This window comes from Cololabis saira, chromosome 9, assembly GCF_033807715.1.
Source record: "Cololabis saira isolate AMF1-May2022 chromosome 9, fColSai1.1, whole genome shotgun sequence".
Classification (NCBI taxonomy): domain Eukaryota; kingdom Metazoa; phylum Chordata; class Actinopteri; order Beloniformes; family Belonidae; genus Cololabis; species Cololabis saira.
The window spans coordinates 26,508,261-26,571,553 of NC_084595.1; the positions used below are offsets into that span (position 1 = coordinate 26,508,261).

The 63,293-nt window shown below is 39.8% G+C and overlaps 1 protein-coding gene across 8 annotated transcripts; it reads left to right on the top strand.

Moving 5' to 3' along the window:
• The first annotated feature begins 4,942 nt into the window (after positions 1-4,942).
• On the top strand, positions 4,943-55,312 carry rhobtb4 (Rho related BTB domain containing 4). Of its 8 annotated transcripts, XM_061728982.1 has the most exons (13): positions 8,617-8,763; positions 9,394-9,506; positions 14,781-14,870; positions 36,340-36,541; positions 36,922-37,025; positions 41,663-41,848; positions 42,200-43,019; positions 43,107-43,326; positions 44,915-45,033; positions 47,820-47,970; positions 48,722-48,810; positions 48,993-49,098; positions 49,364-55,312. In XM_061728982.1, the coding sequence occupies exons 4-13, from the start codon at positions 36,350-36,352 to the stop codon at positions 49,540-49,542; spliced, it is 2,166 nt and encodes a 721-aa protein (XP_061584966.1). In that variant the 5' UTR covers positions 8,617-8,763; positions 9,394-9,506; positions 14,781-14,870; positions 36,340-36,349; the 3' UTR covers positions 49,543-55,312. The 8 variants fall into 8 exon arrangements, with proteins under 8 accessions (XP_061584964.1, XP_061584969.1, XP_061584967.1 ...); XM_061728980.1 differs by lacking the exons at positions 8,617-8,763; positions 14,781-14,870 and adding an exon at positions 4,943-4,998; XM_061728978.1 differs by lacking the exon at positions 14,781-14,870.
• Positions 55,313-63,293: the final 7,981 nt, after the last annotated feature.

The window sequence follows — 63,293 nt, forward strand, 5'->3', positions numbered from 1 at the left end:
TTTAGGCTACATGAGTCAATTTTGCATTTGCAAAAATATCCAGAATGGCAAAGGTTCTGTTTAAGGCAGGGTTGTTGTTGTTTGTTTTTTTTAATGGTAAAATGAGTTTGCTGATTTCTCTTTACTTTTTCTTTTTCTTTACTTTAGTAGTACAACCTTACAAATGGGATTTTTGTAGAATTAATCAAAAGTCAGTTTGTCAGAATAATACCAAACTATTAAAGTATTTCATATGACAATGCAATATTAAATTAATTTATTACAATTTACCATTCTTTGTGTAGCCTGTCTAATTTTAGGGGTGTTTTTAATACGTTTAAATAACGTGTTTACTTAATTCTGGACATGTTCTGTCAAATATTGCATTCTGCCGCATGTCAGCACAATATGATCGCTAAGTTACTATTGTGCACTGAGGAGTATCTGCTTCAGATTTAATTTAATCTGAAGCATTTACATTTAAAATGATAGTAATTGGCTTTGTGTATATAATTAAACAGTTTTTATGTATTTAAATGTGACTAGCATAGCATTTTCCATGACACGATAAAGACACGTTTTTTCCTTCCTTTTTTTTTATCCAAAAAACTGAGCAACTGACTTTCTTAATCTGACAAATACCCCATCTGCTCTGTCATTTAGTCTTCCTTTAACACAAATGCACACAAATTAAATGTGTGTTTGCATACTATATGTGCACCAACTTGCTCAACACCTTTTACTTTGGGGGTTAAATTAAGGTTAAAATGCAGGTGTGGAAACAAAAAAAGAAAGGAGGAATCTATGAAACAAGACACTGGTGTGAAGCAACAAGCTCAAAGTGAAACCTAAGGCTGTGTTTGAAAGTTCCACTTGTTCACTATAAAGCCCAATAGCCTATGTAGTGACTGCGCCATTTGGTAGTGCTGTTTGAAATTTCAGCTGGAACTTATCTTCAGTGGCGCATAGAGGTCGTTTATCACACCAGTTGAAGTAGACCTTCATGGCCTGAAGCCAAGACAGAACCGATGGAGCTCAAAGTTGTTATTTTTTTACCTTTTCAGAATTCCTGAGCACAATAACTACCCAGTTTCTCAGAAGGGACCCCAACTGGTTGAGGCAGCTGGGCACAGAGGTCTAGTCCTGTTCGAGCTGAGTTCTTCCTTTCCACCCTCAGTGCGATTACATGCACATGTAAATCGGTTACTGGCAACAATCTAGCTAAGGATTAAACTGGAGTTTCTGAGAAATCCAAGTATACAAGCACGAGAAAACCATTGATTGAGTGGGGTGCGTTTGACTCCACGATGCTACTGTAGGTAGCGCCACATGCAATTGCGTTGGCGTTTTTCCAGTTCCTTCTTTGTTGTTCATCGTCTTCTTCTCCTACAGTGTTGATATTCTGGCTTTCGCGGTGTCTTCACTTCCGGAAGGGGGAGTCCCCGGGCAGTCATTAGCTCGGTTAAGCGTGGCTTGCGTATTGATGCCAGAACAACTCGAATTAGGACCGCATTATCTGGCACTAATAGATCGATCTCAAGAGCTTCAGTTCCGTTCGACTACAGCCCGGCTAAGGTGTATACATGGCTTTTAAAAATGTGATATTGGTCAGATTAAGGCAACACTTCGACTCTCTGTTAGTGCATGTATAAGTATTGAGTGTTGTGGAGAGATTTAATTTGATTCAACTCAGTTTATTTGTACGGCACCTGTCCACAACAAAGTCATTACAAGGCAGTTTACACTGAAAATATACAAGTTCAGTGCTGCTCATTAAATTCAATCAAATTTAGTCCAATTATAGACTAAACATGTGGAATCAAATCCAAATAAATATTATCAATTTATAGTTAGTTTGTTGCATTCAATCAAATTTAAATGAATATAATACCAAATCATTAAAAAGAAACAGACTAGCAAAGCAGCCCATTAGGGTACAGATTATTCAGTTTGACTTCTTTTATATCAAAAGGAGTTAGGCCCCGAAGGGCTTTATATGTGAGGAGAAGAATTTCAAAATCTATTGTGGATTAACCGAACGCCAGTGAAGAGAATCTAAGATTGTACAAATATCCTGCTAATTATCATCACCATTTTTGCTGCAGCATTTGGGATCAGCTTGAGTCTTTTCCAAGTAATTTTAGTACAACATGGTCAATATAATTGCAATGTTTTTAATAATAGTAGCTGCTGAGATGTCAAGTACACTCACTCTCGACCAAAAACAGCAAACGTGTGCCATCCATCTACTCAGATTTACCATGTAACCATCTTTGCGGGTGTTTTTTTGGTGCAGCAAGTAACTGATATTTGGTGCATAATCATGAAGCACCATTGCATTGAAGAAGTCTCTGAAACTTATCAGAGGCTACTTTGTAGGACTCGGGAATCGTGTAGTAGAGAACATGATGTAGTGACTGATAATCTGAACATGAGCAAACATAGAACTTTTACAGGACACATTTTTTTTCTAAATGAACAGGGAGCAGGCCAACAAAGATATAATATTACAGAGCCTCTCAAAACAAAAATCCAAAAGACAGTGATAACAAAAACAACATTAAAAAGGCCAAATCAATAGACCATGACATTTTTTTTTAAACATAACTCATCAAAGTTATGTTACACTGGTTTAAATCCCAACGGACGGGCGCAGACTGAATTGTTTTCCATTCTTTTGTTCTTGTTTAATTCAGTTCAGTGACTGTGAGATGACCTCCCACATAAGTCTGTGTCACAGTATCATGTGTGAGTAAACACGCACACTTTATATGAGAAAGCAAAGCTGAGGAAAAAGACGATGAAAAAGTCTGTTATTTTTTTAACCGGATGTTTTATGTACTTTTTGGTACACTACACAAGGCCAGGATATGGAGGACTGATTCATTATTGGTTAGATATCAACCAGCTTGGATCTCTGACAGCAGGGACCAGTGTCACACATACTCTCAGGGGGTTAAAACTTAACCCCCCCTCACAATTAGCTTGTGTAAGCAGCTGCTGAGTAACTCTTGTCTTTGGTCTTGTTCATTAACTCTGTACCTCTCCGTACCAGCTGGCCTGTCAACCAGGACATGTTAAATGAGATGTGATTAAACATCAAGTGGTAAATGGAGTGAAAGTCCAAACATTGCAATCTGCCCACTTGTCCTGAGAAAACTGTTAGTGAAAAATACAGGGACTCATACACCTGTCCATTAGAGAGGGACATTTTAACGCTGCATGTCTGTGTGAATGAAGCAAGAGCAGCACGTTAGTCTGGAGGACCTTAAAAAGCTATTGCTCTGGTCACTTAGTCACTGGTGGGAAGAACATTACAAGAATACACAAACACACATTTCCACAAAAATGAGACTTTGGGGCCCAGATGCCCATGAATACATGGATCATTTTTGCACTCCTGTAGTTTTTAATTAAAGCACAAGGAAAAAAGTTACATGAATACAAAACTCGCGGAAATAAAACCCTCTGGATAGAATTTCAAACCTCCAGTTCCCTGTTGAGCGTCATAAGTCACGTAAACAAGAGCCACAGAGAGGGATGAGGCAAGACACACAGGGAAGGGTTGAGAAAGAAATCAGAATTGTCTGGAAAATGCATCCAGTGGATGTCAGGGCCAATGTAGCTGTGCACTTCCCTGTTTCTATAGTGACCTGAAAGTGATGTCGGTGCAGTGACGCTATTCTGGAGCATTGCACTGTAGCCATACTGGCATGAGCTGCACGTGCCAGTACCTAACTGACAGCCCTGAGCATACGCCTGTCTATTCATAGCATCTAACTGACGCCCTGGAGGGACACAGGAGCTCAGACAGTTGTCCAACTGGCCCAGGTCTGTAGCACAACCTTTTGATGGAGGTGAATGGACGCATGGGGAGAGTGAGGGATTAACTCTTGATGGGGGTTACATCATTGTTTCTTTGATCTTTCTGACGAAGTGACACCTGGCCCCTCATTCCTCATAAAAAAAAACTCCCAAATCCCTGCTTCTTTTAGGTTTCTGAACATTTACGCATAGAGTCAGCTTTGGGCAGCTTTTGTCCAAGCTTCTATTTCCTAGATGGTCACACTGAAAACCTGTACTCAAGCAATTTGGGTTTCCACTGACCCATCTCAGACTCTTGTGGGGTAAGATGTTTACATTGTGTCCATTCATATCAATTAGAAAAATCCAGAACTAACTGCACTCAAAGTCTCAATCATGACCCAAATTAAAGTTAGCTTCTCATAAATCCAAAATGTCACTTTACCATCACAACAGAGTCATGTCAGTGCCTCTTTTGAGAGTGCTTGTTCAAGCTCAGTTGGTACATCAGTGATGCTGCTTTGTCTGCCAGAACAGACAGAGAAAAGAAGAGGCTTTGAGGTTAAGAGAAGTCCATTGTTGTCTGTCAGCTCCCAAAGTTAGGTGTTATTGTGGTCATTTGCTGCATTGTGTCAAAGGCCGTTGTGGCACAGCGGAAGCACAGAGTTGCCGAGTGAAACTGATCTTTGTGGGGCTAAAGGGATGTTTTTCTTTGCGCAGGTAGTGAGCTGCACATTGTTTGTTTGTGTACATGTGAAGGTGTTAGAGGTGTGATGCATTGGCTGTCTGCATTTGTTTGTAAAATTGTGCTGTTGCAGGCCTTTCACACCAGTGGGATCAGCAGTTTACCCTCTCAGGAAAGAGACTGACAGAGAGTGAAGGGCAAACCATGTGGATCCTGCATTATACCCCTATTGTGCCCATGTGGCTGCATCAATAGTGCTATTGCATTGGCCACAGGCAATAGAAAAGTGCTTCACAACACAGATAAAGGTTTAGCATACGTACGACATGAAGAACAGTGGAGAAAACAAGCCCAACAAAAGCAGAGAAGTGACTGAACTGAATACATGCAGTCATATGACTTTTGTGTCAGCAAAACTCAGCAAACATTGTATGCAGGATAGAAAGAAGAACATCCTTTTAGGATCCGCGTTCATCCCCAAGGTGTTCATGAAATGACTACAACCTGATATTCCATCCCCATCTGCACTGGTGAGTACACATTTATTTGTATGTGCGATGACTCCCATGCCTGATGGCCACAGTGAGGATGGTTGCCTAGGACTTGCATGCAAACTGAGGTGAAAGCAAGCCTGGGCAGGTTGTTCCATTCCCTTAGCAGGACAGTGACTGCTTATGGCACTTGGCTAAGCAAGAATTTTAGGGATTCTAACAGCAGGCCTCTGAAAGCCGCAACTGCCTGACATCTGTACTTTTTTCAGGTTCAACATGTGAAGACAACTTTTTTTTGTCTAAAATGCTGATGGAGGCTTGTATGGTTGTTTTTGTTCTGTGTTTTAAAAATACTTTATCATTCTTTATAGCTTCAATATCCTCAAAAATGATGACCACAGAGGTGGGGACAAAGGGGATAAACACCTAACTCCCAAGCATGAAACACATTTGAATCCAAATTTAAGTCTGCTCACAGTAAAAGGTGTTCTAGGCTGTCACAAGGCTGCCAATTTGTTGGAATTCCAGACAAATGCGCTGTCAAATTGAGACTGCAAGATTGAATGATCATCACCTTGGAATATGGCAGATATTTTGGTGTCAGTGAATATATTTGGTGGTGTGGTGAGATAACGTCTTACATGAATGAGCATTTTATGAAAAAACAAGTCAGTAATGACAGTTTTAGGGGGATAAAAACTGCTGTTGCTCTACAGCCTCGGATTTTGGTTACAACTAAATTTGAACTTGAGTTTGGAAAAGATTTTGATAGCTATAAATATATCTTTATGATACTAGGTCTTTTGATTTTAGAATTTGGTTTAATTCGTCAGATCACAGATAATGTTTGGGATTCAAAGTAAATTATATTTACCATCATGTTTGAAAGCAAAATTACAATTTAAAAAAATAGAAGTTTGGTTTGATCATTGTTCCGTTGTGTGATATTGTTGTTGTGAATCATCCTTTCAGCTGTCTATTAGTTAAGGCAGCTGCCACAAATCCCCTTCACTCCACAAAGTTTCAACTTTTGTTTACCATCGGAGCACTGGAACAAAGAGCACTCTGAGGACAAGTTAACCAAAAAGTGGAACCATAGTTTTAATGATTGACTAGTGTTTCTCTCTTATTTTTTTAAACTTAGAACTGCTTGTCAATAGTATCTGTATTAACCATGGCCACAACGGACATCCTCACAAAGGGCGGGCGGCTATGCTTCATTAGTGTTTTTACAATACTTCAACATCCACCCAAATGGTTTTGAATGGAATGGGTGGATAGTGGAAAAGATTAAAACAAAATAAAAAGTCTTTCAACTAAAAGCACATTGTGTCATTCATGTAGCTTTGCACAAGCAGCAGGTGGAAATGTTGACGTCAGTGATATGAGCCACTGGACCAGAAGCACCAGTTTCACAGCTCAAAGGTGGTAAGCCTCTTGAGGAAGGCTAAAAGGTATGGCTGTTACTCTTAACATAATGGAACCTTTAACATAAAAAAAACCTTTAATAATTTGATCATCAATGTATAGTTTATTTCAGACCTTTATAAACATGAGTTGCCTTCATTTGAGTCATTAAATTATGAGTTAATAAATATACTGTAATTCAAATGTACTACAGTTATGTCAAAGCATCACCCACAGGGTCAGTTTATGGAATAAAATATTTATTTGTAGGCTACATTTAACAAGCAACCCTGACTAGATTGGAAGAAAGTGATGACGATGATGGACATTTCATTGTGGATACCAAAGGTTTACTGAAATCTTTTTTTTTTTTTTTACTGGCTCAGCTTTGATAGGTTTATGCAGGAAACAATCATAGTTTGACTCAAACCCAAAGATTAATAATCCCTAAAAAAGACGTTAAAAGGCCAGATTTTGTTACTCTGAGACCAAGGGAGGTGAGGTTGGTTCAGTCACATTTAAGTGGATTTCAAATTCCTTTTGGTATTTTGATCGATCTTTCGCGTAGCTATAGTTTTGTGCATACACTGATACAAATATTGTGCTTGATCTACTTAAAAAAAATAACTCAACTTTTTGCATGAGGTTATTATGTAGATCAAGGAAGACTAGTCTTTGTATAAACTACTTAATTTTTTGTATAAATAATACATTTTGCAAGTACCGTCAACTTAATTATGTTAAGTTTATTTATCAAAATTAAGTTGACTTTACTTGCAAAAATTAAGTTGACTTTACTTGCAAGTTGTGTACAGGCCTTTCTGTGTGGAGTTTGCATGTTCTCCCCGTGCTTGCGTGGGTTTCCTCCAGGTACTCCGGCTTCCTCCCACAGTCCAAAAACATGCGTAGTAGGTTAATTGGTGATTCTAAATTGCCCGTAGGTGTGAGTGTGAGTATGTCTGGTTGTTTTGTGGCCCTGCGATGGACTGGTGACCTGTCCAGGGTTTACCCCCTGCCTCTGGCTTGAATACGAGCTGGGATAGGCTCCAGCAGACCCCCGTGACCCTGCAAAAGATAAAAGCAGGTATAGATAATGGATGGATGGATGGATGAATTGTGTACATACTAAAAATTAAGTAGTTTATACAAAAACTAGTCTTTCTTGATTTACATAAAAATCTCATGTGAAAAAGTTGCCTTAATTTTTTTTAAAGTATATCAAGCAAAATATGTTTTAGATGGATAGATAGATAGATAGATAGATAGATAGATAGATAGATAGATAGATAGATAGATAGATAGATAGATAGATAGATAGATAGATAGATAGATAGATAGATAGATAGATAGATAGATAGATAGGTAGGTAGGTAGGTAGATAGATAGATAGATAGATAGATAGATAGATAGATAGATAGATAGATAGATAGATAGATAGATAGATAGATAGATAGATAGATAGATAGATAGATAGATAGATAGATAGGTAGATAGATAGATAGATAGATAGTTATTTATTGTCATTATAACTTATGTACAACGAAATTAAAAGTGCTCTCCAGTCAGCGCATCATATATAAAAAAATAAAATAATTGAAAATAATCCAATAAAATGTTATTTAAAATATAAACAAATAAAATAAATATATATATCTAGACACATTCACCCTTCCACATCAACACACGGACCCCACAAGAACCTTCATCAGCATACATGTTTTACTGTGGTGTTCTACTTACAAATAAAGCATGTTTCATATAAACGTTGGTCAATCTGCCCAATAGATTAAAATTGTTAAAGGAAAGGTAAATACAACAAGATCATTGCTGGTTGTTTGTGTGTAAATGGAAAGATTGCCTGGGATTACATAAATACTGCTTGGAAAAAATGCACAATGTCTTGTTTTTTGAACAAATGCAGATTAAGTTCAAAACTAGATGTATTCATGTAAAGCACCATGATATCACAGATTTAAATATGTTATATTTACATGCGTTTAGATTTATTTTTTCAGTGTAAGCCCTGCCTGGAAAATACATTAAAAGATAAATATATATATATATATATAAAAAAAAAAGATTAGCCAACTGATGTCTTTTCTTCTTCTTAAATATGACAAGTTCATCATCATGCACTGAGCATCCGAGATGATATGAGACATGAACGCCTTGCTGAATATCAGCCATTCATGAAGCTGCCACTTCATGAATGGCTGGGTGTGGCTGCGCGGGCACGCGGGCCCGCGGGCGTGCTCTCTGAAGGATGGTCCTGCTCCAACATAACCGGGCTCACACAGATAACCGAGGGTAAAGAGGGAGAGGACAGAGAAGGACCGAGACAGCGGCGACCACCATCTCCCCATGCAGCGAGGACTAAACTTTTAGGATAAATTCACGGTGAGATGCGGGACTTGCATAGTCTTCAAACAGTTAAGGTTGCGGTAGAACTTGGAGGAAAAGACGCTCTTACGCTTTATCTGTGATATAAGTCTGTACGGAATCTATGTTTATGGGGAAACGTTAAGAGTGTTTTTAGGTGAGCAGTGCAGCTGTGTGAAAGAAGAAGAGAAACAGACAAAAGAACGTCTAGGCATGTTTCCCTCCTCTGTGATTCCACCCTGTAGGAGTGACAAAAACAACAAAGGGACGGAGAAAAACTCGCATCAGGACCACAAGCGGGGAAACTACCCAGACACATCCCGGAGCACAATAGCCGGTGGGGGGTTGGGTTGGCAAACAAGAGCATGTCTGCGGGTTTTGCAATATGCAGCAGTCTTCGTGTAATTACATTCCTCCTGGCGTCTCTCAGCTCCAACAGTCGGGAGCATTTTTTTTTTTTTTTCCTCTTTCTTTTTCCTCGTGTCAGCTTGGGCAGATCTCCGCCAAAACACGAAGCGACTCCGTCCGATGATTTGGGGACTTTAAAGTCCATTCCGAAAGCAAGCGAGAGTTGAAACGTGAGTTTTGGTTAGGTGCTGTCATGACGAGGAATGCCCTGAAGGGATCTCATTTGCTTGTCCCTTGCAGTTTTGATGGGGAGAAGCGAGAGAAGAGTAAACAGAGGAGCAGAGGTGTGAACGGAGAGAGGAGTCCGGGGGGGAAACAGAGCTCGACTGATCACAGAGGCGAATGTTTGAAAGGTAGGAGCCACGAGCCTTGTCGCCTGCTACGTGTGCTGACTTGTGATTTAATCTTTAGGCTATGCTTGCAAAAAAAAAAGAAAAGAAAAAAAAGAGAAGTCTTTAGTGCAGAATACATGTGGACAGACAGCCAGGGGTTGCATAACGGTTCAGCCGGGGTTGTTCACTGCTCTGCACTTATCAAACCTCATACAGAACTTGAATAGACTGCGTTTTAAAACCTTTGCTGCAATAACTCTTAATCTTTATCATCTTCGAGTTATTATATTGTACCGTCTATCCATAGTGGTGGACAGTAACGGAGTAAATTTACTTGAGCACTGTACTTAAGTACATATCCAGATGATTTGTACTTTACTTGAGTATTAGATTTCTTTGGTACTTATTACTCTTGCTTGAATACATTTCCATGACAAATATTTGTACTTTTACTCGAGTAAATTTCTAGGAAGGCTGAAAAGTACTCGTTACTTTCAGTTCTGCTCTTTTTTCTTCTTCCCTAAAATCCTATTGGACACAAGCTGTTTTTGTCAAAGGAGGAGACCTATCACAGTGCACGCTCTCCACTGGGATGTACGTAAAGCGGAAATACGTCAAGCCTCCTCAAAACGATACCGCCAAAGTAGCCTGCGTTTGTCAAGACAGAGCCGCAACAAGTCAAGACATAGCCGCAACAATGGCTACGCCTGCGTCAGGAGAAGAAAGACAATCCGCTGAGTCGTCTGAGTCTGATAATGAGCCGAAATTCACAAAATCCTTGGCCGTATCTTAACTCAATGTTTGAGTTCGACCGAGTAAAAAACGAGGGCACAGACAAACCACAGACAAAATAAAAAAATGTAATTAAAATTAAAATTAAATTAAAATTAAAAAATATAGTAATTTACTGATGTGGAAAATAAGAAATTTACTCTTACTCTTACTTTTACTTAAAGTAAATTTAAAAGCATTTACTTTTGGATACTTAAGTACCTTTAAAAGCAAGTACTTTTCTACTCTTACTCGAGTAATATTTTGACTGAGCTACTTTTACTTGTAACAGAGTAAATTTTGACCAGTAGTATTTGTACTCTTACTCAAGTACTGGGGTTGAGTACTCTGTCCACCTCTGACTATCCATAGCTTAAAACTTATTATAGTTTATTGATCTTCTCATTTGAAATCTTTGAACTACTACACGTTGTAAAAACTGTTTCATTTTAATTTAACCCAATGTAAAACCTGTATGGCGCTGATAGAAGATAAAGGGCGTTATCTTTAAAGAGCAAATGTTTGGAAGGTTTTCAAGTTTGGTTCTCTTTCATTTGAAAAGTATTGACGTGTTGACTGTGTAAAGGATATTCTGCATGTATGCACCTATAGACAATACTATTTTTGAAACTTCCCAAAACAATTAAAACTCTGTGACCTAAAGACAATGTAAAGATGCTTAAACCGATGCTGTATTAATGTCATCTGGATATCTGGCAAAGCTGCAATGGACAGTTTGCTTCTACTATGCCCAGGCATACTTTCTGATCAGTTTCTGTGGTGATACACCATTTGGTCTTGTTTACATGGCTTGCTCAAGTACAGTATTTGCTGTCTTCACTACGTGCACCTGAGACGAGTGAGCCCAGCTAGAAGGCATAGCTGAGGAAAGAAGTCACTCCTGCTGTAAAAACAGTGGTTGCCACAGTTATTAGCCCAAGCGTGGAAAGATATTTGATATCTCTGAAAACAGCTAAAAGTGTCCACTTATATGTATCCAACTCCATATCCCAGTTCTTTTCTTCCTTTCTTTCGTCTCTTTCCTTGTCAATCCTACTCTGTAAATGTGTAAAATGTGGTGGGTGTGGGGATGATCTTACAGCGCTGACATCAGTTCCAAGACTCAAGCCCACTCCTCTGTTTTTCTATCAGCTGTGGAATTTGAACCATTCTTCCTTTGGGGTGAGGCCCATCCCTGTCTGCCCCTGCTCAGAGGAGCACGTTGTCTTGGAGGAGCCTGTGTGTGTGTGTAAGTGCGTGTGTGTGCGTGTGTGTGCGTGTGTGTGTGTGTGTGTGGGTGGGTATAACCAGGGCTTTCCAGTAGAGTTACACACCCAGCATTTCTGGCTGCTGCGCTGTCGAGTAGTGAGCCAAGTCTACACAGCTGGGAGTCATGGAAGAAGCAGCGTCTTTGTGTGAGCTGAGTAATGTCCCGCACACATGCACAATCACATGCACATGCATATGCACAGACACACACGCACACATACACGGTCTTCTTTGGGCCAACAGCTCCTCTCAACTGCATGCAGCATGGCTGGGAGCTTTAAAGTGTGTGTTTGGGCAGGGTAGCTTGTATTATTCGTGTGGGCATGCATTCATATCTGGGTGTGTGTACGCAAGGATGGAGAGTTAACATACTCAAAGCCATCTGAGGAAAGAGACTCACTAAACCCCCATGGACACACACACACACACACACACACACACACACACACACACACACACACACACACACATCCTTCAACAACAACATTCACACGCAGAAGAGTGTAGGAGAGACCAAAAGAGACAGAGAAAGGCGATAAAAGATGAAGGGATTGTGCTTGGGAAGGAAACCGGACAGTCTTTAGCTGTTTTCAAATCGGGGTGTCGGCGACCGAAGAATGTGTATACGAGAGTAGAAATCCGAGCGCCAGGCTGGAGAGAGAACACAGGCTCTGTGTATTAAGGAAAAGAGGAAAGGAGAAGAGAAGCAGATTGTTTGAAAACAAATAAGAGAGAAATTGAGCTGTGCAGAGTAGAAGAAAGGGAAGAGAAAGAAGTCAGAGTTTTGGCTAAGGGGAGTTGTCCTATATGGATATGCCTCTAAACACGAAAGCTTGTTTGAATGCTCCTTTAAACATTTCCACTTCTTCTGGGTATTGGCCAAAAGGATGGCAAAGAAAGCATTTGAAAAGAAAGAAAGTTAAAATAAACAGAGCAATCTGCTCAGTGGTGAAAAAGAGGTCAACTGGTTTCCTTGGTGTTCTTTTAAAATTTAAAACAAATCCTCAGCTCTTTCAAAAGGATTTCAGATTCAAAACTCTTTAAACATCTGTCTTTATTTCCTCTAAGGTGGTTATCTGCTGCCTTGCGTCAGAAGCAGTCTCTGTTTTCATTCTGTGTTTGTCTCTGAAGCTCATCTGAATTACCAAAAGCAAACACATTTCTCTATAACACTATGCTAATAACTCCAAATCAATCAAAGACTGTTTGCTCCCAGGAGATTTCTAAATACAACCTGAATGTACATATTCCATGAGCTTGTGAGTGAAAGAAGTAAATCACACCTCGCACCAGACAGCTCAAGAGTGAGGGAACGAGATGTTTCTGTGGTGAGAGACGTGGATAAGAAGGCGTCGTATTATGGGCAAGGGCAGGGCAGGGCAGGGACACAACAAGTGGGTAAGAGGTGATAAAAAAGCCAGGTTCTGCGGGAGTGGATGTCTTCATCCATTCATGGACTCTCAAACAAGTTGGGGCTGGAGTGAAGCCAGGGTCTGACCGGGGTTTGTGTCATGACATCCAGGATGCCTGTACTGATTAGGAGGCCTATTATCCAACATCACTGTTGACACAATGCAATGAAAGACTTCCGCGGCAAAAGTTACACAAAGTGAGAATTGTTACATTTTTGATGTTTCATGCTTGGAGTGCTTATAGATTACAATTATTAAACTATTTCACTCATTGTTTTCTTTTAAATACAAGTTTCCATACATCTTTCACACATGAATTGCCATTTAAAGTGTACCACAGTCCTGCAGGAGAGTCTGAATGGGCATGTTTTCTTTGTATTGAATGTCTTCTAAATGACAGGTCACTAGAGGTCACTCTGCTAAAATTACACCTGAAGAGGGATTATTTACCGGTGGATTGATATTAAAATAGGCCTTTGACTTCAGTACGTTTGTCTCTAAAAGTTTAGACTTGAAGTCATGTTCAAGGAAAGATACATTCTTAGTCAATAACTTATCAAATACCTGATGCCATGGAGGGGTCTTAAAAGACTAATAACTAATAAAAGGAACACACTCAAGTTTCAGAGGGCTTTTTAAAAATGAAGCCTTAAAAAATGAATGCTTTAAATCATGTAAAGAATGCTACTGTTTTTCTACTTAACCGGCACTTAAAGCCTGTTTGCATTATACATTATCTAATCCAGACGTTCATTACATATGCATACTGAGTGCAAACTATTGGATATTACTCTTAATGCCTTGGCTTCTATGGTAGGAATGGGCGATATTTTACCGTTCACGATAAACCGTCAAAAAAATTCCCCACGATAAGAATTTATCATCTCACGGTAAAAATGATAAATTCCCATTGATGATGTTTTTTTGTAAAACTGATTTATGGTTCTGTGTTAAGTCGACGCAGAACGTATGGGAAGGAAGGAAGGAAGGAAGGAAGGAAGGAAGGAAGGAAGGAAGGAAGGAAGGAAGGAAGGAAGGAAGGAAGGAAGGAAGGAAGGAAGGAAGGAAGGAAGGAAGGAAGGAAGGAAGGAAGGAAGGAAGGAAGGAAGGAAGGAAGGAAGGAAGGAAGGAAGGAAGGGAGAAAAGAGGAAGGGAAGAAGGAAGGAGAGAGCAGGAGGAAAGAAGGAAGGGAAAAAAGAAGGAAGGAAGGAAATAAGAAAGAAAGAAAGAAAGAAAGAAAGAAAGAAAGAAAGAAAGAAAGAAAGAAAGAAAGAAAGAAAGAAAGAAAGAAAGAAAGAAAGAAAGAAAGAAAGAAAGAAAGAAAGAAAGAAAGAAAGAAAGAAAGAAAGAAAGAAAGAAAGAAAGAAAGAGAAAAAAGGATAAATTCCCGTTGATGACGTTTTTGTGTAACAGACATGCCGGATCTGAGAGCGAGATAGATTTAGAGTTGAAAAGATGGAGTTGAATTGGTATTTTTTTTATCGTCATTTTTATCGTTATCGGGATAAATGCCAGAAATTATCGTGATACATTTTTTAGTCCATACCGCCCATCCCTATTCTATGGATATATTTCCCTTTGCAATCTATTATACTCTGTCTATTTTTGTTGTGTAAGTGCTTCAGTTTACATTAGTGGATCCACGTGTGTTCAGAGAAGGCTTCTGCGCGATGCTTCCTGGTATACTGATGCTTCGGTCTATGTGATTGTGCGTGTCATGGCAATGCAGAAATAGTACTGCAATAAACTTATCCTACTGTGTGACTGTGTGATTTGTTCTTGCATATTTTTGTATGTGTGCAACTCTCTCTGAAATTTGATCCCAGGGTGTCTCTCTTTTTAGCATCTGCTTCTCTCATTTGTGGCGGAAACCCGACCCTCTTGGGTGAATTGGTCTCTACGACATATGAGTGAGGAAATACCAACTATTGAAGTACGTGTGGTCTCAATCACAGATTGCATTTCATGTTGTTGGTTTTCATACGGAGAGTTGTTTGTTTGTGTAGCGTGGGTTATACGTTCAGTTGGACAGGTGCGGTTGGCTGCTTGCATTCCCCACGGGACCTTGGAGGCTAATCTAAATACTATTTACTTCACATGTCTGCAAGGGCTCAAACAGCCCCATATGTCTGGCTTCAGCGGTGTTCATCCACTGGTAATCTCCCACATCTTTAATTTACAGTTCCTGCAAGCTTTGGCTGTCTGTTTCCTCATCTTCCTGTTTGCTTTCATATCTTGCCTGTCTGTTTATCCATTAGCCGTTCTTTTATGACCACTCCTGTGCCTTTTGCTGCCTGAGAATTCAGTGACTCCTGTTACAGTTTACACGGGCATCACTGGTTCCTATTCACCTATTAATTTTTTGTTTGTCCATGAGAAAAAGTTGGGGGAAAAAAATTCTAAGATGTGCCTGATGTCATGCAGATGTTTGGCTTGTTCATTCTAGTTCTTATTAAAAGTGATTGCTTATGTTGTGAATGAGATTAGGTGCAATAATTGGTTGATTTCTTTAGTCACTCTTTCCTTACAGTGTGCACTGACTCATGCAGTGAAGTATTCAAACTCAAAACCCACAAACCCGTTCATACTGTAAAGACATAAACACATTGACACATGCATGGACCCTCTCACTGTGCACGTGTGTCTATGCTTACCTAAGAGCTGGAGGCTTAGAAAGAAACACCCAAAGGCGGTCATTCCTGATAATCAGGGTTAGACTTGTTTTAGTCTAAACTTGTTTTAGGCCAGTTTGCTCACAGGATTCCAATGAGTAATTGCATAACTGTGACTGTGTTCATGTAGCTATAAATACCGACTTATTTAAGTGTTTCCCTTTGTTGTTATTTTGATAAACTGCTGGGGTTGCCCAATTTTTACAGTTTCTGGAGGCTGAGGCAACCTGACTGACACCCTCTCATCCGTCTTTCAGCATGTCTTTCTCACACATGGCAAAACAGATGAGTCAGATGTGGTAACTGATGGTAAGAAGTTTGTAGATGAGGGCTTTTCCATCACCCCAGTCAGTGTTTGTCCAGCTACCTCTGTGCTTTGTTCCCACGCAAACTCTGAAATTGACTTACCCAAACATCATGGGGCTGGGTCAGATGTGTTCAGCTTAGATCAATGTTCAGCTCCGATATGCTTGAGGGACCTTTCACTTAATTAAAAAAAAGAGAATGCCTTGTTTGTTTTTTTTTTTATTTTTTTTAAAAAATTTATTGCATTGCAATGCATTCTCAAAACTACCTCAAAAATGACTGATACGATAATGATAAGACAATGATAAGAATGGATTTCAAAATTCCCGCTGTTTTTTTTTTTTTGTAACTTTGAAACCACAGTTCAGGAATTGAAAGGAAGTTGTGAAAATTCCCCAGGTGGGGTCATTTAAGGAAAGGCAGTTTTTGACACTTTCATACTGCCTCTCTTTGTTTCTCAATCTGTGTGTCTCCTGCTGAAATACATTCCTCTCATTTCAGCATAAATATTTGATCGAGATCATATTATTTTTCCTGCTTGATATCAAATGACACTTAATACCAATGCATTGAGACAATAGCAGATGTCATGTTATGGAGTAATATTGACTCTTCTCAAGGCAGTTTAAGGCTAGCAAATGATCATTTATTTTCTCTGTGAAAGAGAGATCACAAATGGGTTCAAGCCTATAAAACTACACTTTCAACAGTTAAAAGCTGCATGACTGTGCTGGACCTTTTAAAGAAAATATTATTTATAACACATCTGGTTAAACAATATATTTACATTTTTCATATGTCATATGTCATATGTCAGCTTTGAATAAACTGTTCACAAGTGTTAAGGATAAGCCTCGATCCAAAGTAAAGCTCTGTCCAAAAGAGTGTCCACCTTCTTGCCCCTTGCCCTTCTTGAAATGATTGAAACCTGTGGGGCTGCACTGCAGCTTGGCAGATAAATGACATGTGGTCACAGCGTGATGTGATTTTTACATGCTGTTTGTTTACCAGGCCACGGCACAGCAGTGCGGAAATAACCAAAGACTAGTATAGATTTTTCCATCTGACTATTTTAGGGTATCTACAGTGCATGGTGTGTCAGCTGTGTGTGTGTCTGTGAGTGTGCACATTTACTGTTTTATGCAATAACAGTCATGTAATTGGCAACACATATTAATCTATATTTCAGCAGAGTCAAGCAGAATGTGTTGCATTTCATCACTGTTTGATGCAAATTAAAAATGCACCTTTACATTTGGTAATGTTTGTGTTTTCAGGCTAGTGGAAGGATTACATGGTTATTCATTCCCTGGGAAAATCATATGATTATAAAATCCACTCAGAGCTCTATTGAATAATATCTAAAATTCATTGCTTTTGAGATAAATGCGTTTTGTTCTACAGAAACTTTGTTTTTGTTTGCTTAAGCACAATACAATATGAGGAACTCAACAAAGCATCTAGGCTATTTGAAGCAAACACAACAAACAACCTTCCTGTTATGTCTTGGTTCTCTCCAAAGTGGTACATTTGTCTATTTCTGTCTCTGTTGCTGTTATTTTTGCTTTTTACTCTCATATACTTCCCCTCTTCTTTGTTCTCTCTTTACTTTTTCTGTATTTGTTAGCTGTGGTGTAATTTAAACACAGACAGAACTTGTTTGAATGTTTTAACTTCAAGTTAAAACATTAAAAAGAAAAACACAACTTAATATTTTAAATAATCATGCAATTTGGTTTCCAAAATTAGTTAAGACGTTGAAGTGTTATAATTGAGTATTTGTTAATGTCAGGCCTTCTTTGACATAATTTGGACGGATGGACGGACAGACGGACAGATGGCACTTTTGATATGGGATCACAGGTAGAATTGGATTCCTCTTAAGTGGTTCAAGCCAAAAAAGGACAGGAACCTCTGATATACAGAGCTTTGCAGGGTCGTTGTACTGTGTGCAGTTTGTTCTCGACAGGGTCATAACTCCGCTTTGCTTTGCCACAGTCAAGTCCAGAGGTGTTTTTCTTGGATTCACTCTATGTTTAATCTGGCTGATTTGAGAGTAATGACTGCCCTGTGCTGAGGCCAGATACGTTGCCCTTTTCATAACTTTGGCATTTTTTTCTCCACCAGCCTATCGTCAAGGTAATAGTTTCTCTGGTCTGCCCTTTGCAACATTTCACTCTATTTATTATACATACTTTTGTTTTATGTTCAAACCTAGCAATGTGTCTCTGTTCTTGCATACATGTTGTAAAAAAAAAAAAAAAAAAAAAAAACATCAAAAGAGCAGATTTTCCCTTAGTTTTGATTACTGTTAAAATAAAAATTACTGTCCCTCCATCAGTTTTCCTTTATATCATGCAATCTCAAATCCAGAGTGTAAGAATGAATGCAGAAGGTTTAGAGGAAATACAATATTTCCACTCCCACCATTACAGCAGGTAGTAATGCGGTATATTGATGGGCAGGCCTCTTCACAGATATGGTATTTTTGTTCATCACCCATTGATTTTCCATTAATGCATTGGTCAATAAAACTCTTAAATGTAGTGTACAGTGCTATTACATGATAACAGCCATGATGGTAAGCTTTCTGCAGCAAAATCTCGCCCTAAAATAGCAAGTCTCTTAAAAAAACAACAACAACAAAAACAGCTCTTTGCATTCTCTTGATATATTTGAGTTGTTCTCAGTATAAAACAGCCTTTCAGCTGCTCAAACGTTGCCATTAGATAGACTTTAATAAACACCTACCTACAGACCTATATCACTTGTGCATGCAGACACAAGGAATAAACAAAAACAAAAATCTTCATCATACCATTAGTTTCCATTGATACTGATTTTGGTAATTGGGGGAATGTCTTAAGTAGTTAAATAGTTCTCCCTCTCCTTGGCTATTTACTTTTTGCTCTTCTGGGGAGATTAAAGAGGCGGTTCCAAGCCATCCAAAATAAGATGCCTCTGCAGCATGTTCTGGGTCTGCCCTGGGGGCTTTTCCTATTTGGACCTGGTCACAACACTTCCCCATAGAGGTGTGCAGAGGGCATCCTAGTTAGATGCCCAACTGGCCTTAAATAGCTCCTTTTGATGTGGAGGAACAACAACTCTACTTTGAGTCCCTCCTGAATGATGAAGCCTCTCACCCTATCTAAATGTCCCACCAGGCGTGGAAGCGCCGCGCTGCGGTTTGGGTCTGTCCCAGCGCGACCTCAAGCACCACAGGGAGTCTGTCAGAAGCAGAGCATCTTCAAGCACTAATTGCTGAACTGCTTATTATGAAATTTCGAGTTTACTTTAAAGTTGCACGTTCACATTAATCTACTTGTTTGAAGATGTGTTTCTTGCCATTACTTGTCTTTTCTGCTATTTTCCTGACCATTTCTTACATCTTTAAATCTCTTCTGAGACAGTTTGGATTGCTTGCTCATGATCTCCATAGTTACTGTAATATGGATAAGTGAGTCTGGGGCCCGCCAGTGGCATTTTGTTATGAAAATTGACCAGATTCTCTATGCTGTTCTTGTGTTTGACTGTTGGCCAGCTCGATGTGCTGTGTGTAAATTGATCCAGCTTTGCTGAGGCTGAGTGCCAAAATAGACTTGTCACACATCTTTACCGGAGCAGAGCGGATGTTCGCTTCTGGGAATCTTGTAAACTGTGCCATGGCACTTCTGCTGGGACAACTCTCATTGACTTGAATGGCTGAGATTTACAGTGGCTGAACAGCAGCTGCACAGCCACACCGCAGCGCTTTGCATCCAGTGGGACCCAGGCCTGAGGGCGCCTGGAGGTCCTATCCTAAAGACTCTTTGAAGGTAGTTCAGAGTAACTTTATTCCTGCTGATGGATTCAGTAAATAGGTAATTTAAGTCATATTTTTGTCACATTAAATCAATTTCAGCATGACAATAAAATCACAGTGTAAGTTTAATTTGCACCAGTGGAAGTGTCCAGTTCTGTGGATGAGGTTCTGCTGTGATCTACTTCATTTTAACACTGACCAAAGCAGCCTAGGAGCGGCACAGATTAGGGTAGAGTCACAAGAATGTAGTCTATGATTTACCACCATGCAGCGAAGATGCTTGATTCCTCTTGCTGCATCGCTGTCCATGCTTGATTTTAAGAACTTGATTACAAGAACTAGATTTCTTGTTTTGTTAAAACACTGTAACTGAGCTTTATGGCTGAGTTAAAGAAGGGTGTTCATTGGGTCTACTTTCAAAGACAAACCCCTCCTTGAGTGAGATTTTTCTTCTTTTTTTTTTAGTCCAGAATCCCATGGCACACCAACATGTAGTTATTGAATGCAAACACCTTTTGGATTTTCCTTGCAGCCAATTATCACCACAGCCTGATGTCCACACCTAGGATATCTGTAATCAGCTGTTATTCCAGGAAATGAATGCATTGAATATGAAGCCTGGCGGTTTTTCACTGCATCCTGGCCTCTGTCATACTCTTTTGCATTTGGGAACAATGCTGGATAACATCCAAGCTACACAAGCTATGGCATGTGTATAAAAATCAAACACAAATAACCAAAGAACAAAACACAGGGAGCTGCAAAGGTTTTGGTGCATGGATATGGCTTGATTCCTCTAGTCATATCCTGGTTTTCATCAATTTCCTTCAGTTAATAAGTATAAAGTGCCATGGTTGTTGTTATTTTTTGAAAATGACTTGTGGTATTTGAAATAAATGCATTTGATTGGAGAATCTGTTTCTCTTCCCGCATCCTTCTTTCATCATTTTCTCTGTGTTGAATAATTTGTCAGGCGGCAGTGAGTTGTGAGCTTGTAGCTTTCGAACTAAGTTTGCAGGGTTTGTTCACATAATCCGCTGATGTCTCTGAATTAAGAAAGAGAAATTCCCCAAAACCCTAACCCTAAGAGGACCAAACATCACTGTGTTCATGACTTTGGAAGCCAACTTTCCTCAGATTCTTGTTTGTAAACACTGACACTAGTTTGTTTTGGTTTTTTTTTGTCCCTCTCTCTGTTTTTTGATAAATGGGAATGTTCAGCGGGTGACATTTGCCACAGAGGAAGCTGATATAAAAAGATGTTAAAAAATCCTCTCTTGGGGTGTCCAGTCAAAGGGTATTCAGAGTTCAAAAGGCTGGAAAGGGATGGTTTGGCAGACGTCTGGACTTTTTTCTAGTCTTCTAATCCTTTCAGCACTACATATATTTATAGGTCCATTAGATGAGATAGTTATTCACTGAAAATGGAGCTATGCAGTGTGCAGTGTTAAAAGTTTTTCGTGCATTTAAAAAAATTTGAATTATATTTTTGAAATATGCTTTTAAAAATGCATCGCTACAAATATACCTGGCTTATATCAAACTTCAAACATTGACAGAATGTTAAAATGATACCTGTGTCCGTCTGTTGCTCAGTGGGATGATAAACTTCAGAGCAGAAATGTCTGACATTGTCAACACTTTTTTTGTCAAAATTTCACAGTTTATAATTCCTGCTCTGATTCTGGATTCTACTGCGTATTTTTCAGCTTCAGGTCATCTCGTGGTGTCATAAGAACTACTAAAGAAATAATGCAGACCTCAGCGGCGATCATATCTGCAGATAGATATATATCAGGCTCACTTGTCTATTTACAATTAATTCCGCTATCCTAGAATCCCAGATCTTAAATTAACCTTCAACCTCTAAGCTTTCACCCAATACTGCTCCATTTTTCACCTATTTCTTGGTTTCCATCCTGATTCCCTGATTTATCCTCCGTCTCACTCAACAGCCTAACTCTTATGTCCCAATTTGAGGCCATTGCCAACCAGTTCCTGACTTAAGTACTTTATCCCATTTCTATAAAGGCCTAACACCAGCCAGTGAATCCACCAAACCCTAAATGGCTCAGCACTTGCTCCCCAAATGTTCTTTCACTTTGCTAGAGCATAAGCCACACCCTGTGGTACATACGTCTCCTTATAAGTTAACCACCTTCTGTGGTATTTACAGAATCTGTAATATTACTAGAGAATCTATTGCAGTGTGGAACCCACATGCAGTATTCTCTGTGTCCCAAACCAAGACCAATTCTTCAGGTTGTAAAAGTATGTCATGGATAAAAATGTTCAAAGTTACAGTGCACTTTAAGAGTCTGGAGCAGCCCCTGAAGAGAGTCTTAATAAGATTAGTGCTGTCACTTGACAGACACAGCTTAAGGAGCACCTCACTGACCTACAGGTCTCCATCCATCTGATATTGTGCATGAGTGTTTGTTTGTGTGAACATGTTTTTTTGTACATCTTAAAATTGTATAACTGCAGCATGTAATAGGGACTGTGAGTATCACATGGCTGCAACTTACCTCCTTAAAGCCTATACAAGCATGAGGGGGGTGGGTACTTAGTATTGCTCACATCATTTATTTATCTATTTTGGCTATTTTATTTAACAAAAAATAGTCCACTGAAGAAAAAACCCCAGATGTTTTTCATCTGATGTTGTATTTGCTTAATTCTTAGACTCACTAAGATAGTTTGATTTTTATCTTGGTTTTGTTTAAAAAATACACTGGATTGATAAAGGAATTGCTATCTTCTGTTTGTCTCCAGCCTCTCTAGTGTCTCAGGTTGTCAGTTTGGATAAAACCAGCTTACAGTACAAACACGGGCAAAACAACAACAAAATAATTAAGCTCTGAAAAAAAGCCATGAAATCTCTCATTCAAGTGTTTCCTTTGTACAACTGAAAGATGTTTTTACAATCGGTGCTTGAAGCTACACCCTGTGCCATATCCAGGGGGAATTCTGCACGGGCATGTGTTAATCCTGGGTGCATGCGCTGTCTTAATGGCAGTTGTATTTGGGTTGCATATGCCACATGCAATAAATGTGATGGGTTCATTTTTGGAGTCTTAGGCCACGAAGATAAGGACAGTGTGAAATATGCAGTGCTGTGTTCTTGTTCACTCCAGGCACTCCTTTGTGAGAGCCAGGCATCGCATTGTGACACGTCTAAGATGGCATTAATATTATAATCAGGGGCCTGTTAATGCTCAGCCAGATGGTGGGCTGATGAATAGACAGAACCTCCCCTCTCCACAATACTCTCAAAGCAGTGCCTCCTTCTTTCTCACTCATGCTGCCCTCTATCCTGGGCACCATCCTTGCAGCCTTTACCCCAGGACTGAACACCACTTTGCATTCTTCACATATTCTAACGTCACAGCCCCTCATCGCCAGCACAGACTTGATCTGGTCAACATCAGCTTTATCATCAGTAAACACTTGTAGGAAATCAGACTTAAGATGCTATTCTTGAAGGAGTAGCTATTAACGTGTAAAGTACTGTATTTTAAATGAAACTCCTAATTTGGATGCTCCAGACAGAGGATACTTGTTAAATAATGCATGAATTTAAACCACAACTCAATCTCCTTTTATCGAAGGTCCTTATAAATGTTATACTGGCTATACTGACTTTTGACTTATGTAATTGATTATACCGTTATTTGAATTTATGAAATGACTGAATATATCTTGACTGTACACCCCACAATGTAAACTTCATGTTTTGTTAGTTGCTTCAAAAAAGTATGGATTTTAGTGGTTTGTTTTTTTGTTTTGTTTTTTACGTAGGAGCTTTTTGATTCGCTCTAAAATTGGATTGTAGAGTTTAGTTGCCCTTAGCCCTGCAAAATAATCCAGAAATAGAATTAATGCCAAACTAAAATAAGGGTTAGATTACTGGTCTAATTAAAAAAAGAAACGTTTCTGCTACAGATCTTTCGATATGCATGCAATGATGTCAAAAGGAAAAAAATGTTTTCAACAAACTCGGACAACTCAACAACTTCAACTAATCCACAATAGCATTTGAGAACATTGCCGGGTTTCTTTCTTTTTCCACCTTGAGGAATGCAGTGACTTCATTAGGGTATAATGAGGCAACAACAGCTGGTCACACACAGAGTTTTCCAGCGGACTCCAGATAACAGTCTACTGATAATGCCGTAAGTAAACCGTACTTTCGGCCTGTCTCTTTTCCTCGTGCCCTCTCCTCTGTCTTTTTCTCTACTTTCTCTCAGGCCTTATTGAGCAATGAATGTTTTTCACTTAAGCTCACACGCCACAAACATGCCCATCACCCATCGCCAAATAGGCCGGGTGTTACAAAACACACTCTATTTCATGCCAGGGTGCCGGCTCTGGCAATGCTCAGCCACTTCTTTATGTCAAAGCGTGTGTGTGTGTGTGTGTGTGTGTGTGTGTGTGATGGAGTTTGAATTTTTGTGCATTTGTGAGTTTTTTTTGTGTTTTCCCACACCTGCTCACTTAGGAAGTTCAGTTTCCCACAAGCTCATTTCTCTTTAGCCTTCAGTCATACCACTCTTCTTACTCGTCAGCTTTGACCTTTGGGTTCTCTTCCAAGGGTAAAAAAAACCTAACCCAACTCATTCCATAGATTTACATATACAGTATGTGGCATGTGATCACTGTTTGTGTGTGTGCACGTGTGTTACAGAGTTGAAGGTAGAAATGAATCTTTCGTATGGTTATCGGTCCTGTGATGGTGAAGGAGGCGCTCAGAAGACCCACTGCAGCTCTGACCTACTTTAGCAGTGAATGGGCCACATGTAGACTGTTTTTGTTGTGTGTGTTTGTTGGAGCTTGAGATGGTGTGTGTGTGTGTGTGTGTGTGTGTGTGTGTGTGTGTGTGTGTGTGTGTGTGTGTGTGTGTGTGTGTGTGTGTGTGTGTGTGTGTGTGTGTGTGTGTGTGTGTGTGTGTGTGTGTGTATAAAGTGAACTTTGTGTGGACACAGGGAGTGTGAGAAGCTGCGTGTTTTGACAGCTTTAGAGCAGTTGGGGCAGGGGGTGAGGAGGCCTGTTGGATATTCGGGTGAGCTGTAGGGGTGAGAATAGGGTCAGTGGGGGAATGGCGAGAAGTTGATGAGTTGTAGGCAAGCCATGGCCTGATACATGATACATGATGACCACTTTTTGGGTGTTGGACAAATTCATTGTATTAGTCGACAATAATGCATGTGACCTTTACTTCAACAGTAATGCAAAAATAGGATTTTACTGAAACTTCTGAAAACGGGAGAGCACTCTGCTTGGTCAGTACTTGATAATACCCCCTCTGGCATGTATCACAGCGTGTAATACTTTTTGTATTCAGCTAAGAACCTCTGTGTTGTTTTAGAGGGGATTTTCATCCATTGTTCTCATTAACAGGCTTCTGGTTCTGTCACATTCTTGGGTCACCTTGCATGTATTGTTTTTTTTTGGGTTGACGTTTTGCCTCTAGATGTATTCTGCGGTAGGTTGATAGGTGTACTTAAGGTTGTTATTGTCTTTGAATTTTTTTTTTCATCTTTCCCGCTGTTCACTCCTTTCTCTGTCAGTGAAGCACTCCTTGTGCTGCTGGCTGCATTACAACCACAAATCTTTTTCCTTTCTTCTGCAAACATAACCTTGCTCCCTGTAGTCCTTTTTTTTCCATCAACCCCTATGATTTGTTTCCAAAATGTGTCAGGCTTGTTGACCTGTCATTTCAGGAACTTGTGATGCTGAATTCTGTTGTGAGAACAGAGAGGTTATGACTCCTCCAAGAGGATTACAGGTGCCGCTGCACAGTGGAATCAGTGGAAGTGGGTCTATTGGAGTCCAATACAATTTTCATGAAACTATATGCGTGCATATAATTGTGCATTTGTCTCTTAAACAATCCTGTGATGAACTCTCAGGGAGACATTTGTTGTGTACCAGACCTCAGCTTGACCTGCTTTGTTCCTGTTAAGTGCAATTTCTTGATTACATTACAAATGAAGGAAATAGCTGCCCAAAAACATATATCTCCATCTATAGCGATATCTGGTCTAATGGTTATCAATTGTTTTTATTTTTCAGAGTACCAAGCAGTTGCTTAGAGGAGCTAGTGGCTGTTGATAATTGAAACAAGGTATTCAGAAAAATCTATGAATCATTGAACTTTGCTGCAGCAAGCCAGTCCCGAGGATTATAGAAAGTTAAAGTAGTCTCTAAAGTTTTAAATATTATACACACTAATCTAAACGTGTACAACATAATTCTTTATCTTCACCTTTCTTGACATTCTTGACATTCTTGATCCAATTGTCTTCCATTCACTTCGTCTTTTACTTGCAGTAAATTGAAAGAACATTTGGTCAAATTTATTTCTAACACTGGTGAGTGGGGAAAAAGTATTTAATGTAAATGAAAGACGGACAAATGTGCCCCCACACCCCTATTAAAATCTTGGGAACCCTGGGTAGCATCAAATATACTGCACATAAAAATATGTCCTGGTAACATTGCGTTGTTGGAAAAGAATAATCTCAGCTCATTGTTCCAACTTTAATCCTACTAAAGTGTAAAAGTTATGGTGTAGACATCCCACACATTCAATAAAAGAGCCATTAAGCTGGTAAATGTAAATGTACTTTATTTATATAGCACCTTACATCACCCCACAGGTGAACCAAAGTGCTTTACATAATAAACATACAATCGAGACAAAAAGTGCTTGCAGAATAAAACAAGAATAAAACATACCATCAAGACCAAAGTATAAAACAGTGTTGCCACACTACTGGGTATTAAAAGCCACCCTGAATAAATAAGTTTTCAGTTTAGATTTAAAAAGGCCCAGGTCAGAGATGGCACGCAAGTCACAGGGGAGCTTATTCCAGAGCCTGGGGCCGGCAACTGAAAAGGCTCGGTCACCCCAGTGCTTCTGCTTTGACCTGGGCACTTCCAACAAACGTTGGTTGGAGGATCTCAGAGCTCTGCCAGGCTCACGCAGAAGCTCTGATAAATAAGGAGGGGCAAGGCCGTTCAGAGCTTTAAAAAAAGTAAAGAAAGCAAAGTCCCTTCAGTCCTACTGTAGCTGAAAGAAGCCAGGCGTCACCTCAGAATGTGCTGCTTGAAAGTTCTCTCACAAGTTCACCTCCCCAACAAAGGGGCGGCCTTTCCACCGTTCTCAGCCCTCACAGTGCCAATGGTACTGAACCCCCTGCTTTCTCCAACAGCATTCCAGCCCATCTTTCATGCTGTTTCATTCTGACCATGCCAACCAGGTCAGAGGGTAGTATTTTCTCAGGCCTACAAGATAATATTGGACCAGTAGCTATAAAACAAACATAGTTTAGTTAGTTCTGTACTGAACTCTTGTTCAGTGTATTTTGGTGTTGGTCTTGCTTGCAGTTTTTACAACAACCTTCAAGAGAATGCACACTTCTGTGGGGGTACAGGGATACAGTCAAAGCAGTTAAAAAGGTAATTTGTCAAGGAAGGACTTTATGATTTGGTATGACACAAACTTTTTTTTTTCATTACAGCCATATACGTCGACATCCATGATTGAGCTGTCATAAAAGATTGAAGCTGTTGTTGCTGTGGTCTTGACGGAAAGCCCCAATTTAATTCAGCATTGAGGGTTGATGCTTCTTTGTGTCACAGGAATCAATACCAAATTCTACCAGTAGATGTCTGTCTTCAGTCTTATCATACAAATAGATAGACTGCAGGATCCAGACATGGCCAAACATTGCAGAATGATCTCAAAGCATTCATACACTCATTAATGATTAATCCATTTTCTAAACCCACTTTATCTGGTTTAGTCTTGTGGGCAGAGCTGGAGCCCATCCCAGCTGTCATTGTGCAAGAGAATGGGTACCGGTCCATTACAGGGCCACACAAACAATCATACACAACCATGCAAACTCACAAACATTTGGAATCAGTTATTGAACCGACATGAAGTGCTGTCGAATAAAAAAAACCAACAACAAATATTCACCTCTTTTCACAACCTGAAGTTTATTAATTAAATGTGCACCAGAAGTAGTGTAAAAGTCAGTCTCTACTACAGTTGAACATTCCAGAAATGAATTCACAAATCTTAGAAAAGGCCAAAAGCTTGCAAGTTTCCACGATTCAAATCAATCATATAGTGTTTCTTTACTCCTGCACTGGCCTCAGAAGCTGTACAGTTGCTATGTGGAAGTTGCTATGCCTGAGACCCAGAATAACCACAAAAGACAACAAAAACCCTGCTTTAACTGGATTTAGTTTTGGCAGAAAATGATTGAGTTGTCTAGGTTAAGATCAGAGGAGGGATAATGATAAATTATACCAATATTTATGTATTTGAACACCAACTGGTTTCCGTTTGATTAATTCTGGTAATTATTTTAAAACGGAGGTTGTCCATTGTACAAAGGTGGATGTGAGTGCTCTGCTGGAGCAGCGTGTTTTACAAAGACTGTTGCAAGTTAACAGGATGGAGAGAGAGCAGTTTCAGGGCGGGCTTAACATCAGTTCTGAGGGACATGATTGGTTGTTATGTTATAATGAGGAAGCCTGAAAGTGTTTCCCTTTCACTCCAACGTCTCACTCCTCAAGGTTTAAATGTATTGATTTATATTTTTAGACGCTGAACTCAGTTTTTCTCATGCTAGACAAACCAATTGATTATTGTTTTAAGTAATCCACTTCATAGCGTATAACTAGAAAACTAGAAAGCAACAAGGGAAAAATAAATAAAACCTGCGCTGGGTTTTAATTAGGTGTTTTCATATCTCAGGCCAAGGCCAACATGTCTCAAATATATTTGTGTGACCATTGATTCATTAAACGCTATCTATTTTCCCCCACACATATGTAATGTTAAGAAACTGGGATGCAAAGAGGTACCTTCATGAGCAACCTCAACTGTATCTTTATCCTGCAAAAACGTTTTATCAAAAGGATTACATTTTCCAATAGACCAGATCCACCCCATTGTTCCAATCCTTAAGTATTCTCCCTTTTTTTTTCTGTAAATGTTTTTCAGATTTTTCTTTTTGTCTATCAACCCATTCACATTACTTCCAACCTGTTTTCATTCTTTATTTCAATTCGATTCCCAAATTCATCACTTCAATACTAGATCTGCAAACAATCTCCATCCAACCCTTTTCAGGTCTACTTTTTCCCAATTTTCAATTAGGTTCAGAGGTCCTCTTTATTGGAACACCTTACCACACCATATTAGAGAATGCTCGAGTACAAATACTTTCAAAAAACAAATCATAACATTTTTGCTAGCCCAACTTAGCAAAGCTTAACCATTCATTTTCAGTACTTCTCTGCACACCCTCATTAGATTCCTGTTTTTGTTTTCTAGTAATTTAGCTTATTTTCCTCAGTTGTCCTATGTTTTACATATTTCTGTAGATATTGTTTGTTTCATTAAAGGAGGACCACTCGACAAGCCCTTATGGGTTTTTTTTGTTCCTCCCGCACATTTTCTGTTATTTTGTATTTATTTTTTTATTTCCTTTTTTTCTACATACTGTTCGTCTGTACTTTTAAAACGGTTGTATCAATCAATCAATCAATCTTTTTATTTAGACTCAGGTCCATTAAAAAAGACAAACAAACTTACAACAATATTTAAAAAAGACAGTCATACCAGTGTTTCCACATAGCAGACTGGTATCTTACAGCACTGAGGACTGGGTTGGTTAACATCATAATAATGGCATTACAAGAGCTATTAAGTCGACATATGAATTTGAACATAAATCGCCTCAAAAGTGCATGAAAAGTGATAACATGTACTTTACAAAAGAGTTCACTTGCACTAGACCATCTTGGTTTCCCAAGCAAAATACGCAGGCAATCGTTGTACGCAACCTGTAATTTATGGATGCTGGCCTTCTATATTGTATATTATATATATATATATATATATATATATATATAATGTATATTTTTATGTGCAAATAAACTAAACTAAACTAAACTAAACTAAACTAAACTAAACTAAACTAAACTAAACTAAACATAATAAGAAACCTCAAATAGCTCCTTGGGTGAGATTTCCCTTTTCACAGCAGGCTTGAACGCAGCACGAGAAGAGTTGGGCGTCTTGTGTCGTGACGCGCAGCCACGGAGGCGTGTCCCTGTCGAGATCAGCTGGAGGAAACAACAACAGAAAGGAGGGTGGCTCGGAGCAGAAAGGCGTTCGGCAAGTTGTTTAGGTTCCCTCTAAGAAAGTGTGCGTGTAGAAGTAAAGCAGCATCTTAACAGATCAGCAGTAACGAATTGTTGAGCTGTCCAAGGCGCTGGATTTAGCAGGCGGCGAGGGGAAGTAAGAGAAGAAGGAGGAGGAGGAGGAGGAGGAGGAGGATGATGTGTAAGGGTAGAGGTCCTGTCCGCAGCTACATGTGCTCTTTGACAAAGAACGAGATCTCCACGACCACTTCTGCATTGTTTCGTCTCCTATTTGTCCGGTTTGAGTGACCGGCTGAAGCCCCAGCAGAGTGGCATGTGGGTCAACCCTGGCACCGTCGGAAGGTAGGGAGCTCTGCTGCAGGCTGTCGGGTCACATGCTCTTCTTGCAATCCTCGTTGTGCACAAAACAAACTACACATTGCATTTCTTTTTTAATCTCCAAACACTGTTACGTTGAGCTTACCATCTATCAAATCCGTTGATAATATTTTATTTATAGACGTTTTGTTGACCCCGTTACCGTTTCATACTGTAATTTCACTACAATAACCAGTTTACCTTTGCCAATTAACAGGTATTGTGTCATTGTTTTATCAGAAAATGCCACGGGTAGGTAGATTATTTCTATTTTTGACATCTAAACACGTGCTGCACGGACTGCCACATGCGTGCTTTTTCGGCATTTAAATGTGGATGGGCTTGGCCCATTACGCAAGTATTATAAGTGCATCATTTTTTGGGATGTAGACTGGTATACACATGCCTTTTTTATTACACTGAGACAGGAAAGTGAAAGACATACGTCCCGGCTTCCCTGACTGGGTTACTTTTGTTTAGATCTTTCCAGATAGGGGGGTGGATTGCGGGCTTGTTGGAACGGTTCTCCCCCCTCAAAAATATGAATGGGATATGTGGGTATGAATGGCTGCGGGGAGAGACAGTAAGGCTGATTTATGGTTCCGCGTTACACCAACGCAGATAGGATTTTTTTTCATTGATGTGTCGCCATACTACACACACCGTTACTGTAACTGGGTTCACAGCAAAACTGTGATGAAGATAAGGTGAAAAATCTTGCAAGTTCGCCCTGAGCACAGACATTGCGCGTATACGCGTGCACGCTGTAATGCTGATCCTGTGGCTGTGACGTCAGAGATATTGTGTTACGCCGGTAGCTGAGTGGCTGATGGAGAAGCCTCTCACTTCCACCTCGACATAAATGAATAATGTTCTGCATAAGGATTGTTTTTTTGACCACATTTTCATTTCCTGTCTTTGGCAATTAATTATATGGACAGGATGGAGTTGCATAAACCATTTGGCAGATGGAACCTATTGTGCAATGCTTGTTTTTAGTCCAAATACTTCTAAAAATATTTCTATTCATGGATACAATAATGTGATAGGAGCTCATCCTTAAAAAGAAAATACAATCTCTATTACATTTACTACTTCATGCAACTCTCATCCTATCCAAAATGACCTGCACACAGACACAGACGTTCACTATCACATGGATTAACATGTATTCTTTCTGATGCTGATATGTTTTGCCCATTAAAATATTGGTCTCAGACCTTCTACCACCATGACATTTTGCGCATCAAAAGTCATAGGTAGAATCATGTGTGCTGTCAGATGAAAAAGCATTATATATTATTCTGACTGAGCACTATGCCTAAAGCTATGAATTCGTCGACAGCTTGGTGATAACAATGTGCAACACTGAAAAACCCACATGGAAGAGTGAGCCAGCATTATATGGCTGGCTTGAGCGTTCTGACCCCTGTAACACACTGTAGTGGAAGATACACAGAAGTAATAGTGCATGAAATTGTGTGTATGTTTTTTGGTCTGAACACGGGAGCAAAACACTATTTTCCATGTGATAACAGACGGTAGTGTTTTGCCCTGCTAAATATGCTCAGCTCTGCTGCTGTTAAATAACAGCTTGATGTTTAGGCACATGGCTATTTTTTAAGTGTCCAAAGTTAAAATCACTGTTAGAAATATATTCCCAATGGAGACACTTGTCCTGAAATATCCTCTTCCAGACAAGTGTAAAGCATTTTCACCACACAAGGGTAGATTATTTCTATTTCTTGTTTCTCGTTGGGGGTGTGTGCCTCCTTTTGATATTGTTATTACAAGTTTGTGCTAACCAATAAAAGACATATCTATCAAGATATAAAACAGGGCAGAGCTTAAAATGGTGAAACGTGATACTTTTCCTATCTAGGTGTGTGATATCATACCACCTATAAACCTAAGCAGCTCAGAGAATGACATATTGGGAGACTTAGGTGGCCCCTATCGAAGTGATAAGGTTGCGTTATGTTACGGTAATGCTTTTGGGTGGATAGTTATTTCAGACAATCAAGTGTACAGTATATCAAATGAGGTTATGTGTCAAGCATGACTTTTTATAAAATCTAAATATCATACGATGCAGCCAATTTTGTATTATGCCAGAGTATACAATTATTTAGTGGATCCCTGTAAATGGTAGGTTTGATCTAGGTGACAACTTTTTTTTAAAAGGGACTTCAATATTATGATAGTCTACACAATTTTAACTGATAGTTTGTCAGTTAAAATGATGTCTGTCTGTGTTAACAAAGCATTAGTACAGCTGTGAGAAGAGGAAGTTGTTTTTTGTTGGATTTTTTTGGTATATATTTTTTTCAACTTTACTGATATTCAGCCTGCGAAAATAACCCTAAAACATTTATCAGGAAATAGATATTCACGTAACACTTTTTGCCACTGGCCGTGCAGTAATGTCGGTACCATCTGCAGTGGGTGAGGCTGGGACGGGCAGACATATGTGTATGTATGTGTGTGATCCTGAGGTCTACTGTCAGCCATCCAGGGAGCGAAGCAGCGGCTACAAACCAGGTTATGTAACCCGTCTGTGCCAGATGTGTCTGTGGCAGTCAGTGTCTCAAACATCCAAACACCCTTATTCCAACACATGCACCATCACCCACACCTAACGAGCATGCAAGTTTGTTTAAGTTGACCTTGGCATTATTTTTTGACAGAAGGTTATGATGAAAAAATTAGAACGCATTGATAACCGGACAAGTAGACATTATTTATTCCAACAGTTCCACATGGGGGCGAAAATGAAATCAAGCCTGTGATTATATGAACTCTATAGCCATCAACTCCATATCCTTGAGTGAGTGCACAAATGACCCATGCGTAAAAGGAGTTGTTATTGGTGTTTATTTCATCCTTCACTGTTGGGTGAACAGAGAGCAGAGTCAGGCCTCCTCATCAGTGCATTTTGTTGAAATTTCGTCCCGAGAAAGTGGACAAACAAGCGGTGAATTGGGGGCATGGTTCAGGCGAGTCCTTGTCAATGACAGTGGATCACTAAAGTTGTTATGTAACGGAGCGAAGGCTGGAGGGATGGGCGAGAGGGATGTTTGCTCAATGCTGCTGCTACACTTTCATTCAGAAAAGTATAAGGACATAGATGGAAAGCTGACTGAAGACATGGCATTGAACACTGATGTTGATTGCAAGATGAAAATGGAAGAAGACAAGGAAGATGGGGGAGTGGTGAGAGGTTACGAAATGACACTGAGCCAAGACGAGAAGGAAAAAAAACTCAGCTGCAGCATGTGGTCGAGTGGATACGGCTGTGAATAAACTGCAATGGACACCAAAAATAGAAAGGCAGAAATGAATGACTTTAGAAAACAACCAGTGATTTATAAAACTAGAAGTAAAGATGAGGAAAACTGTGGATATCATGAAGAAAAAAAAAGTGGCCTTGAAGCCAAGTCACACAGAGATACAATGGAGGAATGAGCTTTGTGTGTCTGACCCTTTTGCAGCAATCACTCGCACAAACGCACTCCTCTGCTAAATCAGTGGCGTTCCAGAAAAAAGGAGGTGGGTCATGCTTCTGCAGTGAATGGGCGTTTGAGTCCTTGTCACAGTGTTATCCATGCAGAAGTCAGCACTACATGGACATGTGAGAAAATGTTATCTCACGGTCCCTTCTAAATGGGTTATCTTGAAGCCACTTTATCTGGAAAAGGACGCTAACACGAAGGTCTAGACGTCTGTCTGGAGTTCACTACAGGTCAGTGCCTAAAAATGAAGCTCGATCTTCAGAGCGTCGCTCTCCGCTCTGCTGAGCTGCACTGCTGTGCTCACACAGTCTCGAGCCTCTAAAAGAAGTGCATGAGGTTTAACCATAGGCCTTTGAACAGGTTCACATACCTTGCATGCAGGAAGTTGAAAGTTTATAATAGGTTTTGGTGTGTCTGTTGATGAACATATGATTGGACTTGCTTGGTGAACAGCCCCGGATGGATCCGGATGGTAGCTGGGAGCCGGTCGTGTTCGATTCCCCTTGAGAAACTGTCCACATCACCACCAATCCTGTCTCTGGTTACATCACTGCATGCCCAGCCTTAAGCTCATTACCACTTGCGTGCACACACATGCTCTCCTATGCATGCACACTGACTTCCAGACTGCCAGCGGTCAGTAGTAAAGGATTATAGATTGTATTCTGGTCTCTCCTGAGTGTTTTTCTCTATTGGTCTCTTTTTCTGAGGGAATCACTATTAGATGTGCAGCCTTGGCTTTTACTGGTCTTACCCTCTTAAATCTCTTTTGTCACTATTGTGTGATTCCAATACTGATTCATCTATTTCGCTGTAAGAACAATAATTCCTTCCCTGCCATATCTTTCTTGTGGTTCGCTCTGCTTATCTGTTGTTACATAGGAAGTGTCAGCAGTTAATGACAAAAAGCATTCTCTTTCCCTGTCTCTGCCAATTCATGTGTAATTTTCTCATAGTCACGTGTCACATACACTCCATATTTATTACTGAAAAACCACTTACAGTATGGCAGGTTTCACTGTTGGCCCTTTGTCCCTCTTATCCTAATTCAACATTAAGAGGAGTGTTGCTTTGCCATGGCCATTCAGTAGAACACTAGTACGGTAGATAACTGCAAAGTTGCACTGCCTTTTTATTGCCTCTCCTATCTTTCTCCTCTGCGTGTGGTACGTGTCTCTAAAGGTGTGACAGCCACGCAGATGGAAGGCAAAAGGGTATTCATAACTCTTTAGAATCATTGTCAGGCACCAATGTATCTGGATGGCATTTCTTCTTTTCTGACGAAGGTAGGCGGTCTGTGCTGTTCCTGGCAGATGTAGTAAAGAAAAAGGTAAACATTGAGACTTTGTTGTTAAAGAAATCACTTGCATTGAGATCTTTGAGTAAAAAGCATCAGTAATTTTGCAGACGTGATGGAGGTGTATGAATAAGCTGCCATTTTTAGCCGTTGGTAGCTGTCACTGCTGGACTCGAGTGTTGTGCTGGCATCCACGTCTATGGAATAACAAGTGAAGGCCTTTATGAATGTTTTAGATGCTCTATTTATGGGGAGCTGCTGTGGCTCTTGGAACAAGTTGCAATGATGGATGGACTGATACGCACGTTGCAGTGTGCAACGTGTTTGTGGGATGATCATGGTTTTTGCACCTGAGCAGATTCCTCCAGGAATATTCTTAAATGGGTGTTAACACATGTTGGGACATGGCAGAAATATTTGTAAGCAGTTCATGGAGAGGGGGTTTTGGTAAGCTTTTTGTAGAGTTGTTTAGTGTTTTTTCAAGGTTTTTGTGGTACTAATGGCCTTTATTGAGTAAGTAGGTTGACAGGAAACGGGTGGGTGGGGGGGGGGCATTGCAGTACAGAGCGACAGGCCGGGAATCGAACCCGCGCTGCCTGCATGAGGACTACAGCCTCCACAAATGGTGTTCGCACAACCCACAAGAGGAAGTCAGTACAATTGTGCAAAACCGCCTCTTTCTTGTATTAAGGTTAACTCAAGGACAAGTGATCAGTCCGAAGTAAATGGGGTTCAGAGTTCTGAAGAGCATGGACTGTTGGTTAACATAACTTTTCATTATTGTGTATTGTCTTTCTGTGAAGTGAAAATGCTATTATTGCACAAAAGGGGAGCAGACAGGGTGTAAGATGGACAAATGGAAAAGAGGACAGTTACATGAAGGGAAGTCTGTTTCTGTCTCTCTCCATCTCTGTCTTTACTGTTACAGAAATAGCTCCACTGTCCCTCTGTTCCCCGCCATGTGCACCATGTGTTCTGTTGCAGACCATGTTCCTGCATTCGTGGCAGAAGTCCCTGTGTACTGGGCAGTGCAGCTAAGGAGGCTAAACGCCTCAACAAAGATTTCCCCAGTTTGGATTTGGCAAGAGTAGGAAGTGACCGTGCATGTTCTTGTTCAAAATGCAGTGTCATTCCTCTCGCGATGCAATGTCGAATGCAATTTGTTTAAATGTATTTATTTTCTTTAATGTGTCCATTAATACTGAATTGACCTAATTCACCTTTATTTTTTCTTCTCTCTCTCTGTCTTCTCTTATATTCTCCAGGGCCCTCTCCATGGATATAGACACAGACTATGAGCGGCCCAATGTGGAAACCATTAAATGTGTGGTGGTCGGGGATAATGCAGTAGGCAAGACCAGGCTAATCTGTGCCCGGGCCTGCAATGCCACACTCACACAGTATCAGCTGCTTGCCACCCACGTGCCAACCGTCTGGGCCATCGACCAGTATCGCGTATGCCAGGAGGTGGGCTCACACACATATCCAAACACACTGTAGAGAAAGCCATAAATAGAAACATCCAGGTACACTTGTACCCATGGTAGGCTACTGTGACTAATTATGTTAGGACTGAAAGAAAAAAGAAAAAAAGGTCTTCAAACCTATAAACGCAAATGTGCACTATCAAGTTAAATATTTGGCTTCATCAATATTACACACACACACACACACACACACACACACACACACACACACACACACACACACACACACACACACACACACACACACAAATACGCACTCTTTCAAATGATTGATTAATCCTTCAATTCCATTAAAACATAAACCTCACTATGAAATGCAGAACTTTGACCTGATTACATGAACATGTGCCTGCATTGCAGGTGTTGGAGAGATCTCGAGACATAGTGGATGAGGTCAGTGTGTCCCTGAGGCTATGGGACACATTTGGGGATCATCATAAGGATAGGCGCTTTGCCTATGGCAGGTGAGTACACACACATCGGCACACAAGAACACACAGGTTCAGGTAGTCTCCCAACAGGAACTCTGTTATTGACCCAATAACACAGTTGCTAGCTTACCACAAGGTTAATTACCCTGAAAGACATTCCATTTAGAAAATTGGTTCAGCAGAGAGGGCAGCACTAAGACAGTGACACAGTTTCAATCAGCTCACTCAGCTCACAAGTCATTTCTAGCTAGATCTGAAAATCTAACTTATGATAACCGTGGAATGTATCTGCTACATCAACATATACAAACTTTCAGTTAACCAATTGTTTTTGTGTAATCTATCAGCCATGCTTTCCTTAAGCTGTTACATCCTTCCTCTACCAGACACGATCGGATCACCGCTCTATCCTCTTACTCACCATGACTCTGTCAAAGCTGCTTTATTGGCATAAAATGCAGAAGTACTTATCTGTAAAGCACAATCAAAAAATGCCGTTTTGATCAACAGAGAAACCACCACAAGACACAAGAATGCACAATAAACACCAAAAAGATCTCATACATTTTAAATTGCTTTAGCTAACTGTGTCTAGGGCAGTATAAAGACAATTCTTTCTTGTCTAAATAGTTATCAAAATGCACATATTTTATGTCTATATTTTAGTGGTAATTTTGTTGATTTTTGTGATACAGTGGACTTAGATATATTTTATCCCCATATCTTCCCATTTGAAAAGTTTAACCTATGCGTTTGTTATTAATCTGCTCTAAGACTACATATACATCCGCAGACATGCATGTGCACATCAGATTTTATGGCTTGTGGGTTTTGCTAAGGCTGGCTGGATGCATTTTGTGTAACGTGTCACCTTGTCCCCATTATGCAAAGTGTTTTTCCGTGACAGACTTTGTGTTTGCTGACTGCATGTAGTTCAGTTTGCAGCTCAAATTTCCACCCCTCTGTCGTGTTTATTCACTGTTTAGGTGTCCGCACATTAGCACACTGATCTCCTCTTGTTTGTGTGTGTTTTAGTGTGCGTGTGTGCACATGTGTGTGTGTGTGTGTCCACTCTGTCAGCCTGCAGTCAGCTGATAAAAACACAGTGCCAGCTCAGCTGTTTTCTTCCTGGGTCCCTCCTCTCGCGTCACCAGCTCGAGGCATCAGCCGCCACTTCGAGTCGTCCTCTTTGTCTTCCGGCTCTAATTCACCCCTGTCATGCCGTCTCCTCCAGCCAGCCCTCGGACTCCTCTGCTCTACATCTGATCATCCTCTCGTCTTTTATTCCCCCTCATCACACTGTTAGTCGTTAGTTTCCTCTGTGCCCTTGGAAGTTTGCTGCTCTTTCACCCTCTCCCCACCTGTGTGTGTGTGTGTGTGTGTGTGTGTGTGTGTGTCTGTGCATCTGTGTGGAACCTCAAAACTTCACAATCTCAGAGGGTCACATGCTTCGTTAGAATAAGGGCGTTCTGTTCACTGAAACAATAACATTCTGGATTGGCATCCCTCCGTATCCCTCAGCAGGATGTAGCTGGTGTAGAAGATGGATGGATGTGTAGAAAAGTAGTGATGAAAGCTCAAAGCACCCATGCTTGACTTTCAGAATCTGGAGTTGTGCTAACTAACCACCGAAGTGGGTCAGAGTTACACACAAGTGTGGGAACTTTTTGAGTTTTAAACACATTATTTTCTGCTTTGTATCTCGGAATAGGTGTTCATTAAAATCACAACAGACTTGTGCAGACGTTGTTGACAAGCTGATTATGATTCATCCATTTGAGCAGGTGTTTTGGAGTACAGAAACATCTTAAACATGCAGGCAGTGGCCCTGAGTGAGCTAGATTGGGGAACACTGGCCTAAACCAGCTTAATCTCAGACAATTTAACTCAACTTAACTTAAGCCCTCTTTGGAAAAATAAAATATTAGTGTTAGTGTTAGTGTTATGTTAGTGGCTTCATAAATCTTTTAAAGCAATGGTATTCCATTATTTAGACTACTTTAGACATTTCTGTTAATGTTAGTTACATCCCTAAAGTCTCCATACAGGCTGTACTTTGTCACAACAACGTATCATGTTGACATAATAGTTTGTATTGGCTGTTCTCTATTGTTTAAATTGGGTTTTTTCTATTTTGATTGTTGTACGGTGACCTTGAGTGCCATGAAAGGCGCCTAACAAATGAAAATTATTATTATTATTATTATTATTATTATTATTATTATTATTATTATTATTATTATTATTATTATTATTATTATCATTATCATTATTATTATCAAGTGTTCAGTTGTGTAAAATACAGTGGTGGTGGATGGAAACTGCTGAAAATAGCCCTTGTTATTCGAAAACAATTTTGATTGTCATGTTATTCATGACAACTTGATCTTTTATTTCACCCCTGGACGGCCTGAAGCACTTTTAATCCGTTTGTCTCTTGTTCATGTGGCCCTGAATAGCAAGTGCTGAAGCTCATTAGGTAAATCCATGGAGGAGGAAAGTTTAGACATCACAGAGTTTATATCATAGCCTGTCAGATTCCTCTGAACAGTTACCTAATTATCAGATTGACTCACTGCTGCCGTAGGTGTCTGTATGTCAGTGCGACTGCAGTGGTTCAGACTTGTACTATGTTGAAAGAGGTACGTACATATGTAATTAGGTCTGACAAAGTACGATTGCAAAATCTCATGACAAAATGTAACAAAAAAAGGGCCCGACATGTTTAGCTGCTGCCTGATGAATGTAAAGCAGTCCATATCTGAAAGGGACTTTTACTATACCACTCATTGGTGGAGCCCTTTGCCATTCATTAGTAGTAGTACAGGGCACTCATTTGACTCATATGCAAACACGCACTTATGATCATTAGATTAAGATAAAAGCATGTATGTTACACACTTACAGCTATGCTGGCGGTCTATGCTCATGCTTTAAGGATAATGGAGTTTATTATACAGAAAAATGATTAGTCAGCCCATATTGCCTTGTGCATGGTTGGGGGGTTCTTTATTAACTAGCATTGTACAAATTAGAAATGTATTTAATTAGAACAAAATTGACATTTAGTTGAACTGAATTGGACTGCATTGAACATATTTATTGTATGAGTAAATTGTCCCGAGATGTCTTTTGCTATGACTTGGTGCCATAAAAAAGAACTGAGCTGAACTGAATAAATAAACATCATTGCCAGTCCAGAAAGTCCATCCTGACTCTCTCGTACAAACGGGCAGTATTGAAAGCATTGCAGTTTGTAAACCTACGTCAGATGAAATAAGTTTAATCATGTTATGTGATGCAGCTTGTATATTTAATTAGAGTTGGCTGTGGTCCATATAGTCAGTTATGATAGCAAAGTCAATGTGGTTTCAAAAAGAAAATCTCTTTAGAAACAAGAGAAAAAATATGTACATGACCTTACTAAGCCATGGTAGCGATCCTTTTATAAATGTACTAATGGGAGTTTGTGTACATGTGTGGTCTGTGATGTAATGCTTGGCTATTGTATATTATGTCCTTGGGAGTGGAGGGGTTTTCAGAGATTACATTAATAGAAATGAAGAGGATAATAAAGAATCTGAAACCCATGCCTACACTGAAGCAATTCAACTTTGCAACCTTGTTTTTGAATAAGAGAGACCACCAGGTTCGATGTGTCTGCTCATGAATATTAAGTTGTTTGTGAAGCCTCATCAAGACTTCTGTCATTTATGAGAATTAAAAATAACAGTCAAAGTAAATTCAAAAGCATTTTCTTTTCCTTTCTATAATGCAGGCTTTGTCTTCTCATTAAATAGGCCACATCAACTGGAGCACAGGTATTTTGCTGAAAGGACAGAGGCATTTTAAGTGGGGCATAATGCCACTCCCATGATCAGGACTTGGTTTATTTACATCTTAGAATGAATATTGCATGTGCATGTCAAAAACTGGAATACAATCTTATAATTGAATTGTTTTCAAGCTATCATTGATGATTAATGCAGCACATGAGTTACATAAGTCTGAGTGGTCTTTTGCTGCTGGGGTAAAAAGCCGTGTGTTGTTGCCTTGTTGCAGAAATAGATGACTTAGGAATTGATTTTTTTCCCCCATGTTTTTGCTCCGTCAGCCATGCTGTGGTGCAAAAAGAGCCATTACAGTGAAACATATCAAACATTACCTAAAAACACACATGCTTGCACTAGCACGTCACTGAAGTATCAGCTACAGGCAACAGCTGTAAGCGCTGCTGTCTTCTTGCTGAGCCTCATCAGATGAATCTGCGTTCTCTTTGTTGTCCGTGCTGCCTTCTAGGGGTTAGTGAGATTTACGAAAGAGTAATGAGCAATATGACAAACCAATCCAGAGATCCAGACACATGCCCTTCACAGTGGGGGATGTCTGTGGTCCCACAAAGCCTAGCAGAAACTGAACAACTTTCTTTTACACACACATTGCCAAAAAAGATTAACATGAACTGACATTCAGTGACTCAGCTCTCAGGACCGATCCTTTCTTTTTTTCTTTTTCTATTGTCATAAATCTATCAACGACTTCATGTCCTCTCTTGACTGACATCACCTTCTCATGACACAGTAGATCAGCTCTCCTCTGCCTCGTTCTGCCTTTTCTCCGTTATTCCGTTGGTGAAATAAGGAATATTTCTGCCCTGTCTTTTTCCGTAGGTCTGACGTAGTGGTGCTTTGCTTCTCCCTGGCTAATCCCAACTCCCTGCGCCATGTTCGCACCATGTGGTTCCCAGAAATCAAGCACTTCTGTCCCCGAACCCCCATCATCTTGGTCGGCTGCCAGCTGGATCTGCGCTATGCTGACCTGGATGCAGTTAACCGTGCACGGCGACCATTAGCAAAGTGAGATGCATACCTCATCAACCATTAACAGAGATGCATGATGGGTTTGTCTGGTTAATGAGTGGTCAGCAACCACTGCATTGCAGTAACCAAAGCTTTGCAGATAAGAACCTTACTTTATCACCGCTTTTTTATTTGTCTGTGGATCACTGTTTTCTTAAAAGTCATGATGTGATGTGATGATGTTTAAGTGCATGATACCCAAAAAAGTGTAACAGTAACATGTATTGGAATAAATATAATCCGGTCTTTGTATGAATGTTTGCCATTGTTGATGTACACAGCTATCTCATTCCTGTTTGCTTTATCTGAGTACTGCTATCATAAACATTATCTTGTTCTGACTCACAGGCCCATCAAACCTACGGATATCCTCCCTCCAGAGAGAGGCCATGAGGTGGCTAAAGAACTTGGTATTCCCTACTATGAGACCAGCATTGTTGCCCAGTTTGGAGTCAAAGATGTTTTTGACAATGCAATCCGCGCTGCCCTTATCTCCCGTCGGCATCTGCAGTTTTGGAAATCGCACCTGAAAAAAGTCCAGAGGCCGCTTCTCCAGGCACCTTTCCTGCCCCCTCGCCCGCCACGTCCTATAGTGGGCATCCCAGATCCCCCTCTCACAGATGGCGAGGGCCCCGACTCCCTTTTCTGCCAGCCTCTGTGTGCAGATGTTCTTTTCCTTCTACAGGGTGGCCCCATTCGTGTCTTTGCACACAAAATCTATCTGGCTACATCCTGTTCCAAGTTCTATGACCTCTTCACCCTTGATCTTGGTGGGTCTTGTAGTGGGTCACGGGAGGAGGACCAGGAGAATAAGGAAAACGTTGAGAGTGTGGAGGAAGATGAGCAGAGCAGGAGAGGAGCCAAGGAGCAGGCTGGGCGCACAAAGAGCCTGGACATTGATAAAGACGGGGTTGAAGGAGGAGTGCGGGGTCTAAATCGACCACACCTTCTCCCACAGGGGTCTTTGAGGACTTCCCAGAGTGATAATGTGCTCCCCTCTCGTGCCCAGTACTCCCTAGGAGCACTAGGAACAGGTCGAGCACTTTCAGGATGGGGAAGGGGGTTTCTGAGCGTGGGTCTTGAGCATGTTGATGATCCTGTAACTGGACGACCACGACCCATGACTGTGGTAATGATGGACGCACTTATTCAGGAAGAACCATTCAAGGTAATGAAATGTCGAGCAACTATTACCAAGAATATGATTCACATACTGTAAATATTTACTACACCTCTTGATGTCCCGTGGTTTTAGGCCGTGCTTCAGTACTTGTACACAGGCAGTCTGGATGAGGGTCGAGGTGATCTGATGCAGGTGGCCACCATTGCAGAGCTGCTGGAGGTGTTTGACCTCCGGATGATGGTGGCCAATGTCCTGAACAGAGAAAGCTTCATGAACCAGGAGATCACCAAGGCCTTCCACGTCCGCAGGGCCAATCGCATCAAAGAGTGTCTCGGCAAAGGGACATTTTCCGGTAAACCACAGTACCGACCATTGTGTGCCTCTGTAGTTTCAACCACATTACAATTGTCATAGACATTTTCCAGGTATGCATCTGTAGAAATCTATGTTGTGTGTGTGTGTGGTTAAATGCATGTATGTAAGGGTCATGATAGGTTGGTATGATGGAAGTGCGATTCTTTCAATCAGTGGAAATGTACACTCTGTACATTTGACCTTAATTTGCCATTACATACAACATAACAGCTTTACGATGCGTGTTTTGCATATTACAGTTTATCTTTTTGAATGAGTCCTTTCTAAGTCATCTTTTGACGCAATGACGGCTTTTTCAGGCTGCTTGTTTGTTTTGTGTGCTTTCCTATGTCCATGCTGTCTTGTGTTTGTGTAGTGTCCTCTGTCCATCGAGGCTGTCGCCCTTGCATGTTGTCATAGCCACTGCTAGAGAAATAATAATTATAATAATTCACAGAAATAAAATGTTCTTCTTTTTCTACAGTTTTTGTGTTGTATTTATGATAATGATGACTGGAATCTTTATTTTTTTTTTAATGCAGTTATAAAGTTTGATTGATAGCTGAAGCTTTTTTTGTTAATTTGCATTATTTTTTAATTTTATAAATCTCAAATTGGACCAACACATTTGTGGCTTAGTTTTTCAAAACTCCATGATAATGTCAGTGCACAGAGGGAGTAGATTTGTGAATTGAGAAAATATATTTTATCGGAGGAAGTGGGAAGAATCTTTCCATCACTTTCCGCTCGCAAGATATGTGGAATAATATAAATGTCCTCACTTTAGTTCCCCTGGCAGCCCAGTGGTTTCAACATCTACTACATTCTTACTCATGATGGAAAAAAAACTATATAATTTTGTAAACATAAGTGATCATATTTGTAAAAGTGTTTCTGTTAAATAGGCATTTTGAAATGTCAGTCAACTGGCACTTAAGGTCCTGTCTATATTCAATAAATTGTAAAAGTATACCAAATTTCATATTTTTATCTTAATAGGTTCACGGATTTGTTGACATGTCCTAAATGTAGCACGCCCTATGGGCACAATTACATAAAAGTTGGTGTGCTTCCAAAGAATTATATAACTATTTTAATAGTAGTAGTTAGATTCAAATCCAATCAATCAACCTTTATTTATATAGCACCAATAACCAGCTGGCACCCGGAGTGCTTTACGTCAATGTTCAAGTTCCAGTGGATTATTACATCACAAGGCCCATCAAAGGGCTGCACCCACAACATTGATTGAGGGCTAATTCTGGAATGGGTTGCCAGATCAATATTCTTTTAACATTTTCTTAGGATTTTTTTCAATAGGAAGATTTTCTTTCTGACCCAAATCTCTGCACCTACTCTCCTTCCCTTTTTCTGAGCCAAAAGCTGTTCTGTCCCTCTGTGAATTTATCTCTCTGTCTGTCTGCCTGTGTCTGTGTCTCTCCCTGTGTCTGTCTGTGTGTCTGGTCCTCTGTCTGTCTGTACGCCTGTCTGGACGCTTGCCTCGTTTGTCTTTTTTTCCCCCCTCTGTAGCTTGGGCTTCTGTGGCATTCCACGAGATGAACGCTCTTTTCCCACCCCGGTTTTAGATGTGGTGTTCCGACTGGACGACGGCTGCCTCCCGGCCCACAAGCCCCTGCTCATCTCCAGCTGCGACTGGATGGCCGCTATGTTCCGTGGCTCCTTCATGGAAAGTTACATCGAGGAGGTGAGAGCAGACAGGCTGGAGCGAGCCTGAGGATGGAGTTACCTTTAAGTTTTCAGATAGGATAGGGTGTCTGGATCTTACATTTAGGGAAGTTCAGACTACACAAATGCCAGGGCAGCCTGTTGGAGCAACACAGCCACACAGCTTGCTTGAATATATTACATCTGATAAAGAAATGGAAAAAGAGATGAAGGTGCATGAGTTTCTTAGATAATATTTATGATTGTTATGATGCAAATATAAGAAATGTACTAATTTAACCTTTGTTTCACTTGTATATATGACTGTAGCAGTGCAATTATCAGCATCACACACCTACACAGTACTTTATTGGGGCTTACCACAATCTTCTTCATAACCACTACTTGCCTACTCTTAATTGAATGGTACTTGAGGTCAGTTCACTTGTTATAATGTAATAGTTTATATTAAGGAGACTTGCTTTTCTTTTTTCTTATTTTTTTCTTTATGAGTACAAGAGCAGAGTCACACAAACACCTACACACACAAATGTTTCCTGACTGACTTCCTGTTATTGTTGGAGTCTTGGGCTTTTGATCATGATGCAAACCCCACGTAGTTTCTTTAGGCCGATACAGTGGGGCTCATCCCTAATCTGCAGTCAGCCTTCGGGGGCCGTCTTTCTTGTTTTCTGCATGAAACTGCTGCCTTACTCTGTTAAAGTGGTAGTTGAAGACTTTTAAACACTTTTGTGAGGACTCCAGCTTGTAACAACAGAATAAAACATGTTTTGCTAAACTTTATTAAGACTTTAAGAAGGGCTGGGCAATATGTACAAAAAACTCCCATATTGTAGCCTATATCTGACTATTTTTCAGCTTAATACTGATATACGATATCATTTTTGTAAGAACTGGGTTAAATTGTTAATTTTAACTTCATGGCACATGGTGTGATGAGCAGGGGAAGCTCAGCTACACCCTTAATATAGGTTCAGAGACAAGAGAAGAGGAAATGGATCTTTTGGAGGAGGGGAAAAAATAAAAAACAGTCTCAAAGCAGCAATAAGTACATACACAATATCATTATATCTGCCCATTTACCACCCACTCCTAACTTCAACTAATAGACCTTTTAAAAACATCAGTATTACCTGTGCAGCGAGTCTAGTTACCTCACAAAGGCTCAGTTTCTTGCAGGAGGACATGTGCACTCAACCTGACCCCACCACAAAGGAAGTCAAAGCCCGTCTTTAACCCGAGGCTCTTCAAACAGTTTTACAGAACCAGATCCAATAGTCTACTGCAGATTTAGGTTAACAGGATTCTTTCCCACCTGAAAATTGTACAGACAAAAAGAAATAAGGAAAGCGGAAATGTTATTCCTGAATGCACTAACTTAATCTAATTGGCCATGTGGTAAATATAGGTCATCAGCATCACAGAGGAGGGACACGATAGTTGCTGCTGGTGGCTGCTGTTGTCCCTGGTTACTCCTAACACTTCATGTTAGTGACTATCGTGACATTGTTCTTCTCCTGATGACGGCAAAGAGCAGATGTTCTGGAGACAGTCATAAAGAATGACTGCATAATGCAGCTGTTAACATGTTGTGTTTCAGAGCAACTGTATATTTCTGTTTTCCAATAGATGTATGTGCATTTTCATGTTGTAAATGAGCCTTTTTAGAGATAATTCGCCAAGCAGATTGTGTACGTCAGCAGCTAGCCGCATTTATTTCTTTTTTTCTTCTTTAAAACAGAACTTTTAGAGCACGATGCCGTTGCTAAACCGTGACCAGTCTAGCTCTGTTTATGTGGTCTGGAAGCATATCTATGCTGAAATGTCCATGTGGACAAATCCACAACATGAAAATGTTATTCATTAAGCTGTCTGCTTTCAAGTTTCGCTCATGGTGTCATGGTGCACTTATGTATTACCTACTAGTTTGTTTCTGTCATTTCCTGATCACAAAGTGAGCACATGCTGCTTGAGTGTCACATGTTGAGAAACCCGGCGTATCTACGGGAAGTGCTTGTTAAGCTTCTTTCTCTCTAGACAGCAGGAGCCATCAGATCAGGATAAACTATAATTTTATTTTATTGGAGAAAATCGGAGCAGTTTTTTTGTTGTATTTTACCATCAGTGACTCTGCTTGGTCTTTTCCCAACTTTTGTCCTGATTTGAAGTTTTCACTTCCCCTAATTTTGACTTTTTTTTTTTTTTTTTACACTTTGTGTAACTATATGGAAATTGCACTGAACTAATTGACCATTATGCTGTCAGACTGAGAGCCAAAGAGCTCTTGTCTCTGCAGACGATGGACCACGTCCATAAAGGTGTTGCCACAGTCAAGGTGCTGACTGTGTCCACTCATTAATACTCCCAGGCCTCCACTTGGAGCTTTAAAGCCCCAGAGACCACCCCTGGCTCAATGTTGTGTCATTTTACAATAACAAGAGGTCACGGCAGGCTGACATTCTCCTAATTGGTTATGAGAGTGGAGGTTGGAAAGTGCCACAGTAGGTAGAGTCAAAGCTCCTGGAGGGGTCAGGTCATCTCTCACATAATCATTTAACTTCCTTCCTTCCTCCTGGGGCTTAGATTTTATCACCTCCCATTCAACATTTGCCTGATGTGGAGTGATTAAGCTGCTTTTTTCTTATTTTGTGTTTACAAATGTAACTACTCAGCACGAGAGCTTGCCAGACTGAGAAGCACCGTGACTATTTATAAATGGGGATTATAAGTGAGATGTTTCTGGGATCTTAACAAAAATGTAACACTTTTTTTTTCCTCCCATTTTCTGTGGATGTGGTTTCCCAGGTATCCATTCCTAACACCACTTCAGCCTGCATGCGTGGCGTGCTTGAGTTCCTGTACAGTGGTCTACTGACGCCCTGCCCCGGTTTGGAGCCCATGGAGCTTATAGTTCTGGCCAACCGTCTCTGTCTGCCGCGCCTTATTTCGCTTACAGGTAAAGATTCTTTCTGGAGCATGAAATATGGTGCGGAGATAAAGGTCCACTCACTGGACAATTGGATGCTACATAAATGCGTGTGAACAGGGCTTTAATACTGTTTTGTTTCTGTATTCCAAGAACCTCCTTTTATCATTGTTGTAGTCAAATATTTTTATGAGCAGTTTACTCTAAAGCAGTGGTTCCCAAACTGTGTGCTGCGGCACACTGGTGTGCCGTGGGATTTTGTGACAACCATAGCCTACTGCAATATAGTATACAACTAGACAAAAATAATTATTTTAATTTACTATATACTACTTTGAATGCACTCATTCCATAATACAGAGGCAAACTCTTTATCTAAAAACTATTTTAAAAAATCCTCCTGAAATGGGTGTGTTTGATGAAGCCCAATTTGATAAAGTTTAAATATTTTTGTGAAGTATTTTGTTAATAAATATTTCATGAGTAGAATACTTGTCTTCGTCATATCTTTTTTGGGATTAGTAAATAATAAACTTAACAGATAGACAGATGATATTAGTGATAACACGTGTTATAAGGCTATTTTGCACAATAGGTGTGCCTTGAAATTTTTATTTGTCCTTTGGTGTGCCTTGGGCACAGAAAGTTTGGGAACCACTGCTCTAAAGCTATTTAACAAAGACTTTATGAATGGGAAATAAATGTGCAATTGCATGCTCAGTGGTGCATGCAAGTAATAGATAAATACTGATGTGCTTCTTTGGATGTTGTGCATCTTCAGAGCAGCATGCCGTGGAGGAGCTTCTCCAATTGGCAGTGAAAGGAGTTGACATGGACGGTCAGGTGTTGGCTTACCTTGAGCTTGCACAGGTGTGTTCCTAATAATAATCTTTACTTTCATTTTTAAATATTGATTCAGTCAGAATTCATAGTCCTTCCCCCCTCGATTGTTAAACAAGTATCTCCATTTATCTTCAATCTATTTGAGTTTATCTATCTATCTGGCATTTCACAGAGCTGTAGTAATTTTTTTCTTTTTTTCCCTTTCACAGTTCCACAATGCCAAACAACTCTCAGCATGGTGTCTTCATCACATCTGCACTAATTATAATAGCATCTGCCGCAAGTTTCCCAAAGACATGAAGGCCATGTCTCCAGGTATGGTGCAGGTGCACATTTTGGCCTTGAGAATCTTCCTGTCTCAAAACTTTCATAGTTTTTTATACATTTTCTGCAAGAAAACCAAAGTTTGAGTCATTTTCTCAGTTAAGCACCAAGGAGTAACTGCATGATATGGTTTTTTTTAATCTAAACTTGACTTGGAAACGATAAACTGGGATATAAAGTTATTTAAAAAAGGATTTTTTCTTTAGGATAATAACAAATAAACAAACGGCTACTTAATTTTCCCTTCTTTCTGTAGAAAACCAGAGGCATTTTGAGAAGTACCGCTGGCCTCCTGTTTGGTTTTTAAAGGAGGAAGACCGTTACCTGCGCTCTCAGAAGGAGCGTGAACGTGAAGAAGAGATCCTGCGCAAGCAGCACACCAAACGGGGTTGGTGTTTTTGGAGGCACCCGTCTTCCTCTTCACATGTGTCCTAAAGAGTTACCTCCACTGATTTCTTCATCTAGACCTGGATCATCCCCCCCAGGAAAGCTAAACCCCTCCTTAATGTGTTTAGGGGAGGGTAGCTCTGAACGCTCTACAGGCAGAGAAACAACCCTCAGTGCTAATATGCTTGAATGTCCGCATGCTTGAGGGTGTGTATGTGCCTCTAAGCCTCTTTATAAGTGTGGGTGACCACATGAGTGCAATTTGGTGTGTTGTGAAAAAAATGTGAACTAGGCTGAAGAGTATATGCTTGGATGCGTGAGTACATGTGTGAGATGTTGTGAATGAATGATGTTTCAATGTTGAGTGCTTCCCAGATACTCTGATCTAAAAAGGCTTGTGGCGCTGCAGTGCAACCCCTCGTCCCCTCCATAAATGCTCTGTCCATCCACCAGCACTCACAGTGTCTCGGCCTTTGAGTGATTGGACCGGGAGCCTCAGCCTTTGAGTGATTGGACTCTCTCAGTCTCCATCCTTCACACTGACCTTAATGACTATTTCACATTGACCACTGCAGCTCCCATCTGGGGAGCTTACCTCTGCCTTCACTTCTTCACAGACAAGCCCATGATCCACCTTTGCGAAACCAGCACTGGATTCCTAGGAACTCACACTGACAATATAGAGTAGACAATATAATTAATGATAATTATATATGTATAAAATTACTCTCCATTATAGTCCACTTGTGACTGTTGGTGTCCACCATCCAGCCCTGCACCTTCTTCCTTCTGCGCACCACACTTGCAAAAAAGGCAAAACACACACAGCCACTCTGCAGCAACGATTGGCGTAAAGAGGGCTAGCCTTACTTGATACTTTTGCCACGGTGGAACGATGGGTCCAGTATTAAAAACGTCCACGACCACGAGGTTGCATTGATGCACCTAAGCCAGCCTGCCTTTACACCTCTGCACCTCTAGGGGCAGCACTGCTCAGGGCCCTGGCACTAATCTAACCAGTGTTTGTATGCCTGTGCTTTTTGTTTTTGTTTTTTCCACTCCAGTTTCAGTAATGGAGATCATAAGAATAACTTCAATCCTTGCAAAGTGTTAAGCTAAAAAGTGCATGCACTCTGTTACAACTTCATGTAATCTAGGATACTTTGACCAGATTCTGAATACCAAAGTCCTGGTTCTTCCTCTTCTCACTAGCTTTCTACTACTATTATAATTATTCTTATTATTATTCTTATTATTTATCATAACTATGGGATAGGGGAGAAAAGAGAGTGATGTTGAGGAGAACATGATAGTAAGAAAAAATGTTTGAATTCTTCAGCATTAGAAGAAAAGTGTCACTGCTGGACATTGTCATTGTGTCCAGATGAGTACATTCCGACACACTTGTGGCTTTATTCTTTAAATTCAAGCATCCATCTAGATGTTTATTAACTGCCCACTGAGAGCACTTATAAGTTAAGAGGTTGGATTGAAATTGGACGTGAGGGTTTTCAAACACTTTTTCCTTGTTTATTACAGCCAATTAATAAATTATAACTAATTTTAAAGGCTGTAACTTTCCGATTTCACAAATGGTACCCTGTGATGTTTTTGATACTTCTATGTTCAAACCCGTTTTAATTTATATTGCTTTTTTGGAAACTGTGAAGCTGATATAGCTTTAGGATGAATTTCAAATTCAGATTGTGGTTAAAGCAAATTGTTTTGTTAAGGGTGGATTTTTTTTCTTCTTTTACTTTCATGGTGACCGTGGAAAAAGAAATCCCGTAGTGGTCAATTTCTATTAACACGTTCCATCTGGGGGTTTGCGCCCCTCAGCTTTACCCAGACAACTGTGGAGAAAGGATTGTGTGAAACATGTTGTGTTCTGCCTTTTACAGGAGGGGGGGTGCGTAAAGTAATTTTCAGCCACCGAAATAGAAGTCAGATAGAATCTCACGAGGCTCAAGTGAGAAATGAGCAGATTCATCTCTAAAAAGAGTAACAGTAAAGTCAAAGTAATCAAGTCCCAGTCAACAAAACATCCATTCTGCATATTCTGGACTGATTAAATATTTGAAATCATTCTCATGCAGTGCTTTAGGAATTTAGAAATGAGACTTGGAGTGTACACAATACTGAAAATAGTAATTGATGGACTTTGTGTCTTTGTAGTTCCCCATGAAATGAACTCATCTCAGTGGTGTTATATGGCCCATTAGGCCTTGTCTCCTGCTCCATGTGCCTTATATTTGGACAAAACCTATTTGGAATATTAGCAGCATCTTCATTCAACCCTGCAGACTGGTTCTGCAGTCACTGACAATACTAAATACATTGATCATGTCAAAATGTAAAATGTGTCGCTTTATGCACACAGCCATTATCCTTATTAAGAGCGTTTTTAAGCCAGCTTGAGCCATGCCTGTGCAAAATCTCCAGGCCTGCTGCTTGTGAAATGCAAATGGCCTCTTGAATTCTTTGTACAATGAGTAGAGTAGATTGGTCTCATCATATGGCCTTAGATTAGGATGTTTATTCCTACAGAAAACCCTCCAAACCACTGATTTTTAAAAAAAGCAAAGAGTTTGACTACGCACTGGCTGGCCTGTGCACTGGGAGGGTGAAACCACTTTTGGAATGTGGTTAACTTGCAAGGTGGCCTAACTTTGTTCTCTGTGTTGGAACGCACTTTCTTCTTTATCATCTGTGACTATAGAATTCTGTGTTTAGCATGACTTTATCCCTCTGTAAGATCCTTCCTAATTTTGATGATTGTAGCATGATATTTCTACTTATGTTATTCAAATTTTCCTCAAGTTGCTCCATGAGGAGCTGGGTAACACGACTCATGAGGCTTCTTGAACGTTTTGTCACAGAACCCCACAGGGGGTTCACGTCTCGCTGAGTGGTTTTATGCACACCTTCATATAACTAAAGCTCAGTGCAGCTTAAGGTAGCATTATTACTTTTATATTATATGATATCTTAAAATGATATTTACAGACATTAGCTTGATAATTAATTCAGAGGATTTGTTGCTGCTGTGTTGTGCCACAGATTTCCGTTGAATGCTGTTACTGTAGTTAACATTAGGATTTTTAATATATTGGGTTTTGGATATAAGAAAAAGCAGTAAACTATAAGAAGCTGTTTGTGTTTGGATTTAGCTTGCATTTAATGAAAGAGGAACTATGTGAAGCATTACACTTGTTAGACAAAGGCTATTTTGTACTTTATACAACAGAGTGTCTTAATCTTTGTTTTGGGGCCTCATTTAGGTAACTTAATAGGCTAATTGGGTTTGGGAAATTTCAAAATTGAAGGAAGATCAAATTAAATATTTATCATGGTGAAAAATATGGGAAATTGAAACAGAATCATAAGCTAGGAAATCCTTATGAAAAGCCCAGATGTACAGAGTTGGGGTGAAGGGGAAAAAATAATGAAACTTTGTGAATTTTACTCAGCCCTCAAGCTTTGCTTGCTCCACTGTTTCATCCACAGTGACCATCACAAACCAAAGCTACACATTCTGATGTAGGACATAGGTTTGTGTTATTCATTTGGATTGCCTTTTTCTATCTCATCCTTCTTACCCTTGTATCTTTTAGATGGTGCAGTTCTTGCTTATTCCCAGGTCTGATCTTTTTACTTTAATGTGAGGCCTCGTGACTGAGTGAAGACCTAGTTTTTTTTGAAGTGTTAGGTGTCTTCTCTCCTGTGCCTTCAGTGAAATTTCACTCCTTCTGTTCTACACAGTCTACACATTAGCCGTCTGGGCTCAAATTAATCTGAACTAACCCAAGTAATACATACAGGTATAGATGTAAAAGTAGGTAACTTTTGTTGATATACAGTATCTTAAAGCAATGTTTCTCAGTACTGGTCCTCGGGTAGCACTTCCCTGCATGTACTAGATGTTTCTCTGTTCCAACACCTGACTCAAACAAACTGATCACCTCATCAGCTTGTAATCATTTATATGGTACAGAAAGGAGCGCCCAAAACATTCAAGGACGTGGTATCAGGAGACCAGAATTAAGAAATGGCATCTTAGAGACTGTTTGGATTTGCTTTTCATTATGTATTGTGAAGCAGTCTCTGGTTACTGGGATAATATGGATAACTTTCCAATTATAACAAATGGAGCTTTACATATTCAGTATGTAACATCATCTATGCTAAAGCTATAGATGATAGCTTTGAAATGACCAAGAAACCCAACAAACCAGCAACTTTAGAATAAAACTTCTGCACTTCTGAGGTGCCTGCACTTTCTATTATGTAGCCTAATGCTTTTTTTTGTACTTTATTGTTACCAGTTTTGTCGAGCAGCATTAAAATATCTTTCTTTTCCACTTGGTTGTTTTCTCTAAGCCAAATTCAGTAACATAGTCTTTAGCTTCCACTAATCAATATATTATTTATAATCAACAGTCTTGCAATGATATGTAGACTCTGTGTCCTTTTAGCTTGGGAACACCATCTGTGAACAGCTGGTTGGTGTAAAGGCAGATATTAGTTTTGACAGCATAAATTATGCTTTAATAGAAGTGGTATTTATCCAAAGTACAGCACAGTGTTGTACATCTGGAATACGTCCCAGCTGGAGATAACCTCTCACCTTTTAAAAACTCACCACACTGTATTTATCCACTAAGTTAGCGTGTGCATAACTTAGTGTCTAGGCCGTATGCACAGGATCTTTTATCAAAGGACATTGTGTATTTAACCCCCGGTCTATACTGTTAGTTTTAAGTGGAGCGTACATATTGTGTAGTATTGTTATGCACTTTTATTTTCATTGACTTATACGAGTGTTATTAACATTTACTGCTTATGCTTTTTGTGTTCATTACAATAAAAGTCTAAAGAAAGAGCACAACACACACAACTAGTAAGGGCTTACAAACAACAACTAAAATAAACAATCAGAATGTTTTGCTGCTGTTGCAAAAAATGTTTTGAAACTAAAATTTTTGTAATATTTTTGAACCACTGTCATTTGTACAAAATTGAAAAAGGAAATGTAGAAAAAAAAATGTTTTTTTTCTTTTTGCCATTTCAGTATTTTGATGTTTGACTTGAATTTTATTAAAAATGTTAATCTTTTGAAGTTGTGGCACTTTGATGCTATTGCTTGTTTGTCTGATTTTAAAATAGATGTGAATGAGAATAAAAAAGGAAGAAAACTGAGATAAATGCTGTTGCAAGCTTATATGGATAAAATATTACAATAGCTGCAGGCACAATTTCAACTATATTCTTTAAAGCTGACATATTTTGCCATTTTCTCAAAAGCTGACATAATTTCCTATGTTCCTAATGGAATTTCTATGATACATTTTGGTTAAAATTTCACAGGGATCCATCACAAAAGCCTGCACTTTAACCATGTGTTTGCAGCTTTGTTCATAGCAGCCGGTTTAGGTTGGTGGAGTTAGTATCTTAACTTCACTTCATCCCTTTATTTTGCAGGGTTTACCTCATTTGAAACTGGTGTCACAGCTGTACACACTTCAGAGCTTTAGTAAATTTAAAAAGATGTGAAACAGGCTGGAGTTAATGATCTGGACCATGCCACTCCGATCAGAGTCTCTGATATCACAATACTTGCTGTACAACACTAATCTGAGCTGCCTACTGGATGACATATTTCAGACTTTGGTGGTCTGATTCAAAGTCATGCACCAAATCATCAAACCAAACAATATTGTGTATAATGAACCATGGACACCTTACTGAATGTGTGAAGTATATAATTTGGTAATAAAAATAAAATAAATAAAAAGACAATTTTTGCACACCATAGTCTCCTTATTGCATCACATTCCATCACCCCAACTCTCTCAGACGCCCTGGCAGCTGTTACCAGCTGTGAAAGTGAAATCAACCAAGCCCAATCAACAACGGCTGTAGACCTCCCTGAGCTGACCTCAATTGTCAGTAAAGCTAAACCATTCACGTGTCTACTGGAGCCCAACATGACTACTCCAAAATGTTTTCTCGCTTATTGGTACGCCACTATTAGATCAGATCAACCTATCCCTAAAACCAGGACATGTGCTGCAAGGTTTTCAATACGCAGTAATCCCAGTTATGTGACCACCTGTATAGAAATGATTCATTTGAAGTCTTTCAGTCAGGGTTCAGAATCCATCATGGCACAGAAACAGCAAAGGTTAGAGTCACGTCAACCTTCTTACGGCCTCTGATAAGGGTTTACTGTCCATACTGGTTCTGCTGGACCTTTGACACTGTAGCTCACAGCATTTTACTGCACAGGTTACAGCATGTTGTTGAGATTAAAGAAACAGTTCTAGGTTGGTTTAAATCATACCTATTTGACAGATTCCAGTTTGTTCCTGTTGAGGTTTCTTCTGCGTAGACGAGGGTCTGCTACAGTGTCCCGCAGGGTTCAGCGTTTGAACCAATCTTCTTCAGTTTATACATCTAGCCCATGAGAAATATTATCCAGAACCATGGCATTAATTTTCATTGGTTTATTATGCTGACCAATATTATACACAACTTTATTCATCTATAAAGCCAGATGAAACAAGACCTTTAGTAAAACTTCAGGCATTTATTAAAGACATTAAGGCACGGATGTCCACAAACCTTTTGATCTTAATTTTTGATAAAAACAAGGTTATTGTTTTAGGTTCCAAACATCAGATTAAATCATTTTGCCCTGCCCCCCAGTGAAACTTTGGAGTTGTTTTCAATCAGGTAATCAGACTTGTAATATGTTGTTTTTTCACCTCAATAATATTTGCCAACATTAGGAGCATCTCCTCTCAGAGTGATGCTGAAAAAGCAATTCACGCGTTTACCACTTGTAGACTAGATTACTGGAATGTATTATTAGCAGGATGTTAATAATGATATTATTTTCTGAATACCCCCCAGCTGATCCAAAATGCACCAGCTCGAGAGCTGACAGGAATCAGCAGGAGAGACCACATCTCTCCTGTGCTTTTTTTTAGCTAAACTTTTGGCTCCCCGTAAAATTTAGAATAAAATTGAAAATAGAATAAAAATTCTATTACTTGCATTTAAAGTCCTTGTCGGCCAGGCACTGCGTTATTTATAAGACCTAATAGCGCTTTATGTTCCTAATAGAGCTCTCTGCTCTCAAGAGTGCAGGCTTAGTAGTTCCTGGAATATTCAAATGTAGATCTGGAGGACGGGCCTTCTGCTATCAGGCACCGTTGCTATGGAACCAACTTCCAGTTTGGGTTAAAGAGGCTGACACCACCTCCACTTTTAAAACCAAACTTCAAACATTTATTTAGTAAAGCCTGTAGTTAGTTTAAACATTAATGTGTTGGGGCCAGTAACCATAGCTGCAGCTACAGGACAAGACTAGAGCAGGTTTGTCTTAAACATAGCTTCATCGTAGATATGCTGCTATACACCTACGCCGCAGGGCGACACCAACGGTGCCCCTCACCGTGTTTCTCTCCTCTTCTTATCTTTTATTCATTCAGCTCAGTCCATAGTTATAAATTAGTAGTATCTCATACTCTCAACTACACTCCATTGTTCTTGTAGTTTTTTGTGCTGGTCTGCCCCCCTTTTTTTCTGTAGATGTTTGCAGGCCAGAGCGTCCAGGGCTGCGTGCTGACCTGCTGTCCCACCTCGGACCATCCCCGTGTTTATACCTGTCTATACGGCTGCATCTGCACCATATCTACTAACATGCTGACCTGCTGTCCCACCTCGGACCATCCCCGTGTTTATACCTGTCTATACGGCTGCATCTGCACCATATCTACTAACATGCTGACCTGCTGTCCCACCTCGGACCATCCCCGTGTTTATACCTGTCTATACGGCTGCATCTGCACCATATCTACTAACATGCTGACCTGCTGTCCCACCTCTGACCATCCCCGTGTTTATACCTGTCTATACGGCTGCATCTGCACCATATCTACTAACATGCTGACCTGCAGTCCCACCCTTTGACCATGCCAGTATCTGCTGTCTACATGTGTTTACATAGTCGTCTCTGTAGTCCATCACCTAATCTTGTATCAGTCATATGTACATAGACCCCTTACTTCTCCAGTTAACGGATAATGACTACTAATGTATTTTGTCTTTGTAATACTGACACTACATTTGTGATTCTCCTCTTTTTGTTTTTCATTCTTTTATCATTTTTTTCATTCTCTCTTCCCTATCTCCCTCCTCTTTTTTTCATTCTCTCTTCCCTATCTCCCTCCTCTTTTTTGCCCGTGATTTACTTTTACTGATTTAAATTATTATTTTTTTTTTTTACTGTTTGTTACTGTTTCTTTAATATTTGCTTGGGGGTCATGCTCTGGGCCTCTTGTATAACTGAACTGAATTGAATTGAATTAAAAGTGCATGTCTGAGTAGCTCCAGGACCTCTAACTACTTCAATATATTTACATGTTGAATTAACTAATAAGCAATATGTCCATCTGTAATAATATTATTATTAATAATAATAACAATAACAATGAAACATGAGTAAATGAATACCCCGATTTCCTGTTTTCTATTTCTCAACCATGAAGCACTTTATCTCACTTATACAGTGAATATAATGCTGCTGTGCCCTCTAGTGGTTAAACAAAAATGCATTTAACTACAAGTTAAAGCCATAACTTTGACAATAAATGTCATACTCTTCCTTCACTTTGAATTAAAAGAAATAAAACAAATGCATTTAATGCATTACAACACATTTTTTTCTCTTTTTGCCAAAGAAGAGAAAGCTTTATGTCTTCAGTCCACCACCTAACACACACACACACACACACACACACACACACACACACACGCACACGCACACGCACACACACATACCACTCATAGGCACTCCAAGTTTGTTGGTTTATCGAAGTTTCAACAGCATCTATTTATTTTCCAGTGCTTTTAGGACACAAACACTGAACCCAGGATCCTGGATCTCTTCAACATAAATAGAATGGAATCTTAATTAATATATTTCCATCCAAACATCTTTGCTGGGTCATTCTTCTTAAAGGGGGTTGGATCTGTGTTTGGTTCTAGGCGAGGTCACACTAAATACACGACTTTTTCTCGTGGACTGATTTTGTTCTGAACATTGTGTGCTTTTATTTTATGTAACTACAATCTTGAAGTCAAGATTTTTTATAGCCTATGCAGCCTATTACAGTTTTTTCTGAATCCTTAAGTACATTTTTTGCAACATTGGCTACTACTCTACACACAAATGAGAAAACCTTTCACCAAATTATCAAAACTTTATAGTTCTCTTGCAAAATCAAACACAGCTTGATTAACTCTACACACCTTAGTAAAAATTGTGTTTTCATATCAGACAGTAAACACATGCCATCATTTACTAAGCACATAATAAGCAGCGAATTGTGCCTACAGTTTTGAAAAGTGTGTGTTACAAAATTACAAACTGAGTGCAAAGCAGTATTTGTGCTTTTAATTTCGCTAACTCAGTGAGTGGTTTTGCTATGTGTGTTAATAGTTTTAGAAATTGTGCTACAAGAACATAATTAGCGCCTAAGCTTTCAGAAAAAACTGTAAAAAAATGACCTATCAGTTATTCTGCCTCTAATATTATCACTCTACTTTATGTTTGTTTCTTAATAAAGTGATATGGTCCCATCAGTACTGATACTGACAGTACTATACATACAATTCTTTCAATGAGTATTTAGGATTTTACATTTGCTCAAAGCACTGAGAGGCAGAGACTGTAGCTCTCTTAAAATGACTCGCTGAACACATGCACCATAGTCATCAACATGCTACGTGCTGAATCTTTTAATAAAGTCTTGTAAAAGATCAGAGAAACCCACAGAAACATGGGGGAAGATGTTGTCATGGAGATGTGGTTGATAATCAGTAACATTAGAGGAGTGACAAGGCAAGGTGGTGGTTGGAAGGAGTGGAATTGTTGAGCCCATGTGCAATCTCAGCATGTGTCTTACAATCACTGTTTTCTTACATTTCCAGGAAAACATGTCAATTAAGCAGCCAGCAGTCACTCTTTTAACAGACAGTGACGTTTGAGAGTTATTTTCTGTCATGCTCTTTTAAAAGTAAGAATTTACTAGCTTTCTGTAGCAGCAAGTTCATGGTCACCGGCATCAATTTGAACACTGATTACAGTTCTTTATGCTGCACTACTAGTTTGAGCTGTGGGCTACATTCAAATGTCCCACAAACCTTGCCCCTGTGCCTGCACCAAAACCCCGCAGAACACAACTTTAAAGTCACAGACACGAGATGACATCACCACATCTGGATCTCATTTCCTTCGGTTCTCTTGGGAGCACATGGGATGAGTTGAGTTGAGCGCAAAAGACACTGGTACAGTGGAGAGCAGTACACTTCGATTTGATAGGATTGTTTTTGTGGCTCTGAAAAATATAATGGAGGAGTCAGAAGAAGCTTTAAATCTTAGAGAAAGATTTGCATGATAGGATTCCACTGGGCACAGAATGTTTTAGGTGGTCATGTTTAGCAACTAAAAGTCACATTCGTAGTATATTTAAGAAGTACACAAACTACCAAACCGAGAAAAAGTCAACGGAGTGAGCGGCAGCACATTCCTTTGCATTTTTTACCTCAAGTTGCCCAAGATCTGCTCAAATTTAATCTATGCACACATCACTAAATCAGGGCCTCTCAAAGGAAAGTTTGTGAATACTTTATCATCTTGACACCATGGTCTAATTTAAGAGCTATCTTGTTTTGGAAAGCAGATGGGGAGCTCTTTTTTAATAGATTTTTTTTGTGCACAGTCTTGCCATCTGTTTGAACTTGTCAAATGTCAGTGTAAAGGCATTTTGAAAAACAAATACGGAATTTCAAAGCTCCCGTTTATCATCCCATTTATGAAATCATAAGTAAAAAATTCCTGTATAGTGTGTCTACAAAGGAGAGAATGTGATTTGAAATTGAAAAATACAGCACAGTCATGCACAGACTCATATGCATAAACTTGTGAATAGACTGAGGCCCAAGGGAGAGATATCTCAAGGTTGCTGTGAAGGCGCATAGCTGAGCAGTGACTTCACCTGGGAGCCTGATGAGAAGACACCCAGATTCTCAGAGTATGTGAGCATCTCTCCCTCGCTCCCTCACCGTCCTTTCATTTTCTTCTCTCCGCTCCAACCATGTCTTTTGTTTCCAGTTTTGCTACACATCTCTGATGTTTCCTTCCCTTATCATGCCTGTCTGGCACCTAAGTTGACCTCAATTGTCTTTCAAAGGAGCGTCATTGTGTTATTTTCCCCCAACTGCTGATAGATTTGTGAGTTCCCTGTCAGATAAATGAGTGTACATTGCTGGCATATCTCTCGTAACTGCTGCAACAACTCATTTTAACACATCAACACTTTTTTTTGTTCAAGTCTTTTCCACATCGATATTATTATTAAATCTCATGTTACTCATCCACTGAACTCAACATTCCTATGCCAGAATACAAACAAACAGAGGAGATTTTCTGGCTGAATAATAAAAAGGCAGCACAGTGGCTTAGTAGTCAGCACTGTTGCCCTCACAATAGGAAGTAAAGTGGAACTATCCACTTGAGGTTTAGCTGTGTGGAGTTTGCATGTTCCCCCTGTGCTTGTGATGATTAAATTAATCAATGACTGTAATTTCACCTTAAGTGTAATATGAGCATCTGTGTTGTTTGCCTATTTGTGGCCCTGCACTGGACTGCCAACCTTCCTTTTGCCCAAAGTGAGCTGGGCCAGGCTCCAGCAGACCCTTGTGACTCCGCATTGGAACGAGTGGGAACAGATAATGAAGAAATCAGCAAAGTAATATCCAAAATGTATGATGTAACAGTACATGAGCTATTTTGCTTTTTGTTAACTGTCCAGCCCACATGGACTTCTCACTGGTAGTTCTCCAGCTTCTGTCAAACAATAGGACAATTACTGAAATTTGCGCAAACAAATCTCCCTTTTACAAGGTATTCATACAAAAGAAACCAGCATAAAGATGAATTAAGGGCACCTTCTTTTCCATGAGGCATTTCACAGTTAAAAAAGAAAAAAAAATAGTATCATATCTAAGTGGAATCCCAAGGACGTTTGGTCCCTGGCTGCTGATGGAAATGTACTCACACGTAACCTTGCAAACAGGGTTTTTTAATTTTTAATTAATTAATTTATTGTTTTAGTAACATTTTGTTACATTAGATGTTATTTTGCCATTGACAAAATCATTTTTGCTACTTGTTATTATCTTTTTGTGGTAAACAACAACAAAAAACCAGGGGGTCGGGTGGGGGGTCTTGGAGGATGTGGTGTGTGTCTGGGCTACTCAGCACCCTGTCACCGGGCCTTTAACTATTAGTTTAGGCTAGGAAGGCAGGAAACTGAAAAAAAGCCTCTCACAATTGAAGAAGTTCCAGTGTATGAGGAGAAAATCCCCATTATCCCATTCATACGTACACACACACATATCCAAATCCCCACTGGACATGCAAAACTCCCACATTTAGACCCCACATCCAACAACAGCTGCCACCCCACCCCAGCCGAGGAAATGCCAAAGTCCTCTGAAGTGGAGCATAACAGCACTACAGTTCACTTCCACGGATGAGAGCTGAAAGTCTGGAAAGGCAGGATGGTCTCTAATAGCAGGAAGTTGTAAGAATAATAGTGGTATGGGGATGTCAAGATCCTTGTCCCTCTGGCATGCTAAATCTGGCCAAGGCAGCAGAGTCTGAGTGTGGTGCATGCTTCAACATTTCTCATATAACAAACAAAAAGGGATACAATGTTACTTTAGAGTTGCAAAATCGTGTTAGATATGTGTGACGTTAATAGTTATTTCAATTTGAGAAACACATAACAATAACATAATATCTTGTATCAATCCATTTAAATCGAGATAATAAATATGATGAATACTTTTAATGAGTGTAAACCTTTTTTCTCTTTCACTTTCAAGAAGAAGAAGAAAAAGAAGCATCTGTTGCATTAAGACTAAATAATACTCCCAAAGAAGAAGACATGAACAAACAATGACCAATCTTTGCTGTACAAAGATATATCTCCTCTTGTGAGTGACTGTATTAGGTGACTGTATCCTGCCTTTATTCCCTAGAGGATTACTCAGCTTTTACGAATTGTTTCCAGATCTAACTTCAGCTGTGATAACATGGCAGACTACATTCTTTAATCAACTGTTAAATATTAGGAAAAGTCAAATTTCATGAGGGCAAATTCAACCGTAGCCAGACACTTCACAATATAAAAATGTGTGACTTTTATCCTCTGCTTCTTTCCTGGATTATCTAAGAATGGCAGCTAAGTAAATTAAAGGGCTCAGGAACATTCACATAATCCAAGGTCTTAAAGCCTTGTGCTAGTGACCCACTGGCAAATACCAGTCCATGAATGTGCACTGTGTGTACATAAGTGCCAGCAGGGAATTTGGAGGCAGGGATGGAGTGTGTAGGTTTTGTGTTTGTGTATGTGTGTGCAAGTATGAGGTATGCATCAATGTATAGTGTGTATGTGTATGTGTATGTGTGATGCCAGTTTGTGTGTGTCACCAGTGCAGCAAATGAAAAGAGTCCTGGTCCTTCTTATCCACTTTTTTTTCTTGCTCCTTGCATCAGACTCGGTTCCCATGACATTGGCCCTACTTTGGCTTGTTGAGTAAAAGCCTGCACTGTAACTGGCTTCGCTAGAGCCTGCCAAGGGCCAGTGGGGGCCAATCAAACACAAAAACACTCTTAGGGGGACTGGCAAAATCTGATGCACTGCCCCTGCATCCTCTTAAAA

Excerpts from the sequence above, each read along its gene's own strand:
- rhobtb4 (XM_061728977.1), top strand. The coding sequence starts at position 30,222 with ATGTGGGTCAACCCTGGCACCGTCGGAAG. Across the intron at positions 30,251-36,339 it reads AACCCTGGCACCGTCGGAAG|GGCCCTCTCCATGGATATAG; the intron begins GTAGGGAGCTCT and ends TATATTCTCCAG. Across the intron at positions 43,020-43,106 it reads TTCAGGAAGAACCATTCAAG|GCCGTGCTTCAGTACTTGTA; the intron begins GTAATGAAATGT and ends CCGTGGTTTTAG.